We start from the raw sequence: 72,089 nt of genomic DNA, 5'->3' as shown, positions 1-72,089 counted from the left end.
CCATTACATTCAACTCATTAGGCGGAACCCGGATGAAATCCATGTGGATCTGGCACTGGTGACACTTTTGCACATAGAGAATGTTATCGCTTTCCATGATCATCCAAAAGTATCCATATCTCAAATTCTTCTTGGATAAGGTGAAGCCATTCATGTAGGGTCCACATGTTCCTACATATATTTATTCTAGCAATCTGGTTGCTTCAGCAGCATCTACGAATCTTAACAGACCCAAGTTTGGGGTTCTCCTATATAGGACTTCCCCGTTGAGGAAAAAGTGATTTTCCAACCTTCTGAGTGCTCGCTTCTGACATTAGTTCTGTGGATACTCTCTTGCTTCAAGGAATCTTTTGATGTCGAAGTACCATGGCTTACCATCTAGCTCTTCGTCCATATAAAAATAGTACGCATGTTGATCCTTATTCTCTATCTCGATAGGGTCAATGTAATTCTTATCTGGATGGGGAATCATGGATGATAAGGTTGCAAGAGCATCGACAAACTCGTTCTGGATCCTGGGAATGTGCTTGAACTCGATCTTTGTGAACTTCTTGCATAGCTCCTTTACACAGTGCAGATATGGAAGGATCTTGAAGTTTTTGGTAGTCCATTCTACTTGAACTTGAGGTATCAATAGATCCGAATCCCCTATGAACAAAAGCTCCTTGATGTTCATGTCGACCGTCATCCTGATCTCGAGGATGCATGCTTCATACTCGACCATATTATTGGTGCAAGGGAACCTTATCTTTGCTGATGCCGGGTAATGTTGTCCTGATTCTAAAATTAGGACTACCCCAATTCCTACTCCTTTGAAATTTTTTGCTCTGTCAAAGAACATTCTCCATCCTGGGTATGACTCTGCAATATCTTATCCGGTGAACAACACCTCATCGTCTGGGAAGTACATAGTGAGCGGCTCATAATCCTTGTCTATTGGATTCTCTGCAAGGTGGTCGACTAAGGCTTGTCATTTGATGGCCTTCTAAGTTATGTACACAATGTCAAATTTGCTGAGAAGAATCTGTCATTTGGCTAGTTTTCCTATAGGCATCAGCTTCTGAAAGATATACTTGAGCGGGTCGAGCTGGGATATTAAATGCGTGGTGTATGCTGACATATAATGCCTCAATTCCTGGGCGATCCAAGTCAAGGCACAATGAGTGAGCTCTATTAGAGTGTATTTGGCCTCACATGCTGTGAACTTCTTGCTTAAGTAATAGATGGCATGCTCTTTTCTTCTGGTCTTATCGTGTTGTTCCAACACGCATCCAAATGCATTATCGAAGACTGACAGGTATAACAATAGTGGTTTCCCGGGCTCGGGAGGAACCAACACTGGTGGATTTGACAAGTACTCCTTAATTTTGTTGAAGGATTTCTGACACTCTTCTGTCCATTTTGTAGCAGCATCCTTCTTCAGCAGCTTGAAGATAGGTTCAGAAATTACGGTAGACTGGGCTATGAAATTGTTGATATAATTCATCCTACCAAGGAAACTCATCACATCCATTTTGCTCTCGGCGGTGGAAACTCTTGAATGGCTTTGATCTTCAAGATCCAGTTCTATCCCTTTCCCGCTTAGGATGAAACCTAGGAATTTTCCAGCAGGGACTCCGAATGCATATTTTGCAGGATTTAACTTCAAACTATACCTCCACAAGAGTTCGAAAATCATCTTCAAGTTGTCCAAATGTTCTGAACTCTTTCGAGACATAATGATGATGTCATCTATACATACCTCGATCTCTTTGTGAATCATGTCATGAAAGAGGGTTGTCATGTCCCTCATATAAGTAGCGCCACCATTTTTGAGGCCGAATGGAATGACTCTATAGCAGTAAACTCCCCAAGGTGTAGTGAACGCCATCTTTTTTGCATCTTCTTCGTGCATCAGGATCTGATGGTACTTAACGAAACAATTCATGAATAACTGCAGCTCATGCTTCGCACAATTGTTGATGAGGATATGAATATTTGTTAAAGTAAAATTGTCCTTCGGGCTGGCCTTGTTAAGATCTCGATAATAAATGCATATCCTGATCTTCTCATCCTTCTTTGGTACCAAGATGATATTTACCAACCATGTGGGATAATTGGTGACCCTCACTCGTTCGCCTCTATTTGCTTAGTTACTTCTTCTTTTATCCTCAAACTCAAGTCTGGTTTGAACGTTCTAGGTTTTTGTTTGATTGGCAATCTAGAAAGATCGGTAGGCAATCGATGCAAAACAATGTCAGTTCTTAAACCAAGCATGTCGTCATATGACCATGCGAACACATCCATGTACTATCGGAGGAACTCGACCAATTCTTCTTTCTTCTCTGCTTCCAGATGGATGTTGATTCGGGTTTCTTTCATGTCTTCTTCGTTTCCCAGGTTGACCACTGTTGACTCTTCAAGGTTAGGATTTTTATGGCTTTCCAGCTGCTTGATCTCTTATAGGAGATTATTTGGCATCCTGCTTTCATCGTATTCTTCGTAATCAGTATCGCTTTACTCAAGGGTTTCGTTACATGTCATAATCACGGAACGCGAGTTTGTATCATTTTGATTACTAAAAAGAAAAACTAAGTATAAATGAAGCGATAAATAAATTTACAAAAATGTTTTAAGAAAGCATTTGTTTTTATTTCATCAAAAGAGGAACATCTGAGCGTTCAAGGAGGAGAATGAAAAAAGAGTATAGGCATGGTTCAATCCTTAATTGACTGTGTGCTTTTTCAAAAGTTTTACAATTCCACACTACCAAGACTCCTGGTGAACTAAAGACGGGCTGGCTGTCCAATTCTGCAAGTCCTCTCCTAGTTCGACATTCCGAATGGTCGGTCTTGATATCAACATTATCACAACATTCCTCGATCATGGTCACGAACAACATTCCCATTCCGTCGACGATGTCGTCCACTGGTGTTGTGCTCTAACCCGTACCTGAAACACACTTTGGCACAAAAACCTTCTTCCCGAAGCTATCAGTACAAGTCTTCCTAGTCGGAGGCTGATACCCTATGACTGTTCTACCTTTCTTATGACTCAGCTCAATCGGCTCTGTTAACCCATCTGATCGGGCTCCCAGCCCTGCCCCTGGTCTGTATCCATATTTTATCATTTGTCTCATGGCCATATTTGATCTGTATGGTGACTGCATTCCCATATTTTTCTCGGTCTCTTCTATTTTGATGGTTTGTATGATCTCAACTGCATGGAGAACGACCCCGTCTAATCACTCTATGAATGGACTGCATGTTCCAGATACGATGATTGGCTTTATTCACCGCAGATTATAATCTCTTAGCAATCCCACTCAAACTTCATGCACTTATGTAGGATAGATGAGACTGCCCCTGCCATGTGTATCCAAGGTCTTTCTAACAGCAGTTGTATAAAGATGAAATATCCATCACTTGGAATATTACGGGAAACTCAACTGCTCCAATTTGTAGATCCAAATAGATTTCTCCAATGACGTCCTTATATGACCAGTCAAAATCTCTTACCCTCACGTGACATTCTTTTATTTCTCTCATATGAATACCTAACTCTCTCAAGGTAGAGAGCAGGAAAAATTCAACAAGAACTCTAGACACCACCTTATCTCCATATTTGACAATGATGTGTAAAGCTTTGTTGTGACCCATGCCCTCTATAGGAAGTTCATCTCTTCGGAAAGTGATCATACTTGCTTTGACCATCTTCCTGATGGTTGCTGCCAGTGCCTCACTGGTGGTGTTGCTTGACATGCTCACCCCACTTAACAATTTAATCAGGGCATCTTTGTGACTATCAGAACTCATCAATAGATCCATGATTGATATTTGAGTCGGGGTTTTCTTCAATTGTTCCTCCATAGAGTATTCTTTGGTTGACATCTTCTTCCAGAATTTTGTGGCCTCCGGGTATATTATATTCCTTCTCTGAATTTGTTCCCTTCCTGGATTCTCTCAGTTTACATCCTCAGGAGCGTAACACCTCCCCAACCTGGTCATACAATGAGCCGCTGCGGAATCCGTCATCTTGGGTTTCCCTTTCTGTTGATATGTCCACGGGACTGTCTTGTATTCCCGATCCTCTTCATCCCTGATAGTAGTAGTGGGCTGTTGCTGGTACGTCTAGACCATCACTGTAGATTTTAACTGTACTATGATCATTGGAGTCCTTCGATGTGGAGCCCTCGTAGCCTCACTGTTTCCTATTGTGACAATGGTTACTTTCAGGTCATATTCTTCATCCAGTGTGATCATATTAGCTCCTTGATTCCGGTGATTTGGCAGCGAGTTGCGGTTCACATTGGGCGTAGTTAGGGTGCACTGGATGGCTCCATTTTTATTCAGTGACTCAATTTCATACTTCAATTTGAAGTAATCCTCCATATCATGCCCCGGTACGTTTGAATGGTAGACACACCATTTGGTTGCATCAAAGTATTTTGAGGGATACTCAGGAACCCTTCCTTCTATCGGATGTATCAAACCTGCTCTCCTTAGTCTTTCACACATTTGATCCAAGGTTCTGCAATCAGGTTGTAGTTTCTGGAACCTCTTTCTTCAAATTTTGAGCGAGGTCGGGGTGCATATGTGGGTTGGTTTTGATGTGTGGTAGTTTGAACTGGAGCGTATGGTCGTGGTGGATTTGGATTTGTATGGGCGTGATATGGGTTATATTGAGGTTGGGGATTGTAGTACAATTGTGTGTTGTAAAGTGGAACATAAGTAGGTGGGTGTGGGGAATGGGTATTTGGAGAGTAAGAGTTGTTTCCATGGTGTGGATTGGACTAGTAATAGGGAATGATTGTTGATACCTCTTTCTTTTTCTTCTTTCCGCTACCTATTGAACCAGATTGGATTGTTTTGCTAGTTGCTTGCAATGAAACAATAGATTGTACCTTGCGTTGTCAGACTTTATACCTTCCTCTAAAAAGTCTCCTATTTTAACAAGTTCAGGGAACTTCAGCCCCATCACGCCCCATCATTTTCTCAAAGTAGAACCCTTCCTAATCCCTGATGAAAAACTTAGTCAACTCACTGTCGTCTAACGGGGGTTGTACTCTGGTGGCCTCTGACCTCCAACGACGTGCATATTCTTGGAATGATTCACATGATTTCTTCTACAAGTTTACTAGTGCGAACCTATCAGGTGTGATTTTTGTGTTGAACTGGAAGCGATTCATGAAATCTTCTGCCATATCCTGCCACTCCCTCCAGTTTTGAGGATCTTGGCGAGTGTACAAAGTAAGTGTTTCCCCTGTCAAAGTCCTTATGAACAACTTCATCCTTAACTTCTCATTTATTCATACTCCAACTAGCTTATTGCAGTAGGTTCTCAAGTGTGCATGGTGATCAGCTATCCCATCAAAGATATCAAACTTCAAAGTCTTGTACCCTATCAGCATGTCCACATCAAGGTGGATACACAGATCCTCATTGTCTATACTTTTGCTCCTTCAAGTGACCTGAAGGTTCTTCGTTTGTTTTCTCAATGCTTGTAATTACTCAGACACTGATTCCTCCTCCTTATACTTAGTTTCTCTCTCCATTTCGGCATATTGATCAACTTCATAAGGCATATTATGACAAGTGTTGTGAAGGTAGGTTCTGAAAAAGCATATACAGGAGGAACTTATCGCTCGTGTGCAGCGGTATATGTCGCGGGTATGTGCTGGTTTTGGTTTGTGGTGAAGGTGACGCCATCACGAGGTGGGGTATGAATTGTGCTGGTGGCAACTGGTGGGTTTTGCGGTGTTTGAACGTAATTTGGTATGTAAGGAATGTTTATGAGAGGGTTTGGTGGGTATGCAGGGGTTACTAGGGGTATTATTTGGGTGGTAAGGATCGAAGTCGGGGTATTATTTTCTTGGCGAGTAGTGGAAGGAAAGTGGTCGGGGATTGAATCAAGAGAAAGAAAACATGGTGGTTGTGGGAGCATTGTCACAGCCAGATGTGCCAATTCCCGAATGTGTTGTACTTCCTCCCTCAATGATTCCATCTCTTGGGCCATTATGGCCACATGTTCGTCATTCTACGTTTCATCCCTTTCTCCCTATTGCCTCAGGATATCAGTTATTACCAGAGGTTGTTGGGTCGGGTTATCTGTCGGAGACATCGTCCCTTTCGATCTCAAGTTGTATGGTGGTTTTTCCAGTTTTGGATCAACACAGACCAACTTTTCTTTGGGGAATAATAATAAAGTAATAAAATAAAAAGAAAGAAAAAGAAAAAGAAAAAGAACAAAAGTAAGTTTCAGTATTTGCACAAGTAATAGGGATACAAAGCAGTTAGTTCACGTATTCACGCAAGTGCGTTTTCCTAAAATTCGTGGGACCTCTCTTTGCTGGAGGTTGGCCTAAGTCACGAATATTTGACAAACAATTAGATCTGACATATTCAGATCCAAAGCAAATTTTGGTTTTCACTGATAGTATTTGGATTGTAATAGGCGGGAGCAGAGGTTACATAATTATTTCCAACATTCATAGAATTACATAGGCTCCGACAAACTTGCCCTTAGGGAAATGAGAAAATTCGGGATAAAGATACAAAGTGGGAAAAAGAGTGAAATCAACCAATTTCTAGTAACCATCCCCGGAATTGTTCTCCATATCTTCTCCTTCTTCTGGTTCTTCCTTCGGGTCTTCTTCAAATTATTATTCATCATCATTGAACTTGGGTTCTTCCTCTGGATCTTCCTCCAGTTCTATCTCAGACTCAATCTATATACATTCAACTACTCGGTCATTATCCTCGGTAGATGGAAGCATGTGACTTGGACCACTTGGCGATGCATGGAGGTAGTCACGAGGTAGTGTGTCAAGATCTCATGATAGATTTGTAAAGCCTCCACTGCATTCTCCAACCATACTATTTCTTCCCTGCTTGGTCGTCCTAGATCATCTTCTTCATCGATCCAGACATAATATTTTGGAGTGCACCACAAATTCTGACCCATTGGCATTGTGACTAGATCATTCCACTCTTTCTGAAGCCTCCTTATCCTTGGTATTGGGATCTGCCCATTGTATTCATCTTCATACAGTGTCGCCCAGAGAGATACATACCGAATCAACCCGAACTGCCTAAGAACTCGTAGGGGTGAGTATGACTGGATGCCCTCATCTCGATATAATACTTCTGGGGAGTCCTTAGGATTTCCCTTCTGCCTAGCCATGATAACTTCCAATTGACCCATTCTCCGCTTAAGTTGGTCAGCATCTCTCTCCACTCTTCCTGTCTGTACGTGGAGACCCAATGTGTCATTCTCTTATTGTGAATTCGAATCATGTTGTTGATGCCCACAAATTAGTCAACCGTGGCCTCTCGCTGAAAGAAGTGCTTTGTGGCCCAGATTTGAAACAGTAGGTTACAACCCTTCAAGGAATCATACCCCCCGGAACATGCGGATAAATCTCTAAGAATCTCTACTAACATTATAGGTACCAATGTAGCTTGGAGGTTTTCTCGGAATGTTACCAAAACCACAGGCAACAAGTTGATATTGATCTGTCCTCTTCTTTGCAGAAAAACCAGCAGTCCCAACAATGCCAAAGAGAAGGTTATGAGTCAGAGACTTTCCCACGTGGTCTGATCACACTGAAATTCTCCCAAGTACCATTCATAGCTTTAAAAATATCTGCACATGTCGAACAATTGGTCTAGGCTTACCCATCCATCTTCAATGTTTCTCAACCCTCGACTGTTTGTCAGACCCAAAGCATCAAGGGCATGTGACCGGTAGTATCGGTCGCCTCCCAGTAAATGGAAGTTATGTGAAACTGGTAACTTCTTCGAACATTAGCACCAGCTCACAATCAACAAACTTGAAAGCTATTTTGGTGGTGTCCCAGAATTCTATCAACAAATGGGTAAGCACTTTGTCAGCTTAGATGTTTAGCAAGATAGTCAGTGCTCCTAGGTGTATCCTGATATCGTCTCCATGCTCTCGACGGATATTCTTCCATCATTGCTACTATACCATATTGATCTCGTGGATGTTTTGGTTGATTTCCATTTTTGAAGAGGGTAGGGAAAAGGGGGTTTGATAAGTGTTTTCTTCGGGTCTTAAGGGTCTTGTGATGATTGGTTCGTCTTTCCACATCATGTCATTGGGTACATGAATCTTTGACATTAGGATGACTTTCCTAATTGTGTGTCGATGCCAAGGACCGACTCACCTATGGATTATGCAATATGATCTATGTTTGCTAGTGTAGAGTGTTTCCTAATTTTGAGTTGTACTGAATACTGCAAGAAGTTATGTCGGCTGGCCTGACAAAGACATTCTTTGGAACTAAATATTTTTTAAAGAAGGTTCGGAGGGATGTAAAAGATAACCCTTGTGTGCCATTGTGTGAGATAGTGTACGAACAAGACTCGATAGGAAAGAGTGCAATGATAGTATATATAAAGCGGTAACAGATAGTGATGTTAGCAATAACATTTTAAAATAAGCAAATAAGTACATAGCGAGCAAGTAAGGTAGGTAAGCATATAATCAAAAATTACACAGTTAAAGTAGTGTATAAACAATCCTAAATTCCAAGTTTAGTCTAAGTCTCCTAAGGTCAGAACCTAAGTGTGAGAGACCCAGTAGAGTCGCCATATTGTTGCACCCTATTTTTCACGAGTCAAAACAAGATTCAACTAGGGTTTTCCTATTGATGGTTTCCCTATTGATGATAAAAGAGAGTTGCCACCTAATATTTAAAGATATACTAGGGTACCTATTTAATTACTAAGATCATTTCTTTATTAATCTGCTAACCGGTGAGATTTTGGGTAAGGGTTCTTGTTCTTCTAAGGGGAGGGTGTTAGTCACCCCTTAAAATCTACCTGAGATAGCACCATAGGACTTAGACTAGATTTAAAAGATTAGTTATCTATACTCGGCTTAACTAGTGTTAAAGTGTGGCATATTGTATATCTAGTTTAGAACTTATTACTTGAAAAAAGGATATGTAGTTTTACAAGGGATATAGGTTTATAAAAGCTTTTAAGAAAATATTTATATATGATTAAAAGAGTTTTGAAGTATGTACATAATGTTTGCGTTTATAAAACTTTGTGAGATGTGGCTAAGTTATAAACCACTATGTCTTTAAAAGGAGATGACTATTTATGATCTTTGTAAAGCAAAGCTTGTTTAAAGAAATAGTCTTTAGGAATACCTTAGAAATTATTTCTCAAACCTCATATTCATTTTTGGGAAAAACATCCGAAAAGCCTTGGTTTTGCAAAAACGTTTGTTCTATTTTCTTTTGTGGAAAAAGCTCGATTAAAGGACCAATTTTTAGATTCTGTTTTTGGTTTTTGAAAGAGGAGAATGTCGTCCTTTGCTAAAGTTGTTTTGGTTTCAAAATACTTCATATAAATTGTTAGTAATAGCATAATAGATTAATAGTATAAATGATTAATGCATTAGGATTATCTACTGCTAAGTCTAATGCTTCTTTTAATCCTGTATTTTTAGGGCTTGCCTAGATTATTCACATGATTCAAAGATGTAAAGTAAAGCATTCAATCAAAATATGGTAAGCATTATATACATGTGGAAAATAAGGATAGTAAACTTAATGAAAACAGTCAAGAAGAAGAATGGACTCTGGTTTGGGCGTGAAGAGAAGTAGGCCCAGCAAATATTGAGAACGAACAACAACAACTTTAGACTCCAATGTGTGCAGGTACAGGACTTGGGCCCAAGACAAATTATAATAGTTGATAGCAATCCAAAATATGCAAACTAGTGTGTGGAGTCACATATGGTAAAGTGATTCAATAGATTAGAGGCTAAGGGTAGAATTCCTTCCATGGCCAAGGCACTTTTTGGATCCCTGACACTTCAAAGTTCCCAGAGGTCTCGGGGCCCAGGGCAATGCTTGTGTCAGGGAGAGTAGCCCAACCAAGAACTAAAATCTACTCCAAAATACCCCTAACTCTTCACACTTACTCTTCCCTATAGGTTTAGGTGCCAATGAGGCACTCAATGTAGATCCCCATACCACAGTGATACCACACCATATTAGTATATACATTTCTCATAACAGCTAATACATAATACCATAGGATCATAAGACATCCAATCACACTATTGTAACCGCAATCCAAACATAAGATTATGATTCATTATTAATAATGTGACATGATAGGTATGCTCAAAAGAAGTTACCTCCAAACACACGTAGAGAAAAAATCATTATCATACTCTATCCGTTTCAATTTATGTGAATATATTTTCTTTTTAGTCCGTGCCAAAAAGAATGACCTCTTTCCCTATTTGGAAACAATTTACCTTTATGCAATAATCTATAACCACACAAAATATATATACCTCATTTTACACCACAAGTTCAAAAGTTTTCTCTCTTTTCTTAAACTCCGTGCCTAGTCAAATGGGTTCACATAAATTGAAACGGAGGGAGTATTACTTTTAGAAACCCAAACACCTAAATCGCATGTATTAAGAGTAAAGAAATGCATGGTTCAAACATATAAAAGTCCCTCGACACATATAACTTCTCTTAACAGACTTCAATTAGATTAGTCAAGGGTTGTTTTTAACTAAGTCTTATCTTCTAACATACACACAGGTTAATAGCTTCAATTGAAACTTCTAAAGAATATTAACAGAGATGTAGGTTAATAACTTCAATTAAAACTTCTAAAGAGTATTAAGAAGGATACATATTAATAATTTCAATGTGAAACTTTCTAAAGAGTATTAACAGAGACACATGCTAACAATCCTGTTTCACTCTAAAGCAACTGGCAAGATCACATATTTATAAAAGTTTTTAACTTCATACTAATCTCATAAAGCATGCTATTATACACAAATAGTAACAATAGAAGATTCACCTCAGGTTCATAGGATAGGCATCGTTCATTTAAGTGAACTCAGTGAAGTTTTAAGAACAATGTATACATGTACAAGGTTATGCAAGGCAAGAAGAAGTACTGAAGAACAAGATGAGTGCACAGTATCGAAGAGAAAGCACCCGCATGGGAGATTTAGCAGGGGTCATATTATTACAAACATGAATAGAGTGTTAACACAATCAAACTAATAGTATAACTTTATGAATTTCAGAAAAGGGGAAGAGGTATCACTACATTAAGGGTTTGTTATACAAAGCAAGTGTAGGATTTCGGGTATAGTGAAACTTAATTTCAGCACTTTAGCACAACAAATGAAAACACTAGAACATAAACACATCTCAACCAAACCTCATAGTTTCAGCTAAGTGTATGGCAATTATCAGAATACACACGAATGTAATACAAGAATTCAATTAGCTTCGGACATGTTTACATAGTGTAATCAAATAGTCATGAATTTAGTCAGATGACTAGTTACCTTCTAAGAATTAACAGAATCACAGAGGCATGCCAGAAAGAAGAGATTGGTTCAAATGTCATGAACTGGTGTTCCCAAACTAGAGTGCTAGTCTTGCTTTTACCACATAACAAGTTAACATTCATTCAAGTCTAGGTTATCAGGTGAATCACTAAAAATGCAAATAATACCCAAGGTAGATTAGTATAGCAGTCATGGTAGTTCTAATAGAATACCAGGGAGGTCTGAAACTGGCTATCAGGATAGTTTGAGAGTATAGCTAGTTTCAGAGTTCCTTTTTTGAATTCAAAAGCTTAACAGCAGAATATGTTCATTAGGATCAATACATGGTTCTAATTTTAATATCTTAAAGAACTTATGATTCCAGAATATATTCATAAATCATATGTCATTAACAAACACACGAAGAAATCAACTAATTATCAATAACATCATTCAGTAAGAGATAACAAAACAACTCATGCTTAGCAATTCAAAAAAACAAAAAAAAGGTAGGGTTGAGGTTTTACTGACCTCCTTTAGGGCAGAAAATCAAACAAATGCTTAATTTAGCCATTTAGGATCCAAGGACTCAAAACTTCAAGCGATGAGTAACTCAGAACCAAAGAGAAATCAAAAATTGAGAGAGAACATAGCCTTAGTTGAAAGAGTTCTAAACACTACTATATTGCGTACTGATTTTTTCTGTTTGTTAGATGTTGTTGGTGACGTTAGGTGAGAGCAATTAAGGCCACTATTTATAGTGGCATTCAATGCCTTAGGCTTAACAGAAATTAAACTCAGTAGTGGAGAGTGACGAAAGGGTAGTGATGTGAGCATAATCAAGTGAAAATTTTAGAAGACAGAGGGAAATCAGTAGAGATTTTACCCGAGAAGGAGAAAGTTGATAGTTGAAGGAAAACTCCATCGGATAAGAGACTCAATGTCCATAGGTCGCTTTGCTTGACCTCTAGACCAAGAATAAGTATGATAGAACCGTGAGACGGCCATGCATGCCATCGATTTAACAGAACATAAAGGTTTTCAGAGGATTTGACCTTGCATCATTTGGTCTAGGGTTTCAGATTTCGGTGTTTTGAAATTCCATCGGTGAAATGGAAAGAAAACAGCAGGCTACATAGCCCAGGGACAAAGCGAGTGATTATGTATGTTTGGTTTGAAAGAACAAGGAAGAAATCGGGTCAGTGGTGTTTTGAGCTTAGGGTTCAGATTTGGGTGTTTCAAATTTAGTGATTGAAAAAAATATAAGCAGCGGGATTCACGGATAGGGAGGCAGAAGAGATAATTTACAGGGAAATCTCATGACCTTGCACGAATTTGTGCAAGGTTTGGTGATTGGTGTTCTTAAGGGGATGAGAGAAGAGAGAACGAAAGGGCAAAAGGGGCGTCTGTGTCAAAAGAGAAATGATTTTAGGGTTAGGAGTCTGGGTAGCCGTCTCTATTGATAAGGCTGAGGGTAAAAATTTGGGCCATCGATCTTTTAGATCGATGGTCTTGATAATTCTGGATTTAAATGTTTTCATGAAGGATTTCGATGGCCAGTGGATTCTGGTGATCCAACGGCTATAATTAAACCTGCTGAATGTCTTTAATTTAAAGAGCAAAATGGAGACAAAATCGTGGTCCATCGATCTAAAAAATGGACGGCCTAGATCAATTGTGTTTATTTTGTGTGTGCTAGAGATGAATGACATGGCCTGATCTCATTGGTCTAGAAGAGGCGAAGGAGATTGCCAAGTTGGATAGAATGGAATTAGACATGGGTCAGTTTTCTTTTGGGCTTGGTAATTGGGCTAAGATTAACTTAAATGGTAGCCATTCTATGTTTAATTAAAGAATTATAATTATAGCCTTTTAACCCTTTTGAAATTAATTTAAATAAACTTAATTATTTTCGATAAAACTTAGTAAAAATTATACTTATCAAATATACCACTAATTATTTTAGTTACTTATTTGTAAAATACTTTGTTTTCTAAATTATGACCGTAATTTCAAATTATTAACATAGTAGTCTAATTAACTAGAAATTAAAAAATAATTTATTAACTTAATTATAAAGCCTATGTGACATAGGTAAAAGTTATTTTAATAGTCTTAAAATAGTAAGTATGATACATTTTATAACTATAATTATGATACTAGATTATTAATTTCAAAACTACAAATAGTAAATTAATTTTGTAAAATAGGTATTATTGATTGAAAATATTTTCAAAACACTCATTGCAAATTATTAAGTATAAATAAATTAATTTTAAAACAGGGGGTCAAAATTGACCGTCAACAAGCACCATCATACCCAAACACTTTAGCACCGTTAATGACTTCCTAGAGAAGTTCCCTTCTATGCATCCTCGAACTTGGGCTGTTAGCAGGTATCCTTCTTCTATTCACCCTTCCAGTATTCCTACTGTGAAGGAGGACTGCAACTACCCAGACCGTAACATGATTTCTCCTGACCTGGTAGAGCGGGTTACCTTCACCAAGAAGGGTTTTACGTATGTCTATACGTACCTCTTAACTTTGGGCCCTTTTTCTTTGAGCGGTGGACTTGACCTCGAGATCTTGGAGCTATGCCAATCGGTACCATATCTTCTTGGCACAAGTAGGACCTTATGTTTGGTGAACGGTGGCTTGTCTATGCCAACTGTGCAGGTAAATGGGGAAAGCCCTAATCTTGGCACATATGATGAACCTTTACTCCCCCAAATGTTTCCGTGGGGGAGTAAGCAATTTCAGTAAACGTGGCCACCATGCCCTTCTTACCAGCGTGGATGATGATAACGACCGTGGATGGATGGAATGGTTTGTTATCATTGCTACGAGGGATATCATCCCAGCCACAACTCCATCCTTTCCTGAATCATGGAGCCGTTCACGTAAGTTTGTAATTTATTCATCTCATTCACTCGTGAAAAGGTTGTTTCTCATAATTATTGACCTCTTTGTTTTCATTATTTCAGTTGTTCGGTGGACACCACCAAGGGTTGAAGGCCTGGACCAATGGGTTCAGAAGATTATGGATATCACTAAACCATAAACCCGCCCGTGGAGGAAGATGGCCCCCAAATATCGGTGGAAGACCAAGAACCACAGTAAATTGTGTCCTTCCATTTTCTGCCTCTATATGTACATAAGTAAACTTTCTAACCATATTATTTATTTGATTCAGGACTCTCACGGGGCTTTGTTACCTGCCCCGAAGTCGAGGTTTTGGCCGATCCTATAGAGGCTGTGAGATTGCTACAAGATGCTCTCACTCGGAGCAGTGCCCTCGGGTTTTCTTCTAGTGAAGTCATTTCCTCTCGGAGTCCCCAGCCAGTAAACATACAACCAAAAAGGCGGTGATCTTCCTCGGCCGGGGATATAAATAATAAAGTAAAGAAGGCCAAAACTAAGACAGTCATGGCCGTAGTGGTCATAGAAGATGACAGAGAAGCTAGTGATGATGAGGCTTCTCTTCAACGGAGATAACGATCTTCATCAGCTCAACCGGGTGCTCGACCGGGAGAGATTAAAACCCCAACCGAAGCAGAAGTCTGAGCACTTTGGGATGAAATGGAAAGAATAGATAATGTCAATTCTCACTTTCAAACCCCTGTTGTTGCTTGTGGTCCCGGGAGATCGAAAATTGGGCCTCTTCTGCCTTCTGTTGGTGAGCAACCAAAAATTAGCATTGCTCCTGTTGCAGCTACTTCTCAACCTACAACACCAACAACTTCATGGCCCTCTACACCAGTTGCTCCTATACCACCAGCATTTGTTGTATCTTCTCCGCCGGCCAAAGATGCTTGAGAGGAAGGTGCTTCTCCTCCCCAGTTCCCAGACCACGGGAATTTGGGGTACAATTACTCATCCCCTTCTCCATATCTCTGAGGAAGGAGAAGTGTCACTCTCTCGGTTTCAAAGGGATGTCATCTTTTATCCAAGTCGGTGGATCTTGCCAACTACCTGAAGTCATTGGACTCAGAGAAAGATAAGAAGAATATATGTTCCTTTCTGGGTAGTGCATGTTGAACAACGCCATGCACAATGCGGCAGCGGTACCGTACTTGTTCTCTTACTGCTTGTTCTTTGTTTATCTGTTATAATGGGATTTCTGACTTTGATATACGTTTTGTAGGCCAACATTCTTACATCTGAGGGCCTTAAAAGATTGATCCTTAATAAAGAAGGACTAATGTCCGAGCGGGATCAGTTGTTGGCCGAACGGAATCAACTTGCTGTGTGCCTCCCGTGCTAGAGGAAAAGGCTGCTAAAGCGACCGTGCTTGAGGCTCGATTGCAGCAGAGTGAGAAGGACGTGATGGCACACAACTAAGAAGCCACCTAGCTATATACACAACTTCAAGATGCTAAGGCTAGATGGATTGATCTTCAAGATGTTGCTCTTTCTTCTATCGAGCACGAGTCTTCCTCTGTTAAGCAAGTAAATAACTTGGAGGCAGCCTTGAGCTCAAAATCTGAAGAAGCTGCTTCCGCCAAAGAGAAGCGGGCTAGAATTGAAGAGAGGTTTAAGAAGATCATGGAGATAAATTGGGTTCACATATCTACAATCTGTGATCTTGATCTGAGCCTTGGTGCCACAAGATCCGAGCAGGATAGTCTCCAAGCCGAGGTTGATAAGCTTAAGTCAAAACTCCAATTCCAAGAAGATTTCCTTGTATTTTGAATGATGTACGCTATGTATCATATAAGGAAAAAACCCTTGGAGGAGACCAAAGCGGGCATCGCTGATATTGATGATGAAATTGCCAAGGCCAAAGCACTGGACTTAACTGCTCGATAACGTCTCCCGGCTAATCCTGGTGAAGCTGACTCTTCGAGTACCAATTCCAAGGTATTAGGGAACCGAGGGGGAACTTTAAGAGAATGATTATGAAGGCCCAGGTCCCGCACCAGCGGTAGACTCGCCCACTTCTCCCGGGGGGAGGCGTAGATGCCTCACTCCCCCCGAGTTTTGGTGGCGATGTTGTTTAGATTTTTCCTCTTTTCTTTTGTTATTTTCCTTTATACTTTTGTACTTATGTCATTTGGCATTGATAAATAAAGATGACTTTTTCTTAAGTATTACACAAAGTTTTATTCTTTTTGCGTCGAATTAGATAAGGCTTCGGGTGTATTTTCGTCTGATAGCTTTTTGTTCTGGGATAAATTCTTCCGGAACCAACCCTTTACTATGAGGGTTTCATAAGAGGGGCCCTTTTTTTTTTACGGTGCTCTTGAAGAGGACGTCTCATGCTCATTCCACCACAAGCATTTGAAGTTTTCTGTTAATTTCAAATAATAAAATTAACTCATCATTTGGGTAATAAACAAGACAAAATATAAAGGACGTTATTTTATTCCCTCCATTTTAAAAGTACATAAGCATTTTATTTCTAAAGAAAAGAAATTTCTAATACATGTGGCTAACTTGTACAACTTATTTCTACGGAGCTGGTTGTGCAGTCCCCGAACCCGATGAGACATTATTGTTCCCGGGTCTCAAAGTCACGATTTTCATGGAATCCTTGCTTCCGTATCAAATACTATTTCCCCAAGTGTTCGAATGTGAAGTATGCGAATTGGAACACTGGAGGTCTTGTTTTCTTGGTTAAAACACTTATGAACGGTTGAATAGCCTTTGGTTCGATGGTAAGCTTTACTTCCCATTAGGAACATGCCATCGAGCCAAAGACTATTTAACCATCTCGTAGTGGTCTATTATTTCATTGCCTTGTCATTTAAAGGTATTAACTTTATTGATGATGTTTCCTTCATAGTATGCTTTTCATTGCTGCCTCGTTAAAAACCTTTCCAGAAAAACCCGATTGGGAAAACAACTGGTCGAAGGGAAAACGAGTGCAACATATACTTTCAATATAGGGAGGATCCAGAAACAATAATACCTTTTAAGGTGATACATGTTCTAATTGCTAGGAAATTTAACTCCAGCTTGATTCTCCAACTCGTATGATCCTTTATCGGTGACAGCTGAAACCCAGTAGGGGCCTTCTCACATCGGACCCAGCTTCCCAGCGTTGATTTCCTGAGTTTCCTCAAAACCAAGTATCCTACTTTAAAGAGTGGAGATTGTCCCTCCGATTATAGTGTCTTTCCATCCTTTGCTTCTGAGCCACCATCCTCATGTGTGCCAAGTCCCTGTGTTCATCGAGCAGTTCCAGCTTTACCAGCAATGCCTTATTATTTGCTTCTTCATCTGTTCGGGAGACCTATAAGGTTGGTCTCCTACTTCCACTGAAATTAGAGATTCTGCGTCGTGTATGAGAGAGAAAGATGTCTCTCCCGTGCTTGATTTTTCCGTCTTTCGGTACGCCCATTGCACACCCAGTAACTCCTCGGGTCACTTGCCTTTAGCCGCTTCTAAGCTCCTTTTGAGGTTTTGAATAATCATCTTATTGGTCGATTACGCCTGCCCATTAGCGCTCGGATGGTATGATGAGTATGTAATCCTTTTGATTTTCAGGTCTTCAAGAAATTTTGTGACTTTGGAGCCTATGAACTGTGGTCTGTTATCACAAGCAATCTCTTTCAGTATTTTGAACCAGTAAGATATGTATTCCCATAGGAAGCCGATCACTTCATGCTCACCGATCTTTTAGTAAGGACCTGCTTTAACCCATTTAGTGAAGTAATTGGTTAAATTTAAAAGTAAACTTACCTTTACATGACCCGGTGGCAGTGGCCCAACTATATTCATCCCCCATTTCATGAATGCCCGTGGGGATAATACCGAATGCAAGAGTTCTACTGGTTGGTGCACCAATTGTGCGTGGTGATGACACTTGTCACATTTCTAAACGAAAGCCTTTGTATCTTGCTCTATCCGGGGTCAGTAGTATCCTGTCCTAACCGGTTTTAGCACCAATGAATCTGCACCGGAATGGTTCCCGCAAATTCCTTTATGGACCCATATCATAACGTAGTCCACCTCCGAGGCTCCTTAACATCGGACCAACGGGCCTTGGAATGATCTCCTATATAATTGTCCATCCAGGAGGCTATAACGAGCCGCTTTGGTACATAGCACCCTGGACGCTAGGGTCTTCGGGTAGCTTGCCATTCCAAAGATAATCGATGAAGTCATTCCTCCAATCCAAGACTAGGTTGGTTGTATTTACTTCAAAATATCCGTATACATCCAGTACCGAATGCATAAGTTGAACGACGGTACAGGAGTCAGATCCTTTCATTTCCACGAACGACCCCAAATTGGTCAAATGCATCTGCTTCTATGTTCTCTTCTCTCGGGATATGTGTGATTGACCACTCCCTGAATCGTGCGAGAAATGTTTGAAGTTTAATCATATACGGATGCATGCATTCGTCCTTCGCGTCGAAAATTCTGTACACTTGGTTTACTACCTGTTGGAAATAACATTTGATATCTATGACCTAGGAGCCAAGTCCTCGGGCTAGTTCGAGTCCTGCAACCAAAGCCTCGTTCTTGGGTTCAATGTCAGTTAAGGGAACAGTTTTTATGGCCTACCTCAGGCGTGTTCAGGACAACCCCGAGTTCGGACCCTTTCAGATTGGAAGCTCTATCCTGAACAAGATCCAAACTCTTGATGTCGTTTCTGATACCGGCACCACTTCTTTAGAAGCCAGGGGTAATAACCCGGGACTGAAATCGGCCACAAAGTCGGTCAAAACTTGTGCTTTGATCGCAGTCCTAGGATTGTATTCAATATCAAACTCACTAATTTCTACTGCCCATTTGGCCAACCAACCTGACCACTCAGGCTTATGAAGAACATTTCGCAAGGGAAAGGTCATCACAACGGTTATCGGGTGGCACTAAAAATAAGGCCTAAGGTTTTGAGAGGCGACTACGAGAGCTAAGGCCAGTTTTTTGAGGTGCGAATAACTAGTCTCTGCTCCTGACAATATTTCTCTAACATAATAGTTAGGAAATTGCATACCGTCGTCCTCACGGACTAGAACGGAACTTACCACTAAGTATATTAGAAATTGTTCACCTTCCCCCGGTTTTGATAATAGCATGGGGCTTGATTGATAATGTTTTAGGTCTTTCAAGTCCTGCTAACATTCGGAGTTCATTTGAAATTGTTCTTCTTCAGAAGAAGAATAGAGAAGAAGTGATGACATTTTTCCGAGGATCGAGAGATGAACCTACTTAGAGCGTCCAATCTTCCGGTTAGCCTTTGGACTTCTTTTTTGCTTGTCAGATGGTCTGTGATGTCCTCGATGCCATTGATATTATCGGAATTTACCTCGATCCTCTTTGTGAAACCAAGAAACCCAAGCGCTTACCGGAGCCAACCCTGAACGCGCATTATCCGAGTTGAGCTTCATGTTGTGCTTCCTCAATATATCAAAGGTTTCTTGGAGGTGCTTTAAATGATCACCTACATTCAAAGACTTGACAAACATAACATCTATATACACTTCCATCATTTTACCTATTTGCTTCTCGAACATCTTGTTCACGAGCCTCTGATAAGTGGCTCCGACATTTTTAAGGCCGAAGGGCATCACAATGTAACAAAGTTTTTTCCTGATCCTCCGGGTTCATCTTGATCTGATTGTACCCAGAATAGGAATCGACAAAACTCATTAACTTGTTCCTAAATGTTGCATCAATCATTTGATCAATATTTGGCAATGGGAACGAGTCTTTAGGGCACGCCTTATTCAAGTCTTTATAATCTACGCTAATTTGAAACTTGTTATTATTTTTCGGAACCACAACTACATTAGCTAAACCTTCAGGATGCTTTACCTCCCAGATTGAACTGATGTCGGGTAGTTGAGTTACCTCTTCCTTACCGAACCTGTTTCTAATCTCGACTATCGGGCATTTCTTTTGCCTTACCGGAGGGATGCTAGGGTCCAGGCTTAGATTGTGCACTACCACCTCTAGTAGGATACTTGTCATATCCGAGTGCGATCATGAAAAATAATCAACATTACCTTTAAGGATATTAATAAATCCTGACCTGGGTTTGGGATTGAGTTTTGTTCCCAAATGAAACTTTCTCTCCAAGAATTCCTCAACCAGAGCCACTTGTTCGAGTTCTTCTGTTGTGGATTTAGTCTCGTCTGTCTCTTCTGGTACCTGAAAGTATCTTGGTACCTGGTGGGATTCTGACGACTCCTTGCCCTTATCATCTATACTTGACATGGGAGCAATCGTCGATTCCTGTAATTGCTATTAGCTGGGCTCCTTCCCTTTACTACTTGAAATCGACACTACATTCATTTCTCTTAGTGCCGGTTGATCTCCTCTTATCTGTTTGATCCGCTATGGGGTCAGGAATTTCAGCAGTTGGTGATATGTTTATGGTACGACCTTCATCTCATGTAACCACGGTCTATTGAATTATGTTGGTTGAGCTTCTTGGGTCAGCCAAAATACGCTTAATCTTGAAATCAAGAACATTAAGAGAGATTACTAGGGTGTCGTTATGCAGTAGAAGAAGTTCGTCGGCGTCCTCCTCCGTGAAATTGATATCATCTTCGGTGACCTTCCAGAGTCTCTTGCTGTGGGTCACCAATACCTTTGTTTTCTTTGATGCCGAAAAGGTTACACCATTGATTTCATTCCCTCCAAAAATCATATTGATAGTTAATCGAGGAGGGTATTCCCATATCTTTGAGGGTTCTGTGTTATCTCGGTTGCAGCCGTAATTTTTCTTGGCTCGGTTTCTTAAGAACTCCTAGAGATGGCTGTTTTTTAACAGCGTTGACACCTTCTCGTGCAGATGCCGCCAGTCCCCAGTTTTGTGGTCGTGAGTCCCATGATATTCGCACTATAGGTTAGAATCCCTCTAGCATGGATCAGATCTGATTAGATTCAGGAATCGTCCTTTTTTGATATTCCTCATTGTCGATACCAACTCCACTATGTTGATGTTGAAATTGTAATCTAACATTTGGGGTAAGTGGAATCTCGGGTCCCCAATACCTCTTTTTCTTGCAATGACCTGATGTTCCGGTTGTGGTCAGCTCATCTTACAGGAGCGAAACTATCCTAGGACCGAAAACATTTACTGTCGCGTCCCTCGGTTCTTTCATAAGGCAAAAAGCGGCCTTTAGAAGATCACCGGTCTGCATCAAAATCATCCTTGAATTTATCTCGATTCTTGTCTCTATCCTGCCCCTTTGTTCACTTCGGAAAATCGAGCTGATCATTTTCTATCCTTATCTTCGATTCATAGCGGTTATGGACATTCGCCCATGTGGTTGCTTTGAATTTGAGAAGGCTTTCCTTCAATTTTTGGGAGGCGTCGGAGCTCCTCGGGTTCAAACCCTTAGTGAATCCCTCCACTGCCCATTAGTCTGGTATGGCCGGTAGCAACATCCTCTATTTCTGGAATCTAATAACGAACTTCGGCAGCACTTTGGACTTACCTTGTGCGATTTTGAATATGTCCGCCCTCCTTGCTTAAACCTTTCTGGCCCCGGCATAAGCCTTAATAAATCAATCTGCAAGTCCATTTCAAAAGAGTAAATTGAATGCTCTCGTAAAAGAGAATACCATGTCAAGGCCCCCTTCATGAGGGTTTCTCTAAACCTTTTCAGTAGAACTGATTTGATCTCATGTAGAGACAAATCGTTCCCCTTCACAGCCATTGTATAAGTTGTGATGTGCTCCTGAGGATCTGAGGTCCCATCGTATTTTGGTATGTCCGACATCTTGAACCTCTTCAGTATTAACTCCGATGCTATGTTCGGTTTGAACCGTCACTGAGTATATTTTTTTGAATTCAAGCCCTTCAAAACTAGTGGTGCGCCCGAAATCTGGTCCATTCAGGCATAAAAATCCTTTGTGTTCTGATCCATCTGCTCGTTCATCTCCCTCATGATTCTCATGGGTTCGGTTTTAAAGAGATCATTGTCGTTGTCACTACTGGATCCGCTACCTGTCCCCCTAGTCAAAGCCGACCTCACCCCTAGGGGTATTGTTATCAACTCTTTGAGCAGTCTGATTTGCAGGAACGTCGGGCGGAGCCGAACCTCTCCCATTTGCATTGTTAGAAGCACCTGATAATTCTTGCTTCAGTTTCATCATGACATGTTCCTACCTTGAGAGATGGCCCATGATGGCCTTCTGTTGTTCTCTTAAGATCCTTACTGTTTCTGCAACGTGCTCGTCTTCTGCATCATCAGGAGTTGGCTCCCGCATATGTCATGGGTACTGTCCTCCACAGATCGAGGTTGACATATCCCCCTCGTTGCGGGTGTCACTGATTGAATTCTCTTGTTGAGGTAGGTCCTCATGTCCCTTAACATTGTGTGCGACGTTGACATCGTTAGATGCCATTTTCAATTTTTGTTAAGAAACAAAGAATCAAACCAGTTAGTAATAAATGCAAGGATCAACCTAATGATGCAGCTGTCTAAGCCCCACGGTGGGCGCCAAACTGTTTACCCGTCAAATGGTACAGTTAAATTTGTTACATAGTTTATAGACAAACAAACTAATTTGATCCAAAATGATAAATAAATTAGATTAAAAGTAAGATTAAGTGATTAGAATTGAAGGAAATGACAAGCTTGGCTTCGGGAGCAATGTCTCCGAGGATAGAAATAAGAGCAATGTAAAATAGAAAGTAAAGTTATTTTATTTATCTTGAGAATAGAATGTAGTATAAGTTTTGCTAAAGATTTTGTCTCTTACAATAGATGTTGAGTCTACTATTTGTAGTTATACTTAAGGAAACAAGATCCTAGGATCGAGCCCCTCCTAAATGACAATAAAGAGGGACATTGATTAATATCTAATGGCAGGCCATGAATGCAAATATTCTCTGCAACGGTTGCCCATATAATGTTAGGGAATATTCTTTATTGAAAGCTATCTGATGGCAATCGTTTGATTCCGCTCATGTTGATCATATTCCTTTCAGGGTTAGCCCGATGTCAATATAAAATCTCCCAAAATCCGGGTGTCACTGAGTACATGAGTTTCTAAAGAACAACATAGTCTGACTACTAAAACACTGTCTAGAAAGATAGAACAATACAAATAACTGAAAAGAAAGAGATTCAAGATATGCGGAAGCCAAGGAAGCTACCTCGATAGTCTCTAACCAATAAATCTCCAAAGCTAGCAACTGTCGTACCCGAAAATGCGTGGATCTGCACACGAAGTGCAATGTGTAGTATGAGTACAACTGACACACTATACTCAATAAGTAACAAAACTAACCTTGGGCTGAAAGCAGTGATGAGCTCAGTCAGGTACAGTTCAAATAGAGATTAAACACCATATAAATGTAGACATGCTTTCAAGTTTAACAGTTTAAGTTCAACACAGATAAAATATGCCAAGTGTGACTAATATTAGGAATGATATAACATTATATCTACAGGTCAATTATGCATGTCAACTACAATGCAACACAATGATAAAGTCATATGCATACTATCAGAGTATTAATTCACACAGTCCTCCTAGTCACTCAGTTCTACTAATCACTCGGCACTCGCACTCGCACTCAGTAGGTACATGCGCTCACTACTGATAATTCAGACTCCGGAGGGACGGATCCTACCCAAGCGCTAAAATAAGCCAATCATGGAATAAATCAATAAAGCATGTTGTGGCGTGCAACCCGATCCCATAAACATCAATCACAATCAGACCCTCGCCCTAACTCGATCATCAATCCCTCTAGTATCTCGGGCTCACAAATATCATGACAATCAGCCCAAACAATGATGATATGATATATCACTAAATGCCAACTTAGACTGAGATATGATATGAAAATTATAGATGTGACTAAGTACATAATTGCAAATTAAGCAAGTAATTAAACAACAACACGACCTCTGTAAGTCCCAACAGTACCAGCATATAGCCCAAGCATGATTTCTAACATGAAACATAGCTCAATCTCTCTAATACATGGAAAATACGTGGATAATAACAAGATTATATGACTACACAGTTCCACGAAATTGATCGAGTCACAATTTCTATGATGCATGCCCACACGCCCGTCACCTAGCATGTGCGTCACCTCAACACCAACCACATAACACGTAATTCAGGGATTCATACCCTCAGAACCAAGTTTAGGGGTGTTACTTACCTCAAATCGTGCAAATATCTACTCTAACAAGCCGTTGCCTCATGAATAAGCCTCCAAATGCCTCGAATATAGCCACAAACAACTGGATACAATCAACACAAGCTATAGGAATCAATACAGTAGGATAAAGCTAAGTTCTTTAACAAAAGTCAAAAAGTCAACTCGGGCTGATGTCTCGGAATCTGACAAAATCAACAAAATCCGAATACACATTCAACCACGAGTCCAACCATACAAAAATTACTCCATTCTGATTACAACTCGACCTTCAAATCCTCAAATTTTGCACACAAGTCATAATTGACACAGCAGACCTATTCCAACTTTCGGAATCAAAATCCGAGTTGGGTAACTACAAAGTCAACGCTTGGCCAAACTTCTCAACTCTCCAATCTTCTACTTTTTCAACTTTCGCCAGTTCAAACCAAAATCATCTACGGCCCTCCAAATAAATATCCGGACACACTCTTAAGTCCAAAATCACCCTATGCTATCAGAATCATCAAAACTCCATTCCATAGTCGTTTACACATAAGTCAATATCCGATCAACTCTTTAAACTTAGGCTTCCAACCTTGGGACTAAGTGTCCCAGCTCATTCTGAAACATCTATAGAACCAAACCGACTACCTCGAAAAGTCACATAACAACAAATGAGCATAGTATAATGAATAAATGGGGTAAGGGGCTATAATACTCAAAAAAACCGGTCGAGTTGTTGCATCCTCCCTCTCTTAAATAAACAATCGTCCTCGAACTAGTCTAGAATCATACTTGGAGTCTTAAATAGGTGTGGATATCTGCTCTGCATCTCCTGCTCGGTCTCCCAAGTAGCCTCCTCAACTGGCTGACCTCTCCACTGCCCCTTCACTGAAGTTATATTCTTTGACCTAAACTTCTGAACCTGCCGATCCAAAATGGCCACTTGTTCCACATCATAAGTTAAACCACCATCCAACTGAACCGTAATGAAGTCCAAAACACGAGATGGATTGCCAAAATACTTTCAGAGCATAGAAACATGAAACACTGGTAAACACTTGATAGATTAGGTGGCGATGCAAGCATGTAATCCACCTCTCCAATCGTCTCAAGCACTTCAAAAGGCCCAATATACTGAGGGCTCAACTTGCTCTTCTTCACGAACCTTATAACATCCTTCATGGGTGAAAATCTGAACAATACCTTCTCTCCCACCATGTAAGCAATGTCATGAACCTTCCGAGCGGTCTAACTCTTCTGTCTAAACTGCCGTGTGAAGCCGATCCTGAATCAACTTAACCTTGTCCAAAGCATCCTGAACCAAGTCAGTACCCAATAGGCTAGCCTCACCCGACTCAAACCAACCAACTGGAGACCGACATCGTATCCCACACAAAGCCTCATACAGAGCCATGTGAATACTCGATTGGTAGTTGTTGTTGTAGGAAAACTCTATAAGCGGCAGAAACTAATCCCTAGAGCATTCGAAGTCCATGACACAAGCACATAGCATATCCTCCAATATCTGAATAATGCACTTGAATTTTCTATCCGTCTAAGGGTGGAATATTGTGCTCAACTCAACCCGTGTGCCTAACTCTCGCTGCACTACTCTCAACAACTGCGATGTAAACTATGTACCCCGATCTGAAATGATGGACACCAGCATACCATGAAGGAGAACAATCTCACGGATGTAGATCTCAGCCAACCGCTCTGAAGAATAGGTAGTTCCAACTGGAATGAAATGCGCGTACTTGGTCAATCGGTCCACAATTACCCAGATTGAATCAAACTTTCTCAAAGTCCATGGGATCCCAAATATAAAGTCCATGGTGATACGCTCCCATTTCCACTCCGGAATCTCAAGCCTCTGAAGCAATTCGCCCGCCCTCTGATGCTCCTACTTCACCTGCTGACAATTGAAGCACCAAGCTACAAACCCTACTATGTCTTTCTTCATCCTCATCCACCAATAGTGATGTCTCAAGCCCTGATACATCTTTGCGGCACCCAGATGAATGGAATACCGTGAACTGCGGGCCTCCTCAAGAATCAACTCACGTAGCCCATCGATATTGGGCACACAAATCCGACCCTACTTCCATAACAACCCATCATCCCCAATAAAAACCTACTTAGCATCGTCGTGCTGAACCGTGTCCTTAAGGACAAGAAAATGGGGGTCATCATACTGACGCTCTCTATTGTGATCATATAAGGAAGACCGAGAAACCATACAAGCTAGAACCCGACTAGACTTCGAAACATCTAACCTCACGAACTGATTGGCCGAGGCCTGAACATCTGATGCAAGCAACCTCTTAACAGCAGGAATAAATGCAAGGCTACCCATACTCACTGCCTTTCTACTTAAGGCATCGGCCACCAAATTGGCTTTCCCGGGATAATACAAAATGGTGATATCATAGTCCTTTAGTAGCTCCAACCATCTCCATTGCCTCAAATTTATATCTTTTTGCTTGAACAAGTTCTCGAGACTCCGATGATCCATAAATGCCTCACAAGACACACTATAGAGATAATGCCTCCAAATCTTCAATGCATGAACGATGGCTACCAACTACAAATCATAAACATTGTAGTTCTTCTCATGAGGCTTCAACTGGTGTGAAATATAAGCAATCACTCTACCCTTCTGCATCAAGACACACCCAATAACAATCCGAGAATCATCATAATACATTGTATCAGAACCCGATGTTGAAGGCAAAACTAGAATTGAAGCTGTGGTCAAGGCAGTTTTAAACTTCTAAAAGCTCTCTTCACACTCATTCGACCACCTGAATGGAGCACCCTTATGGGTCAACCTGGTCAAAAGTGTTGTAATGGACGAGAAACCCTCCACGAAGCAACGATAATATTTGGCCAAGCTGAGAAAACTCTGAATCTCAGTAGCTAAAAATGGTCTAGTCCAACTTTGAATGGCCTATACCTTCTTTGGATCCACCTTAATCCCCTCACTGGACACCACGTGCCCCAAGAACACCACCGAACTGAGCCAAAACTCACACTTGGAGAACTTGGCATAAAGTTTCTCCTCTCTCAACCTCTGTAGTACAATCCTCAAATGATGTGCATGCTCCTCCTAGATATGTGAGTACACCAGGATATCATCAATAAATACTATGTCAAACGAATCAAAATATGGCTGGAATACAATATTCATCGGATGTATGAATGCTATTGGGGCATTGGTCAGTCCAAAAGACATCACAAGGAACTCATAGTGACTATAACATGTCCTGAATACCGTCTTTAGAATATCCAAGTCCCGAATCTTCAACTAGTAATACCCAGACCTCAAATCAATCTTAGAGAACACCTTAGCTCCCTGAAGCTGGTCAAATAAATCACCAATGCATGGCAAAGAGTACTTGTTCTTAATTGTAACTTTGTTCTACTTCCTATAGTCATGCACATCTACATAGTACCATCCTTATTCTTCACAAACATAACCGGTGCACCCCAAGGAAAACCACTAGGCCTAATGATCCCCTTATCAAGAAGCTACTGAAGTTTCTCTTTCAATTTCTTCAACTCTATTGTTGCCATATGATACGGAGGAATAGAAATAGGTTGAGTGACCAGCACCAAGTCAATACCAAAATCAATATCCCTGTCGGGTAGTATGCTCGACAGGACTGTAGGAAATACATTCGGAAAGTCTCGCACTACCGGAACAGAATAAATTGTAGGAGTATCAACACCAACATCCCTCACAAAGGCCAGATATGTCAAACACCCCTTCCCAACCATCTGTTGGGCCTTCAGATATGAAATCACCCTGCTGGGAACATGATCTAGAGAACCTCTCCACTCGATCCTCGGCAACCCCGGCATCGCCAATATCACGGCCTTAGCGTGACAATCTAGAATAGAATGACACGGGGACAACCAATCCATACCCAGAATCACCTCGAAATTAACCATACTAAGTAATAAGAGATCAACTTTAGTCTCCAACTCTCCAATGGTCACCACACATGACTAATACACACAGTCCACAACCATAGAATCGCCCACTGGCGTAGATACATGAACAAGTGAAACTAAGGACTCGCGGGGCATATCCAAATAACGAGTAAAATAAGATGATACATATGAATAAGTGGAACTAGGGTCAAATAATGTGGAAGCATCCATGTGACACACTGAAACAATACATGTGATCACTGCATCTGAAGCAATGGACTATGGCATGGCAGGGATAGCATAGAATCAAGCCTGGCCTCAATCTGATCGGCTTCCCCCTCCAGGGCAACCTCTAGCTGCCTAAGCCCCACCTCGAGCTGGATGGGCGGGTGGTGAAGTAACTAGTGCGGAAGTCACAACCTGACCCCGCTGCTAAACTGGACCTCCAAAGAGATGGGGACACTATCTCCACACATTTCCAAACTCCCCACACTCAAAGCAACTCCCCGATGGTGGTGGGGACTGAATCAGGCCCTGAGAACAAAAATAACTGCTAGAAGGACCTGCCATAGATGAACCCTACACAAATGGAGCGCGAGATGAACTCCGAGCTGGGAGGGCAATGAGAAATGACTGACTTGTATGGGCACTGTATGAACCATGGCTAGTTGATGCACCACGATGAACCGGATGATCCATCTGAGCAGGCCTGTAAGGATGACCTCTACTGTGGTAGGACTGTCCTACAGAAGAAACACCGCCGAAACCACCTGAACCATGAGGCCTCTTAGCATCCCTCTCCTCATGCTCTTGACTATGGACCAGCTCTAGCTGCCTAGAAATATCAATAACCTCATTGAAACTAGCACCTGATGCAATCTCCCGAGTCATAACAAAGCGCAGTCCATAGCTGAGGCCATCAATGAACCTCTTAATACTCTCCCTCTATGTGGGAACCAACCAGATCACGTGACGAGCCAACTCTGAAAATCTCATCTCGTATTGGGTCACTGACATACCCTCCCGGCATAGCTTCTCAAACTGCCTACGCAACTCTTCCCTGCGGGTCAGTGGAACAAACTTCTCCAAGAAGAGAACGAAGAACTCGTACCATGAAAATGGTGCAGCACCGGCTTGCCTGCTCTGCTCATAGGCTTCCCACCATCCGAAGGCTGCCCCAACAGCTGAAAAGTAGTAAATGAGACACCACTAGTCTCTAGAATACCCTCCGTGCGAAGAATCTGTTGGCACCTATCCAAGAAGTCCTGAGCATCCTCTGACTCAACCCCACTTAATGATGGAGGCTTGAGCCTCCCAAACCTCTCTAGTCTCTTATGCTTCTCATCACTCATATTGGGATCCATATGGGCCTGAGAAACTGCAACTGGTTGGGCTGGTAGTACCGCCGGTGTCTAAAGTACTTGCACCACCTACTCTGGAGTACGGCGGCGGGAGTCTGAGCGCCTCCCCCGACCTGAGAAGTGGCTGGCGTGGCCGGAACTGAAACCGCTTGAGCAAGGATAGTGCAAATAGTCAATATCTGGGACAAAGCCTCCTGAAGGCCTGCAATCACAATAGGCAGAGTTGGTACCTGAACTAGTCCCACCAGCTCAACCACATCTAGAATCTGCTCCTCAGCTGGAGAAACAGGTGGGTCTACAGGTGCTGCTCTTGCTTCTGTACCAACTGCACCTCGACCTCTATTGTGGCACCAGCCTCTCGTGGCCCTAGCTAGTGGTACTGGTGGCCGTCCACCCGATCCGGTAGCACGTGTCCTCACCATCTATGAGAGAATAGAATAACAAAAGTTTAGTTTCCGGAATTAGCAAATTCACACGACAAGAATACAAGAAAGTGAAGTTTTTCTAATTGTTCAGCATCCTCTCGAAGATAAGTACACACGTTTCCGAACCAATCTGCAAGACTCTACAAAACGTGCTCATAACGCGTGAGACCTATGTAACCTAGGCTCTGATACTAACTTGGCACGACCCAAAATCTGGCATGTCGTAATGGCGCCTATTGCAATACTTGGCAAGCCGAAAATGACAATAAACCATGCATCTTTAAATTTAAAAACATTATAAAATATGCTTAAGAGTAAAATCATATAAATAACTGATAAGAAAATACTACGACTCAATAAAGAATCCCCAAAAATCTGGGTGTCACTGAGTACATAAGTTTCTAAATGACAATATAGTCTGACTGCTAAAACACTATCTAGAAAGATAAAACAGTATAAATAACTGAAAAGAAGGAGAGTCAAGGTCTGCGGATGCCAAGGCAGCTACCTCGATAGTCTCCAATTGATAAAGCTCCAAAGTTAGCAACCGTCGTACCCGGAAGTACCTGGATCTGCAAATGAAGTGCAGAGTTTAGTATGAGTATAACCGACCCAATGTACCCAATAAGCAACAAGACTAACCTTGGGTTGAAAGCAGTGATGAGCTCAGTCAGCTATAGTCTAAATACAGATTAAACAGTACAAAAATATAGACATGCTTTCAAGTTCAACAATTTAAGTTCAACACGGATAAAATATGCCAAGTGTGACTCATATGAGGAATGATATAACATTATATCTACATGTCAATTATGCTTGTCAATTGCAATGCAACACAATGATAAAGTCATATGCATTCTCTCGAAGTATTAATTCACTGAGTCTTCCCCGTCACTCAATCCTCCCAATCATTCGGCACTCGCACTCGGCATTTGCACTCAGTAGGTACCTACGCTCACTGCTGGTAAGTCAGACTCTGGAGGGGCGGATCCTGCCCAAGCGCTAAAATAATCCAATCATGGCATGAATCGATAAAGCATGTTACGGCTTGCAACCCGATCTCATAAACATCACTCTCAATTAGGCCCTCAGCCTTACTCAGTCATCAATCTCTCCAGTATCCCGGGCTCACAAATATCATGACAATCAACCCAAGCAATGATGATATGATGTATCAATAAATGGCAACAGAGACTGAGATATGATATGCAAATGATAGATGTGACTGAGTACATAATTGCAAATTAAGCAAGTAATTCAACAACAACATGACCTCTATGGGTCCCAACAATACCAGTATATAGCCTAAGCATGATTTCTAACATGAATCACATCTCAATTTCTCTAACACATGGAGAATACGTGGATAATAATAAGATTATATGACTACACAGTTCCACAGAATTGGCTAAGTCACAATTTCTACGGTGCACGCCCACACGCTCGTCACCTAGCATGTGCGCCATCTCAACACCAACCACATAACACGTAATTCAGGGATTCATACCCTTAGAACCAAGTTTAGAAGTGTTACTTACCTCAAACCGTACAAATCTCTACTCCAACAAGGCCTTGCCTCGTGAATCGGTATCAAAACACCTTGAATCTAGCCACAAACAACTCGATACAATCAACACAAGTTATAGGAATCAATTCCATATGATAAAGTTAAGTTCTTTAACAAAAGTCAAAAAGTTGACTCAAAACGTCAACCCCGGGTCCACGTCTCAAAATCCAAAAAAATTAATAAAATTCAAAAATTCATTCAACCACGAGTCCAACCATACTAAAATTACTCCATTCCGATTGCAACTCGACCTTCAAATCCTCAAATTAAAGCTTATGAAGTTTCTACAATTTTCCCCAATTTTTACAACCCAAAACACTAATTAATGATAAACACAATGATAGATTCATGTATAATAACCAAATTCGAGTTAAAATCACTTAGCCTAATAACTTCCTTGAAAATCCCTTCACGGATCGCCCAAATCCGAGTTCTCTAGCTTAAAATATGAAAAATGGGTTCAAACTCGAACATTGTTGCCTAGATGCCCTTCTTCGCGAATGTGAAAAGTGCCCCGCATTCCCGAAGCACAAACTACTCAACTGCCAAAATTCCTCTTACGTGAACGCGAGAGCCCCCTCGCGAACGCGATGAACACTAAACCAAGGCATACACGAATGATACCCCCCCCCCCTCCGCGAACCCGAAGGCTTACAAGCCTGGTGCCCCTCCTGCCGCATCCTTCTACGCGAACGCAAACTTCCTCTCGCGATTGCGATGCACAATTTCCCCAGACCTTCGCGAATGGGGGGCTCTCTTCATGAACGCGAATAATAATCTTCACCCTCCTCCCAGATACTCTTCGCGAACAAGAGACCTTTCTTGCGAGCACATATAAGAAAACCATACACCATAAAATTTACAGCTCAACAAGGCCAAACTCAATCCGTAATCAATCTGAATCTCACCCGAGGCCCCCGAGACCTCAACCAAACATACCAACAAGTCCTAAAATATCATAAGAACTCGCTCGAAACCTCAAATCACATCAAACAACACTAAAACCACGAATCGCACATCGATTCAAGTGTAATGGACTTATGAACTACTAACTTCCAAAACTAATATCAAAACATACCAAACCAACTCCGATTGACCTCAATTTTTTTACACAAGTCATAAATGACATAACGGACCTATTCCTACTTCCGGAACCAAAATCTGAGCCCGATAATCACAAAGTCAATTCTCGATCAAACTTCTCAACTCTCCAATCTTCTATTTTTCAACTTTTTCCAATTCAAGCGAACATCATCTACGGCTCTCCAAATCAATATCCGGACACACTCTTCAATCCAAAATCATCCTACGGAACTATCGGAATAATCAAAACTCCATTCCAGAGTCGTTTACATATAAATCAATATCCGATCAACTCTTTCAATTGTGGCTTCCAACCTTGGGACTAAGGCCTCATTTATTTTTTTAAAGATTAAGACGTCTGAATCTGAATATACGTCTGAATATCAAGATGTGTATTAAGACTAAGACATTTGAATTTGAATACACATCTAAATATTAAGATGTGTATTAAGATCTGAATACTAAATGATTAAGACTATTTGATTTTTAACATCTGAATGTATAAAATTTATCTTTATTTAAAAATTAATAAACATAAAATTCAAATAAAATACTAATTAATCTAATATTACATCAATAAAATATATAGTTTTTTAAAATATGATAGTTGCTAGTGGTGATGGCTAACGGTAGTGCTTGTGAGTGCCGATTAAAAGCGGTGGTTGATGGTAGATTTGATTGATTGTGGTAGTTTAGGGTAATAGCTAGTTTGATTGGTAGTGGTAGCTATTATGATTGAGGATGGTCGTGGTGGGTGGTGATCGTTAATAATAACGAGTGGTGGTAGTTGTGATTGAGAAAGATGGTGGTGGTATAGTTTGTAATGATGGGCAATGCCAACTATGGTTGTTGATAGTGATAGGGTGGTTAGTTGTGGTAGTTGAGGTGGATGAGTGTCGGTTGTCGTTGAGAATGATGGTGTTGGGAGTGGTGGGGATGGTGGTAGTCGACAATGGTGGCGGCTATGATGAGGATGATAGTGGTGGTGATTGAGTATGGTGGTGGTGGATGGCATGGTGGTAGTTGATAATGGTAGGCGATGGCGGCAGTTAATAATAAATATGGATGATAGCATCTTAATGAAATTAAATCTATGTTATAGATCTTAATCATACAGACCTATTCAGACTTATTAAGTGGTTGTGAAGTAAAAAAACACAAACACACTTAACGATTAAGATCTGAATAATTAAGATTCAGACTTTAAAAATAAATACACTTAATGTCTGAGATTTGAATGATTAAGATTCAAACCACCATTAAGTGCAAACAAATAAGGCCTAAGTGTCCCAACTTATTCCGAAACATCCCCGGAACCAAACTGACTATCCGACAAGTCACATAACAACAAATGAGCACAACATAAGCAATAAATGGGAAAACGGACCTATAACACTCAAAACGACCGATCGGGTCGTTATACCAACTTTACCCTGTACACCGCATATGTGTTCAGCCATTTATATTTGATGAGTAGGCCCTTTTGTTTTTTTGGTGACAAAATCAATTAGATGTGATCCAGTCTATTGGCTCATTTTACGTTATTACCTTTTTTTGATGTTCGTACAATATCTGAAGTTTAACACAAAATAATTACTTTTGTTTACATGAAACACGGCATTTTTTGTCTTCGTTTGTTCTTTTGTAATAATAAATTTTGTTTTGAACATCATCTAGTCAGATTATGTTGTGCATGTTAAACGAGTCGAACTGGTTTGAGCTCGATTAACGGATATCACGTGTAAAATAGATATAACAGAATTAGCTCATTAAATGTATGATTATTATAAAGTGATTAATATAATTTTTATTAATAACAAGATTACCATATAAATTTTACAATCTGATAGTCTGACATGTTGGAGGGAAAAGTTAAGGCAATTTTCGTAATGGTCAGATAACTCATCATGTACTAATGGTTTCAATTCACTATTGCATCTAATTATTTAAATATGCTAGCTACGGACAAATTATCTCATTTTCGGGTTTTCTTTTTTTGCTTGAAAATTTAGGTCAAAGGTGAAAGAAAAACTCAGTGACTCGATGTATGAACTCTATATATTTGTCCAAAAAATGAAGAAATAAATTTTAAAAATTAGTTTAAAATACAAATCTATATAAATATATAAAAGAAGGACATAGCTCCGGTGACGTGGCTAGGCTCACTTATCAGGATTTGCTTTTCTCTTTTTTCTCTTTTTTGGGGGGAGTTTCTCGATGAATGAACAACGGTTGCTACCCAATTTTACTTTTTTAAACAGTTTCTCTAATAAGCGTAGTTTGTTTTCCCTAATATGGCAGTCGTTTGCTTTTACCAATAAATCAACAGGGGTGAAAGAATTAAACACATTAGCGTTTCAACCAAAACCTTAAGGTCTTCAATTCCAATTGCAGCCAGGATGGAGAATAAATTAAAGATAGAGGAAGAAATCAATTGAGGAGAAGCAATTTCTCTCTGTATAAATATCTGAGGTACAAAATTCTTCATGTTTGATTGGTGTTTGATCATGTGTCTCCTTATTAAACTTTTTTTTTACCGGCTTCTTACATTAATGTTTTGCAAAGTATCAGTCCAAGCATTGGATTCCTGTGAATTTTTCGACTCTTACTTCTTTTTCGTTTTATTGGGATTTCCAGTGTTTGTCTTGACAGTGGGATTAGGCTTTGAAGATATGTTTTATTTATACGTCATATTTGGCCATCCTTGTGTTCGTCATTTTTCCTGTTTGTTTTAAGGTTCAATTTCAAATTTTGCTATGACTTTTGATATATATTACTCTATGCTTGTAATACATCAACTACTTACTTCAACTGGGTTCGGAAAAAAAAAAATTCTGCTTTACAACATTCAATCTTAATTCTTATGTATAATATAAGGTGAGTATAAAATTACATATTTTGGGTGCCCAACATATAGTTAATTTATTTCCTATAAAGTGTTTCAATCGTTCTTCTAAATCTTTTTTCTCCTTTGTCATTTTTTTGGTTATTTCCCTCTTTCTTGTAACAATTATCTATAATTATTTTATTTGTTGTTGTAACTTGTAATAGAGTAGGGCAATAAAGAGTTATACTAGAAAATAATAACCAAGTCACAGTATAGGCATGAACAACAATCTCCTTTAATTATACCGCAACAATTTGAATATGCCTGTAGTCTTTCAATGAAAAATAGTGAATGTTATGTCATCAGAAAAGCCACCTTCCTTTCGTTTAACATGATTATTTCATTTTTCTTTTTGCTAGACAATATGTCTTCAGCTCTTGATTGTCGAACGATTCTTCTGTTTGTCCAAAGTCTATTAGGAGATTCAGAATTTTTCTGCGCCGCCTTCCCTTCGTTGTTTATTTAATATTTTTACCTTATCGTAATTGTAATTTCTTTTGCAACAAAAAATATTGAGAGCCCTCTTAATAGCATGCTGCAACACCTTTGGAAGAACATGGAAGGTGAGAGTTCTCTCTAGCACTTCTATTTAAGTAAAGCCTATATCTATTTTCTTCTCCGTCACTTAAATCTAATAGAAGCATTTGTCTGTTTGTATGGAACCTTAACATTTTCACAAACATCAGAATCAAAATCATGTGCATGTACTTAAAAGTTCACTTGAAGTATCTGTATGGCTTAAGCTTAGGATTGGAATGAAATTTATAAAGACTGTCGAAGCGACCAATTTGGTATAGAAAGATGATAATGAAGCATTTTTAGCTGGAGAAGCAATTGATAGTTAACTAAGTCCCTCAATATCTTGGTATAGGCTTCAAGTGCAAGCGAAAATAAGTAGGAATTAGGTGGTTGAGAACTTCCTAGGATTTGACTTAACAGATAGGTACAAGAAGACCTTGGGTTGTTTTCTTTCCATGTTTCCTTGGTTATAACTTATAAGCAAAAAAGTGTGAATCATGACCTAATGTAATTTGCTAGGATGCTGCGGCAAGCAAAGAGATCGAGAACATAGCTGTTTCAGCAAGATGTGGAGCTTATTGATGTGAAGAGCTTGCCTTCTATTATACAAATTAGTGAACAGGAGGCGATGCTTCCTTATGGTTGCCTCTATTATGACTGCTTAAATCTATCTTTCCTTCTCCATTTTAATAGTTAAACTTAGTATTTACCGACAGTTCTATTTAATTTAATAGTTTATCCAAGAGTTACTTAATGAATCGGTTTGGATAGATATTACTAATGATGAAGCAATTTCTTTCATATGTCTGTCATTAAAGCTTGATTTTGTAATCCATATTTATGTATTATTTTTTAACTTGAAGTAGTTGTATGACCACATCTTTTTTCAGTGCAAGTAGCTCTTTATTTGTTTTTTCATTTCAACTTATTTTTCTTCACCAAATTCTTTCACTGAGTATCTTCAATTGATTTTGCTTAAGACTCAGAAGAACTCTTGAAATTTGATAAACTAATGTCCTTTCTTAGAAGCATTTTTGGAAGTAACAAATATTACTTTGAGTAGTTTCAAATCTGATTTAACTTGAATGATATTTTGAACGCTAAAAGTCTGTTTTGTGTGATCTAAATGTAAAAAAATTAATGTTTCTCCTTACAGTTAGTTATATGTAATGCACTTTTTTAGTTAGCCAGAGTAACAAAATAAAATACTTTTAGATAGGCCCTTAATATATATTTGACTAAGAGAATCATGTATTTACCTCTTCTCCACCCAAAGATATAGTATAAATATATTTTAAACTGAACATTTTGCTTAAATATTTTTCTATTTCTTCTTTTCCGAAAGAATTTTTGACAGTGTAAAATATTATTTATCCAAGCTTCAATTTTTGTATTGTGATTTCTTCAAACATAGATAATTAATTTTTATTGCATAAGTGAAGTGTTTTAACCTCTTCTGTGTCAGCTTATAGGACTATTCTAATTATGTTTTTCACGATCGCGTGAAGCGCGGCATATTCACTAGTTTTAAACTAAATGAGTGCTAAAGTGTAATAGGAAAGGAACGTTATGCATTAATGAGAGATAGTAGATTACACAAGGGATTTTCTGGTACATAATAGGAGTTGGAATAGGATTCAGATTGTACCTGGGAAGAAATTCAAAACTAGTCAGATTTATAATTGGTAATTGAAAAATAACCACAATTTCAAAAGTAACTAAAATTTAGTCACTTTTCATGTAAAAAATTAAAACGAAAATACTATTCAAAATCCGAAAAATATTCCATTATAATATACTAGAGTTCCAGTATAATGTACTGGAGTTCTAGTATAATGTACTGGAGTTCCAGCATAATATACTGGACTTCCAACATAATATACTGGAGTTCCAGTAAAATTTACTAGTCCAGCATAATATGCTGGAAGTTCATACACAGGTGCTCTAATCTCCAGTATATTATGCTCGAACTTTCCGTGTATTGGAGTTCCAGTATAATATGTTGGAAGTTCATACACAGGTGCACCAATCTCTGGTATATTATGCTGGAACTTTCCGTGTTGCAGCAAAATAGTGGCTATGTTTCAATGACTTTGCAAGCGCTGGCTATTTTTCAATTACCAGTCTAAAATCTGGCTAGCCCGTGCTATTTTCACCGTGTACTTATGCTTGGAAGATTGTTGGGATTTATTTGGCTTGTTGGCAAAAAATAATTATATCTGCTAGCCAAATATATAAGAAATACACATTAATTATGTATAAAATATGTATATTACATATGAGTATACAAAAAATATATATTTATCGGCTATTACTTTTTGTTAGCGGCTATATATTGTAGATTTCTATGGGGGTTTAGCTATCTTATTTGAGTGGGTCTGTATATTGATTTGTCTTCGTGTACGGGTAAAATCGGGGGCAAAAGTTTTCCACAATTTTTCGATAAGGAAACAAGAGGGAAGCACGACTTGACGCAACTACAAGCAAGGCCGAACGACCACTCGTATCGGAACCTGGGAGGAGTGAACGATGTATCTGAGATCGGACACGGTAAAATAACGAACCTGCACCAAGTAAAGTTTTGAGACCACGGAAAAAGGAGGAACGACTAGGCATGACAAATAGGGAGTCGTAATGTTCGCCCTCAACCAGATATTACGGTGCGAATCCCATCCGATATCAATTGTGGATCGGTATTTACCGGAAAAAAAAAAGATTTTTACCTTATTTAGACTTATATTAGGACTGAAATTCTCCTACTATATAGAGGGGAGAGTTTCTTTTATTTTTGACATATTCTTGACACGCAAATCAAAGTAATAAAAGTTCATCTTTGTTTTCTAGATATTATTCAAAGTGTTCTTCTGTTATTCTCTTCTTTAATCGCAACTGAGCTTCTTTCGAGGGTCCGATCGAGACCGGATTTCAATATTCAACTTAAGATCAATCTTGATCATCACATCACAATTGGTTTGATCGTTCATTTTTTTTCTTAACGTAATTACTTGCTATTCTTAGAAAACATTCGTATTGAATTAAAACACATATCATTTAAACCGCGTACAAATTTAATTGTTACTCAATTTGGAGGGTAAACAGTTTAGTGCCCACTGTCGGGCTAGGATAATAGTGGTGATTTAATACGAATCTCTATAACACACCTTGTCTTATGTTTGTTCTTTGAAGTTTTGATTCCAGGTTAACTTAAGGGTGTCAAATTCTCAGTCTGCTCACTTGAGCATTGACGCTGAGTCAAGCCATCACGGCGAGAAGAATAATGTGATACCTAGCAATGATATACCCCCTGTTGACCCTAATTGTGTCTAGGAGTGGCAAACAGACGGGTCGGGTTGGATATGGTTTGGGTCGAAAACGGGTAATGAAAAAATAGATAAATTATTCGACCTGACCCATATTTAATACGGATAAAAAATAAATTATCCAACGGATAATATGGTTAACCATATTATCCATGACTTCTTGAATATGAACACTTTTGGGAGAATTCCTAGTCTCCCAAACTTGAGAAACCCCAAATTTGAGGCTTTACAAATGTAAAAGTTAAACCCATTAGTTATCCATTGGTTACTTATTGGTTATCCATTTTCTAAATGGATAATATGGTTCTTATCCATATTTGACCCATTTTTAAAAATTTCATTACCCAATCCATTTTTAATGGATAATATGGGTGGTTAACTGTGTTCTTTTAACCATTTTTCTACCCCTAATTGTGTCCCAGTCGCCGTCCCGGTTGATGTTAACTCACAGGTTGCCATCAATATCAATCTACCAACCGATCCCGAAAATACCTTTCGCAAGGGCCAATGATAAAACACACCAAAGTTTCTATCACGAGAGAAAACATGCACCTGATATTACGTCCCGGAATGAACCATCTCGTTCAGCGATGGAGAAGTCGAAGGCATCGTCCAGCCTCACAATGATGCACTGGTAATATCTGTACTTGTTAATAAATCTCGGGTTAAACGTGTGTTGATTGATCTAGGTAGCTCGGCCAACATCATCAGATTAAGGGTCATAGAACAACTTGAGTTGCAGGATCAAAGCGTACCGGCAGTCTAGGTATTAAACGAATTTAATATGGCATGCGAGACCACGAAGGGCGAGATAACTTTACCGGTAAACACTGTCGGGACCACCGAAAAAATAAAGTTCTACATGATCGAAGGGGACATGAGGTACAACACCTTGTTCGGAAGGGGCCATGGGTTCACAACATGAGAATGGTGCCTTCGACCTTACATCAAGTGCTGAAATTTCCCACTCCGGGAGTAGTCAAAGCAGTCTACGGTGAACAACCGAATGCAAAGAAAATGTATGTTGTCGATGAAGTACGGGGCTTGTGGTTTCAATATAAAAAAGCAGGGAACCGACCAAAGAAAGGGAAACTAAATAGCAATCAATGATACCGGCCTCAACCGAGCCGAAAAAATAGAAGGAGCACAGAGCGAACGATGAAGATGATTACAGCGTCCCGAGATCTTTTGTGAGGCAATGCACACTATGTGACTAGTAAGCTTTTTTGTTAAAGTGAAACATAAGAAATAGAGTTGGAAGGCCAAAATATAACAAGGTTGAGATAGAGTGTCAAAATAAAAAATTATGACAAGTTGAATGGGCTGTCATAGGTATTTGGCCTAAAAAGAACATAAGCTTCTTATCTTACATTACGGACACTCCGCCATTTTAACAGAAGAATTATTTATTCTTATCGCTATGATCTTATTCCAATACATGCACTCCTTAACACTGATATAAATGCTTTAGCTGATTAAAGCTCAATCAAGCTACGACAAACAAAGCCAAAACTAACTCATTGGAAGCGATGGAAAAGTGCAAATTATATAAACAGAGAGGAAGATCACTCTTGAGCAACTTTAATGACTTGTTTTCCAATGTTGCGACCACTGAAAATTCCCACAAGTGCAGCAGGGCCATTTTCGAGACCTTCAACTATGTCTTCAATATATTTCATTTTCCCTTCTCTGATAAGAGGCAATATAATTTCTAAAACCTTTGAGTATTGAGGTAAGTAGTCGAAGTAAAGGAATCCTTTAATTCGGACACGCTTATAGATAATTTCCATCAATTTTTTTACCACCTTCTGGATTTTCTAGATTGTATTGGGAGATCATTCCACACAAAGCAATTCGACCAAAATTTCTCATGTTTAGAAGCACAGCATCCAGCAGTTTTCCCCCAATATTTTCAAAGTACATATCAATCCCTTCGGGAAAGTATCTGTGACAATTAATAATACGAGAAATGGTCAAAACTGTTCTTTGTACTATATAAAATAGAATAATTTTACTCTGCATTAAAAGTTGGTATCAAAATTGCCCCCGGCGTGACCAAAATAGGTCGCTTATACCCCCTTTCGACTAACCGACTCATTTTTTCAGAATTGTTAAATTCCAATCATATTCTTAATCCTATTTAAAATGCTACATGTCCTAATCACCATCCCCCTACCCCCTCCGCCTTCCTTTTCTTACTAGACCCCTTACCCGCCCTTACTTTTATACCCCACCCGGCCTATTATTTTAACTAGTATTTACTCGTGTTGCGCAAAGAATATTAAATATAATTTTTCATAAAAAAAATATTACTTACTTGAAAACTACTATGCAAAGAAGCATGTAAATAATATTATTTTATGAACATGTAAATACACCGGATATTCATACATTCAAGTCTATTCAAATGTTACTATTTTTCTTGAATTATAATTTTGTTATTTAAGTATTTGAAGAAATTGAAAACAATTCAAGGTAAATTTGTATTTAAAAATATTTATCATCTTTTTATTTTCTTCATGAAATAGTAGATATAAATATTATATAAATTTGTCAATTGATAAATATTGGTGCAATAATATAAAAATAGACGAGTAACAATATAATTAATATATTAAAAAGTTGTCTAATTTGATAGATATATATCCCTTTGGAGAACATTTTGGCCGACCAAAAAACCTTGCTACGGTACACAATTTCATTTATATATTGTTAGTAACATTTGTCATTGTTTGTGAGAATGCTTAAATCTGCGGCATTGTTGGTACAAATAGAAATTTTGAGAATAATAAATTTTTAATTAAGAAGATATTGGTGATAAAGTTAAGATTTTTTTTATTTTTGTAAATACATGGGGTTTGGGGTTAGGTGTTTTCTAGGATTTGTCTAAATTTATCAATAAATGTTTTGACTGATATTATTTAAACTATTTTTCCAATTAATTCAAATTATAAATAGTCTAACATTATATTTTTTTCCATTGATATATTTGATTAGTTTTTCCATTTAGAATTTTACTTATAATTTTTTTAAATATCTTTATTTTTTATTAAATTATAATTTTGAATCCTTAAAATTACAAAGAGAGAATCCTTTTATTATTTTGTTCAAAAGTCTAAAGAGAGAAACCTTCTATTATTCATATTCTTCAAATTTTCTAAATTTATAAATAATGCTTCTATATATTATTTACTTACTTTATAATTTTATCTTGATTATTTTTTGGGGGGTTTTAAATTTGTTCATGAATAACTATAAAATTTATAAGTGGCTTTGTAGTATCTTAACACTTGGGTTAATCTTATGAATAATAGTTTTTAATCATAAAATTACCAAGTGACTTTTTATTATGCTCCCGTTGGCTTAATATATTGTCTTTGCCTCTCCTTGTATCATGTATGGATAATATATATAATATATAGATAGCTCTTTTAATATAACATAGATAATATAGATTTCTTACTTCATCAAAATTATATGTTCATTTATAGTTTTGTATAAAATATATTTATATTTTTAAATTTTTTCTACATTATATATTAAGTAATTAGATTTTTTCTATTTTTTTTCAATATAATCTTTTGGTTTTTATATATTTTACTTCGTCCAAAATATATGTTCTTTTATTATTTTGCATAAAATATATCAATATTTGTAGAATTTATTTTTGCATTATATGGTATAAGCAATTAGACTTTTCTTTTATGTTATTTTTAATATAAAATTTTGATTTTTATATTTTTTACTATGTTGCTTGTAATTGTTTCAAATTTAAATTAGAATTTTCTTCTATGTTTAAATTCAAATTCAAAATAGTAACTAATTATTAATAACACATAGTGCATAATTTATTTATTTTAAAATTTACATTCAAAAATAAATTAATTATTACCTAACATAACTAATGTTGTCCTAAAATTGCTAAGTGACTTGTTATTATGTTGCCACTAGGCCTACTATGGTGTCTTTGCATCTCCTATTATATACATATAGAAGATAATATAATATATAATGCATAGATTGTCACGACCCAAAATTCTAACCTGTTGTGATGGCGCCTATCTCAATACTAGGCAAGCCGGCCCACATTTATCTTTTAAGTTTGAAACATAATAATTTAAATTTAATAGAAGACCTCACAATTTCAGATACAAATACACTCCCAAAACCCGTTGTCACTGAGTACATGAGCATCTATACATTTCAAGTCTGAAAAGTATGATTTATAATAGTCTGAGACCAAATACAGTAACCAAGAAGATAGAGAAGGAGAGGCAAGGTCTGCGAAATATGGCGGCTACCTCTAAATCTCCGAAAAGTCAACTGTGTAAAAGAATCAACACCCATTGTGTCTGGGATCACCTGGATCTGCACACGAAGTGCAGGGTGTAGTATGAGTACAACCAACTCAGCAAGTAACAATAATAAATAAAGAACTGAAAGTACTGACGACCTTCACAGCTAAGTCCAAATACAATACTTTTCAACATGAAAAAGGGTAGGCATGCTTTCAAGTTCAACATTTAAAAATCCATAGCAATTTCATATAAAATTTGACTTAAACAGAAATAATGGAATCAATGCATCTTCTCAGAGTAATAGTCACTCAGTCCTCCCATTCACTCTAACCTCATAGTCACTCTTTCCTCTTAGTCACTCATTCATCTCAGTCATTCATTCCTCTCAATCACTCAGCACTCGGCATTCACACTCAGTAGGTACCTGTGCTCACTGGGGGTGTGTACAGACTCCAGAGGAGGTCCTTCCGCCCAAGCGCTATAACAAGCCAATCATGGCATAAATCAATGAAATACGTTGCAACGTGCAACCCGATCCCATAATTAGTGTGATGACTCAAAATATCATCTTTAAATTTAATAATTAATTTTGTGTTTTAAGACCTCGAAAAGTACCATTTATCATTCCTCGACTTGCGTGCGCAATCCGTAAATTTTTTCGGAAAGTTTTTATGTGATAGAGCTTTAAAAACTCAACTGAGTTGTCTTTAGTCAATATTTTGAGCAAACGGACCCGGATCAGTATTTTGATAATTCTGGTAGGTCCGTATCGTGATTTGGGACTTGGGCGTATGCCCGGAATCGAATTCCGAGGTCCCTAGCTCGAGATATGGAATTTTGAAGAAAACTTAAAATCTTGAAAGCTTAATGATTTTTAAGAAATTATTGATATTGGATTTATTGATCTCGGGTCCGTATTTTGGTTCTGGAGCCCGGTATAGGTCCACTATAATATTTATGACTTGTCTGCCAAATTTGGTGAGAATCGGACTTCATTTGACGTGATTCGGACGTCCGGTTGTAAAAATATAAGTCTTAAAGCTTTCTTAAAATTCCTTTGATTTGGTATACAATTCATAATTCTAGGTGTTATTTTGGCGATTTGATCACGCGAGCAAGTTCGTATGATATTTTAGGACTTGTATGCACGTTTGGTTTGGAACCCCGAGGGCTCGGGTGAGTTTCGGATAGACTACGGGATGATTTTGAACTTAGAAAAATCTGGTTTTTAGCTTCTGCTGTCATCTGGTGTTATGTTCTTCGCGATCGCGAAGCCATTCTTGCGATCGCAAAGAGGAAAATTGGACTGGCACAATTGTGCTTCGCGTTCGCGACTGATGGCACGCATTCACGAAGGGTCGAAGTGTAAAGCTTCGCGTTTGCGATAGACTCCTCGCGTTCACGAAGATGAAATGAGGTAGAAGCTGGGGTACTCAAATTTGTTTTTCGCGTTCGTATGAAATGGTCCGCGATCGCGTAGGTCTGCAGGGTTATGCTTCGCGTTCGCATGTGTGATGTCGTGTTCGCGTAGAGCAAAGTGGCAGCCTATGGAAAAATGTGCTTCGCGATCACGAAGCAATTCCCGCGATCGCGAAGAGTAAAATGAATCTGGGCAAAGTTGTTCTACGCGATCGCGAACAAATTTCTGCGATCGCGATGAATAAAAGTCTGAAAAAACAAAACTTAAGTTCTGGAAATGGGGTTTCGACCCATTTTCAACCATTTCTAATTTTTGAGCTCGGGTAAGGCGAGTTTTGGGTGATTTTCACGGAAAAACATTGGGTTAAGTGTTCCTTATCCTATATGGATTATGTTTCATGATTTCATACTCATTTATATCATGAATCCGTGAATTTATGAAAGAAAAATCAAATTTTTATAAAATCTTCCAAATATTAGGGCATTTCTCTCAAAATTTCCGTCGTCGCTGTAGCTGTGAACAGTGCCAAACAGTACATGAACAGTGACTTCGTCACTGTTCATCGCGGACAAGCTGGAGCTTTAGGCTTCAATGGCTATGATGGTCGGCGACCAGCTGGATTTTTCGGCTGGTCTGCCTTCCCCCAACGTTGCACAACAACATAAAACAACTAACGCCAACCCAGCCCCTCTAGATTACTCGAAAATTTTGAAACCAAATTCTTTAAATCCTCCAGCGATGGCTACTGCTGCAGCTTCAATTCAACCCATTCCACTGCGACGAGTAGTGTATTTGAATGGCCAACCAGTGGTTAAATTCACAGAGGCAGTAGTAGATATAATGAATGTGATTGAAGGCCTTCAAAATGTTGTCGTTGGCAAGCTTTCATATGGTTCTCCAGAGATTCACGAGCTTCGTCGAATAATTCCAACTCAATGTGGTATCAAAGGTGAGTGTAATATCGGATTCCTTAGAGATCGTCATGTGTTAATTAGATTAACTCTATGAAAATATTTCCTCGATTTCACATCGAAGAGTACGTACTACATCAAAGCCAAAGATGGGTACGAATACCAATTGTGTACTCTTATCTACGATGCAAAATTTAAGGCGGGTGAAGAAACTCTGATGGCGATGGCGTGGATTTCTTTTCCTGGACTGCTGCCTACCTTTTTGTAAAGGAAACTTTGTTTTCTTTGGCTACAGCTGTGGGAAGGCCAGTGTGTCTTGACGCGGCAACTACAAATAAAACTAGGCCGAGTTGCGGAAGAGTAAAAGCTCTTGTCGATTTGTTGGCCGAACTACCTAAAAAGGTGTGATTGCATATTGATGATGAAGCTTTTGGTGGTGTTTGAACAGAATGGGTGGGATTTCAGTATGACATGCTACCAAAATATTGTAAGGAGTGTAAACTACAAGGACATGATGAAATTGAATATTGGTGTTTGCACCCCGAGCTTATTGAGAATCAAAGCAGCAAGAAAAGGAATGACCTTGATGAGTTGAACAACTGAAATTCTGCTGCTGATGAACAAGGAAAAACCAAAAATCACATTACCCCTTTAATGATTCTCACGAGTGGAAAAGTAGTCGGGAACGTAGGTGCACAGTGGAAGGAAGTTCGGGAAAATCGGGGAACCAACAAAAATAACAAAACCCAGGTACAAGGGCAAACTGGCAATACAATCGTGCCAGTGAATGCTGGTGTACAACAGGTGGACAATAACTTTGCACTGATGGAGGTCGAAGAAGATCAGACAAACAAGGTTCAAACAAGGAATAAATTTGCAGTATTATAGGAGGAACAAAGTGATATAAACGAGAACAACAAACTGGTTTTGGTGGGGGGAAAACCAGTCTTCAGTTCTAAAGATGGTCCTACTTCTTCTGGGATTCAGCCCACAATCGACTGGGTTCATAGAAGGTTTGGGACTAGCAAAGAGGAGCTAAAACAACTCAATGTGACCACAAACCAATCTTGTCATGCGATTCCATCTCAAACTTTTAAAGATTCTGGCCAGATGGAGGATCTTGATGAGGTAAACTTTACAAAGGTCTTATGGAGCGATGCAGTTGAGGTTAAGAATGATCAGTTGGGCAAAACAAAGACAATAGAAGACAAGGTGAAGAAGGAATCCAAGCTCACCTGGCGATAAGCTGGCGACGCTAGACCTAAAGCCAGGCTCACCGGGCGATAGGCTGGCAACACCAGGCCTAAAGCCAGGCTCACTGGGCGATAGGCTGGCGACGCTAGGCCTAAAGCCAGGCTCACCTGGTGATAGGCTGGCAACGCCAGGCCTAAAGCCAGGCTCCCCAGACATTAGGCAGGCGACGCCAGGCCTAAAGCCAGGTTCACCTGATGAGGCAGCTACATTAAACCCTAACCTTAGAGCCACTGGACAGATTTTGGCCTATGTAGATGGTGTTCCGATGTATGTCCATGAGCTACAATTCAAGGAGTATGAACAGGCTGATGAGCGGGCAATTGTTCCAAGAGCATCCAGGGAAATAGAGGAAGTGCCTATGAAATCTGGCACTGATCAAACCATGCAACTACATCTTAATGTTCTAACTAAGACTCCTCTACAACATTTACATGATTTAGTTACACACAATATGACACCAATTGATGAAGACTTATTGAGACAAAATCCAGTGGAGGATGAAGGAGATGATGAATCAACTACCGAAAACTTCAAACAAGTGGCTAGGGAAGGGGATTTATCACCCACAACTAGTGCTAAAGAAGGTAGAAAAACTAAGAAGAATCAGAGTAAAGATCCATCACAACCTTCAAGAATAATGCCCAGGAGGGCAGCTTCTCTATCTAGATGATGATCAAAACATTAATATGGAACATAAGGTCAGTGAAGACACAACGGGCCTTTCCTAGGGTGATCAATATGAATAGGGAGCATAATTTTTGTGTAGTTGCATTGATGGAGCCTTTTCAAAAGAAGGGACTCATTGATAGATATAAAAGGAGGTTGAATATGGAGACTGCTTATACAAATATTAATGGGAAAATATGGTTGTTCTTCGATGCAGTGGTGGAATGGGAATTAGTGGAGGATACTGAGCAACAGGTGACTGTGAGAGTGTTTCACCATTACCTGGGGCAGCACATGATGATGACATTTGTTTATGCAAAATATTCAGTAATAAAGAGGTTGGATTTGTGGGACCACTTGTATTATTTAGCAAGTGATATGGAATTACCATGGTTGGTAGGAGGGGATTTCAATGTGATATTTCATGAAGATGAGAAAATAGGGGGACTTCCAGTACACCCTCCTGAATATGAGGATTTTGCATTTTGTGTAAACTCTTGTGGTTTGTTTGAGCAAGGGTACAAAGGAAGTCCATTCACATGGTGGAATGGGAGATCCAATGTTGAGTGTATGTTCAAGAGATTGCATAGAATTTTTGTGAATTTGCCATTTCAGAACATGTTGCCAACTATTGAAGTTGAGCATCTAATCAGAATTGGATCAGATCATGCACCATTGCTAATGACATGTGGGGTGCAGACAACCAATTTTGTCAAGCCTTTCAGATTCTTGAACTTTTGGACAAAGCATGCTACATTTATGGATATGGTGAGGCAGAATTGGGAAGCTGATTTCATAGGGGATCAGTTTTTAATGTTCAAGCAGAATATCAAGAGGGTGAAGGCAGCACTCTCAAATGGAATAGGGAAACATTTGGTGATATCTTCAAGTAATTGGCTATTTTGGAGGACATTGTTAGGGTGAAAGAGATGTTGTTTGAAGAAGAGCCTACAACTGAGAATAGAATTGTGCTTCAAAAGGCTCAATCTGAATTGAAGAAATACTTGAATATTGAGGAGTAGTATTGGAAGCAAAAAGCTGGGATGACTTAGTTTGCTGAAGGAGATAGGAATACAAGTTTCTTTCACAACCATGTCAATGGAAAAAGAAAGAAATTGCAACTGAAGAGGATCAAAAGTGGCAGTGGGGTATGGATGAAGACCAGGAGCAATTGGCTACAACTGCAGTGGACTTCTATCAAAAACAGTTCACAAATGAAGGTGATGCTTCTGAATTTCCCTTGCTCAATAATGTACCTTCAATGGTCACTATGGATCAGAATTTGGAACTTAGCAGATTGCCAACAATTGAAGAATTAAGGGCAGCAGTTTTTGAGCTTAGTGGGGAGAGTGCTAGTAGCCCTGATGGATTCACTAGCTTGTTTTATCAAACATGCTGGGATGTTATTGGTGCTGATATATACAACATGGTGCTACACTTCTATGGAGGAGCTGCATTGCCTTAATCCATCACTCACACCAATCTAGTGTTGCTGCCCAAGAAACCTAGAGTTGAGACCTTCTCTGACTTAAGACCTATCAGTTTGAGCAAATTCATTAACAAGGTTTTGTCTAGGGTGCTACATGACAGATTGGAGATATTTTTGTCATCTCTAATAGCTCCTAATCAATCTGGATTTGTAAAGGGTAGGAGTATATTTGAGAACATCTTATTGACTCAAGAAATTATCACTGGAAGAAGGTTAAGGGGAAAGCCAGCTAATGTGGTGATCAAGCTTAATATGGCTAAGGCCTATGATAGGGTCTCATGGAAGTACTTATTTCATGTGCTAAGGAAGATGGGATTTTTTGAACACTTCATCAACATGGTGTGGAACTTGATGTCAAATAACTGGTATTCAATATTGGTGAATGGGCAGTCCTCAGGGTTCTTTAAGTCGACAAGGGGTGTGAAACAAGGGGATCCCCTATCTCCAGCATTGTTCATTCTGTCATCTGAGGTACTTTCCAGGTCTTTGAATAAGCTTTTTGAAGACAAGTCATTTGTGGGATTTGGAATGCCTAAGTGGTTTGATTCTTTAAACCACGTGGCGTATACTGATGATACGATATTCTTTACATCTGCTCATCCTCCCTCTTTGAGCAAGATTATGGTAATGTTGGGGAACTATGAGAAGATATCAGGTAAGATGATCAACAAAGATAAGAGTTCATACTACATTTATTAAAAGGTTGCTAATGGATTATTTTAGGCAGTTGGAGCTATTACAGGATTTGCAAGAGGTAAATTCCCCTTCACATATCTAGGGTGTCCTATTTTTTACACTATAAGGAGGAAGGACTATTATGAGGATCTTATCAAGAAGGTGAAGGCTAAATTTCATTCATGGAAAGGAAAACTGCTGTCATTTGGAGGAAAGGCAACACCCATCTCTAGTGTGTTTTAAAGTATGCTAGTTTACATGTTATCAGTCCTTGATCCACCAAACAGCATCCTGGGTCATCTACATAAGACTTTTGCTAGGTTCTTTTGGAGCACAAAGGAAGAAGGGAGAAGCAGACACTGGGCTTCATGGCAAAATCTTTGCCTTCCTAAATAGGAAGGGGGCTAGGTTTTAGGTCATTAAATGATGTCTCAAGGGCATTGTTTGCTAAACTATGGTAGAGGTTTAGGACTACAAAATCTTTGTGGTCTAATTTCATGTGGAATAAGTATTGCAAGAAGGAGCCACCAACTGTGGTGCATTTTAGGGGAGGGTCTCATGTTTGGAGACAGATGCTGAATGCTAGGGAAGAAGTAGAACATGAGATCATATAGGAATTAAAGAGTGGAATAACTAATATTTGGCATGAAAATTGGACTGGATTGGGTGCACTTTATCATGTATTACCTGAAGACTTTCCAATCAATGAAGGTCTTCAGAAGGTGGCAGAACTGCGGCAAGGGGAAACATGGGATGATCAGTTGTTAGATCAAACTTTCAATAAGGAAATTGCAGAACATATAAGGATAAATATGCACTATGAAGGCAGTGAGGGATATTGGGATAAGCCATACTGGATGCCAACTTCTTCAGGAAAGTTCAGTGCTAGCAGTGCTTGGCAAATATTAAGGCATAGGGCAAATCCTAATCAGGAATTCAAGTTAATGTGGATTAAAGGTTTGCCATTCAAGATATCCTTCTTCTTGTGGAGATTGTGGAGGCAGAAAATAGCCACCGATGACATGTGGATGAGGCAGGGGAAAATAGTGATGTCTAGGTGTTGGTGTTGTAAGCAGCCCCAAGAGGAATCTATTGAGCATATATTTGTCACAAGTCCTACTGCCTCTAAGGTATGGAACTTGTTCATGGGGGCTGCTGGAATTTCTGTGCAATTGATTCAATTGAAGCAGATTATAAGGCATTGGTGGTATGCTCAGTGTTGTCCGAAATTAAAGCCACTATTTCAAGCAGTACCAGCTATCATCACTTGGGAGCTGTGGAAGAGAAGAAATGCAGGTAAACATGGTGGTTCAATGTCCACAAATAGGGTGATTCATGAGATAAATAGGGCATTGCATCAACTGGAAAGGGTGAGGTATGCTTGCATCCCTAATATTCCATTGTTATGACCAGACATGATTCAATCCTTTGAAGGATATAAACCTATATTGATCACTACAAGAGTAGCATGGCAGCTTCCTTGTCATGGTTGGTACAAATGTACTACTTATGGAGCTTCAAAGGGAAATCCTGGACCTAGCTCCCTAGGCATTTGTGTGAGGGATGATGAAGGTGATGTGGTGTATGCTAGGGCAGTAGACCTGGGAGTGACAACTAATGTGGTGGCTGAAGCTAAGGCTATTCTTCAAGGGTTGGAATATTATGTGGAGCATAATTTTTACCCTCTCATACTGGAGACTGATTCATTGGTGATGAAGAAGGTGATAGAAGGGGAATGGGATCCTCCTTGGGTAATTGAACAGGATGTGAAGAAAATTATAGAGATGAAGGACAACTTCAATGTGATCTTTCAACATGTGTTCAGAGAAGGCAACTCAGTGGCGGATTTTATAGCTAACATTATGTTCTCTTTTGCAGGTACATCTAAGTTTCATTCATTCTTTGAACTGCCTAGTGCAGGGAGGAGGTTGATCAATCTAGACAAATCTCAATCACCTAACCTTAGGATTAGGATAGCAAAGAGAAGAACCCCAGACTGATGGCTTCACAAGATTGGACTCTGCACAAACTGATATGTCCAAATGCTAAGGAAAATGTTGAACCCATCATATGGTAATTTTGGAGATTGTTGAATCATTTCTCAGTGGTATTAGCATGCTTTCAAGCTTAATCTGAGGATGTTTTAGCAATATTTGAATGATGTCTACTTTAAAGGTTCTAGTAGGGAAGGATCTGAGCTTACAAGATCACAAAAAGGCACATTCTCAAAGGCTGGCCTTTGCCTTGCAAAGACTGCTTAAAGCCAGATCATTCCTGGCTTTTGCCTTGTAAAGCCAGCCTAAAGCCAGCTCATGCCTGGCTTTTGCCTTGTAAAGCCTGGCTAAAGCCAGCTCATGCCTGGCTTTTGCCTTGTAAAGCCTGCCTAAAGCCAACTCACGCCTGGCCTTTGGCCTGCAAAGCCTGCCTAAAGCCAGCTCAAGCCTGGCTTTTGCCTTGAAAAGCCTGCCTAAAGCCAGCGTATGCCTGGCCTTTGCCTTGTAAAGCCTGCCTAAAGCCAGCTCAAGCCTGGCTTTTGCCTTGCAAAGCCTGCCTAAAGCCAGGCTCCTCTTCTACACATTAATCTTAATGAGTGAGCACATGATTAATACTTGAACAAAATCAGTCCATTGCATATGGAGATCATATAGTAGCGACACTTAGAGGACGATGCAGACTTCAACTCTACGGTGGAGATGTTTGGAATTCATTTTAGCCTATAAACAATATACCATGGCGCCTGGTGAGAGCTTGATAGGTACTGCTTGGTATTTGCCAATGACAATTGGATTCACATACACTAATAGGAGAAGGAAGCATTCAACTTATCATGTTGTAATAGTTAGTTCATTAGATTTTAGCTTCTCTATATTTTTTAATAGCTAGTAGCTTCATGCAACTTCTATTTTGGTTTGGACATCTTGTAAGCATTGGACCCATTATGGGATTTTATTTATATATTAGCCATTAGCCCAAAAAAAAACATTTGAAGGTCCATTTGATATCGGAATTGGATAATTTTTGTATGGTTGAACTCGTATCGGAGCGGGTGTTCGGATTTCGTGAGTTTTTCCAGGATTTGAGACGTGAATCCCACTATTGAATATTTTAATAAATTTCAGATTTTTATCCGAAAAATTTGTAAATTCATATGGAATTAATTCCTATGATTAGTATTGAATATATCGAATTGGTTGTGAATAGATTTGAAGTTTTCAAAGGCAAATTTAAAAGGAAAAGTTGTTGTTGAATAATTGATTGGAATTTGCAAAGCAACGTAAGTGTCATGGTTAACCTTGACTTGAGGGAACAGAACCCTTAAATTATTTGTTATGTGAATTGCATGTGAACGATGTATAGGCGAGGTGACGAGTGTCTATACGTCGTCAAATTAATTGTTTGTCATCTTACTTAAAAATTGATAAATTATTTTAAATCATAAATTAATTATTATAATAATTATTTCTCTCCTATTCTTTGTCAAATATTAATTCTTGAATTTCTGCATTAATTGTTACATGTTATTTGAATTATGTTTTTTAATTGTTATTTGACATTTAGCATATTAAATATTAAACTACCTATTTTCTCTATGATTTTCATAATAAATTGTTATTTGTCATTTTTTTGGTTCATAAATAAATTATAATTATTGTGTGCCTTGATGCTTAATAATTTCTCATTGGACATGGTATTTATTGGAGTAAGTTTTATTACATTTATGAGTTGTTTAAAATTATATTGGGGGAACGGGTTGCACGCCGCAACGGAAATGAAAGAATATATATATATATATATATATATATATATATATATATATATATATATATGAGTTGTTTAAAATTATATTGGGGGAACGGGTTGCACGCCGCAACGGAAATGAAAGAATATATATATATATATATATATATATATATATATTGGGGGATCGGATTGCACGCCACAATAGACTTATTTAAAAGTCAATATTGGGGGATCGGATTGTACACCGCAATAGACTTATTTAAAAGTCAATATTTGGGAATCGGATTGCACGCCGCAATAGACCTATTTTAAAAGTCAATTTTGGGGGATCGGTTTGCACGCCGCAATAGACTTATTTAAAAGTCAATATTAGGGGATCGATTTGCACGCCGCAATAGACTTATTTAAAAGTCTATATATATACTTGATTGAATTAAAAATATGATAGACTTGATTAAAAGGAATATATTGTGAGAGCGGGTTGCACGCTGCAACAGAATTGAATGTGGATATATTGTGAGAGCGGGTTGCACGCTGCAACAGAATTGGTTGAAATAATAATGAATTATGACTGTTGGGTTGGCTTTAATTATTATAAATGAGTTACTTGATTTATTTCTATTATTTGTTGTTGTTACTAATATTGCGTACATGTTAATGTAAGTGAACTGCCTTAGCCTCGTCACTACTTCGTCGAGGTTAGGATCAGCACTTACCAGTACATGGGGTCGGTTGTACTGATACTACACTCTGCACTTCTTGTGCAGATTTTGGAGTTGGTCTCAGCGGCGTACCATAGACTTGCTCGGATTTCAGCTACCATGGGAGACTTGAGGTATAACTGCATGGCGTCCGCAGTTCTGAAGTCCCCGTCTATTTTACTTTAGCTGTGTTTATTTCCAGACAACTTTATTTTATTCAGACCTTTATTTGTATTTATTGTAGAAGCTCGTGCACTTGTGACACCAATTCTGGGATGGTATTTAGACACCGTTGTATTTATGGATTATTTCACTATATTTCAAACTTTGCTTCCGCATTTGTTTCCTTGTTATTAATAAATTTAAAATTGTTTTAAAAATGGATAATATTATTCTAACGTTAGCTTACCTAGCAAGCGAAATGTTAGGCGTTATCACGGTCCAAAGGTGGGAATTTTGGTTCGTGACAGTTGGTATCAGAGCACTAGGTTACATAGGTCTTACGAGTCACGAGCAAGCTTAGTAGAGTTTGAAGGATCGATATGGAGACGTCTTTACTTATCTCTCAGAGGCTATGAAGTTTAGGAACAATATCACTTCTTTCTTATTCTGTCGTGCGATTTTATTCTATTATCGATGATTGAACCGTTCTACTCTTATTCTCTCGCAGATGGTGAGAACATGTAATAACTCTACCGATGGACAGGGACCAGAACCCCCCGGTGGAAACTATGGCCAGAGGTAGAGGTCGAGGCCGAGGTCATGCTAGAGGCCGAGGTAGAGCTCAGTCCAGAGCTCGAGTAGCTGCACCTGTTGTAGAACCTCAGGTGGACCTTCAGGAGGAGGTTCCAGTTCAGAATGTACCAGTTGGACCAGTTCAGGTCCAGGAAGGATTCATAGCCACTCCAGTACTTCAGGAAGCTCTAGTCCGTTTGGTAAGTCTTATGGAGGGCGTGGCCCAGAATGGTACATTTCTAGTGGCACCAGCCGTCTCACAGGCTGGGGGAGAAGCACAAACTCCCACTACTCCCGCTCCGGAGCAGATGGCTCTCCAGAATCAGGCTCCTGCAGCCCCACCAGTTGGGGTTGTTCAGCCAATTATTGTGGCATAGATCGTTGATAGGCCCGCCATGTCTTTTGAGGCCTTAATAAGACTGGATAAGTTTACCAAGCTCTTTCCATTTCACTTCAGTAGTACACCTTCTAAGGACCCACAGGATTATCTTGAACATTGCCATGAGGTGCTGCGGAACATGGGTATAGTTGAGACCAATGGGGTCGATTTTGTTATATTTCAGATGACGGGTTCCGCCAAGAGGTGGTGGAGAGATTATACATTTACCCGACCAGTCGGATCACCTGCACTTACCTGGGAGCTGTTCTCTCAGCTATTTCTGGAGAAGTTCCTCCCTATCACACTGAGAGAGGAATTCTACAAGCAATTTGAGCGTCTAGAGCAGGGCAATATGACTGTTACTTAGTATGAGTCCCGTTTTGTGGATTTGGCCTTCCACGCTCTCCTTTTACTACCGACGGAGGGAGAGAGAGTGAGGAGGTTTATTGAAGGACTCACTCACCCTATCAGACTTCAGATGGCCAAGGAAACCGGAAGTAAGATTTCTTTTCAGGCAACTGCTAATGTCGCAAGGAGGATCGAGATGGATCTTGTACAGGAGAGAGGGCAGAGATCCGATAAAAGGCCTCGCCAATTTGGTGGTTTCAGTGGTGCCTCGTCTGGAGGCAGGGATAATTTTGGTAGGGGTCATCCTCCCAGACCATTTCATTCAGCAGTTCATATATCTCCCGGTGCTTCAAGGAGTCACGGTCCTATTATGCCTTACTTTGGACAGTCAGTATTCAGTGCACATTCAGCTCATATCAATGCATCACCACTCCAGAGTTACTACAGCGGTTATCCGGCCTATTTGGGTCAACTTCAGCTTCAGCAACCACGACATCAGGATGGGTGTTATGAGTGTGGGAACATTGGTTACATCAGGAGGTATTTCCCTAGATTGGCGAGAAACAGATCTCAGTAAGATTCTCGTGCCATCATACCGGCACCGGTTGATTCACTGCCTACTCAGCCAGCTAGAGGTAGGGGTCAGGCAGCTAGAGGTGGAGGTCAGGCTATTAGAGGTGGAGGTCAGGCCATTAGAGGTGGAGGTCAGACCGTTTGAGGTGGAGGACAGCCAGTTAGAGGCCGTCCCAGAGACGCAATTCAGAGTGGTGGGGCCCAACCCCGATTTTATGCTTTTTCAGCTAGGCCTGAGGCCGAGTCATATGATACTGTGATCACAGGTATTATTCCAGTTTGCCATAGAGATGCTTCAGCTTTATTTGATCCAAGATGTACTTATTCCTATGTGATATCCTATTTTGCTTCATATCTGGTTGTGCCTTGTGATGCTCTGAGTGCTTCTGTGTGTGTATCTAGACTAGTAGGAGACTCTGTTGTAGTAGATCATGTCTATTGTTCATGTGTGGTTACTATTGGTAATCTTGAGACTAGTGTGGATCTTCTACTTCTTGATATGGTAGATTTTGATGTCATCTTGGGTATAGATTGGTTGTCCCCTTATCATGCTATATTAGATTGTCATGCCAAGACAGTGATCCTAGCTATGTCGGGGTTACCTCAGTTAGAGTGGAAAGGAACTCTTGGCCATTCTGCTAGCAGGGTTATTTCTTATATGAAAGCTCGGCGTATGGTAGAGAAAAGGTGTCTAGCCTATTTGGCTTAAATTCGCGATCCCAGTGCGGATGTCCCTTCTATGGACTCAGTACCAGTTGTTCGTGAATTTCCAAAAGTATTTCCTATAGATTTGCCGGGAATGCCACCCGACAGAGATATTGACTTCTATATTGATTTGGCTCAGAGCACTCAGCCCTTTTCTATTCCACCATACCGTATGGCCCCGCCAGAGTTGAAAGAATTGAAAGAGCAGTTACATGACTTGTTTGATTAGGGATTCATTAGACCCAGCGTCTCGCCCTGGGGTGCACCAGTATTATTTGTAAAGAAGAAAGATGGCTCTATGCGGATGTGTATAGTCTATCGGCAGTTGAACAAGGCCACTATCAAGAAAACATATCTGCTGCCAAGAATTGATGACTTATTTGATCAGCTTCAGGGTGCCAAGGTATTTTCGAAGATCGATTTGAGGTCTGGTTACCATCAGTTGAAGATTAGGGCCTCTGATGTCCCTAAAACAACTTTTCGAACTCGGTATGGGCATTACGAATTCCTAGTTATGTCATTTGGGTTGACAAATGCCCCAGCAGCATTTACGGATTTGATGAATCGGGTGTTCAAGCCTTATTTGGACTCTTTTGTGGTTGTATTCATTGATGATATCTTAATTTACTCCAGCAGTCGAGAGGAGCATGAGCAGCATGTGCTTCACACTTTTAAGAATAATGAGTTATATGCCAAGTTTTCAAAATGTGAGTTTTGGTTTGACTCAGTTGCCTTTTTGGGGCATGTGGTATCGGCACAAGGAATAAAGATGGATCCTAAGAAGATAGAGGCTGTTCAGAATTGGCCTAGACCTACTTCAGTTACAGAGATCTGGAGTTTCCTGGGTTTGGCAAGTTATTATCGTCAGTTCGTGGAAGGGTTTTTATCTATAACAAGCACATTGACCAGACTAACCCAGAAGGGTAATCCATTTATATGGTCAGATGAGTGTGAGTTGAGCTTTCAGAAGCTCAAGACCGCTTTGACTATGACACCAGTGTTGGTATTAACCACATGTTCAGGATCGTATAAGGTATATTGCGACACATCTCACATTGGGCTTGGTGCAGTATTAATGCAAGTTGGAAAGGTAATTGCATATGCGTCACGGCAGTTGAAAGTTCACAAGAAGAATTATCTTGTTCATGACTTAGAATTGGCAGCCATTGTTCATGCGCTGAAGATTTGGAGGCATTACCTCTACGGTGTCTCGTGTGAGGTATTTACTGATCATCGTAGCCTTCAGTATCTGTTCAAACAAAAAGATCTTAATTTGAGGCAGAAAAGATGGTTGGAGTTGTTGAAAGACTATGATATCACCATTTCGTATCACCCCGAAAAGGCCAATGTGGTGGCCGATGCTTTGAGTAGAAAGGTTGTGAGTATGGGCAGTCTTGCGTATATTCCGGTTGGTGAGAGGCCATTAGCTACAGATGTTCAGATTTTGGCTAATCAGTTCATGAGGTTAGATGTTTCAGAACCCAGTCGGGTTCTAGCTTGCACAGTCGCTCGATCTTCTTTATATGAGCGTATCAGAGAAAGGCAGTATGATGATCCTCATTTACTCGTCCTTAAGGACACGGTGCGGCACGGTGATTCCAAACGGGTTGCTGTGGGGGAAGATGGGGTTCTGCGAATGCAGGGTCGTATTTGTGTGCCTAATATGGATAGGCTTCGTGAATTAATTCTTGAAGAAACACACAGTTCCAGGTATTCTATTCATCCATGTACCGCCAAAATATATCAAGATTTGCGGCAACATTATTGGTGGAGGAGAATGAAAAAGTATATAGTTGCATATGTAGCTTAGTGTCTGCATTTTCATCAAGTTAAGTATGAGCATCAGAGACCTGGTGGTTTGTTTCAGAAGTTAGAAATTCCCGAGTGAAAGTGGGAGCGTATCACCATGGATTTCGTTGTTGGGCTCCCACGGACTCAGAGAACATTTAACGCAGTTTGGGTCATTGTGGACAGGTTGACCAAGTCAGCACATTTCATTCCAGTGGCAGTTACCTATTCTTCAGAGAGGTTAGCTAAAATTTACATTCTTGAGATTGTCCGCCTTCACGGTGTGCCCGTGTCTATTATTTTAGATCGAGGTACACAGTTTACCTCACATTTCTGGAGGGCTATACAGCATGAGTTAGGCACACGGGTGGAGTTGAGTACAACATTTCATCCATAGACAGACGGACATTCAGAGCGCACTATTCGGATATTGGAAGATATGCTTCGCGCTTGTGTTATAGACTTTGGAGGTTCTTGGGATCATTTCTTGCCACTTGCGGAGTTTGCTTATAATAATAGCTACCAGTCAAGCATACAGATGGCTCCATATGAGGCATTATACGGAAGGCGATGCCGATAGCCAGTTGGTTGGTATGAACCAGAAGAGGCTCGGTTATTGGGTACCGATTTGGTACAGGATGCCTTGGATATGGTCAAGATTATTCAGGATCGACTTTGCACAGCTCAGTCTAGGCAAAAGAGTTATGTTAACCATAAAGTTTGTGATATTGCATTCATGGTTAGAGAAAGAATATTGCTCCGGGTTTCACCTATGAAAGGTGTAATGAGGTTTGGAAAGAAGGGCAAGTTAATCCCTAGATATATCGGACCCATTGAAATTCTTGAAAGGATGAGTGAAGTAGCCTACAAGCTTGCATTACCACCTAATTTATCAGCGGTTCATCCGGTGTTTCATGTGTCTATGCTCCGAAAATATCATGGTGATCCGTCCTATGTGATAGATTTCAGCTCAGTCCAATTGGACAAAGCTTTGACTTACAAGGAGGAGACGGTGGCTATTTTAGCCCGGCAGGTCCGACAGTTGAGGTCTAAGAGTTATCCTTCAGTTCGGGTGCAATGGAGAGGTCATCCGGTAGAGGCATCTACCTGGGAGTCCGAGTCGAACATGCGAAGTAAATATCCACACCTTTTCTCCAGCTCAGGTACTTTTTCTAACTCCGTTCGAGGACGAACATTATTTTAGAGGTGGAGAATGTGATAACCCAAAATATCATCTTTAAATTTAATAAGTAATTTTGTATTTTAAGACCTCGAAAAGCACTATTTATTATTTCTCGACTTGCGTGCGCAGTCCGTTAAATGTTTCGGAAAGTTTTTATGTGAAATAGAGCTTTAAAAACTCAACTGAGTTGTCTTTAGTCAATATTTTGAGCAAACGGACCCGGATCAGTGTTTTGATAATTCTGGTAGGTCCGTATCGTGATTTGGGACTTGGGCGTATGCCCGGAATCGAATTCCGAGGTCCCTAGCTCGAGATATGGAATTTTGAAGAAAACTTAAAATCTTGAAAACTTAATGATTTTTAAGAAATTATTGATATTGGATTTATTGACCTCGGGTCCGTATTTTGGTTCTGGAGCCCGGTATAGGTACACTATAATATTTATGACTTGTCTGCCAAATTTGGTGAGAATCGGACTTGATTTGACGTGATTCGGACGTCCGGTTGTAAAAAATATAAGTCTTAAAGCTTTCTTGAAAATTTCCTTTGATTTGGTATACAATTCGTAATTCTAGGTGTTATTTTGGCGATTTGATCACGCGAACAAGTTCGTATGATATTTTAGGACTTGTATGCACGTTTGGTTTGGAACCCCGAGGGCTCGGGTGAGTTTCGGATAGGCTACGGGATGATTTTGAACTTAGAAAAATCTGGTTTTTAGCTTCTGCTGTCATCTGGTGTTATGTTCTTCGCGATCGCGAAGCCATTCTTGCGATCGCAAAGAGGAAAATTGGACTGGCACAATTGTGCTTCGCGTTCGCGACTGATGGCACGCATTCACGAAGGGTCGAAGTGTAAAGCTTCGCGTTTACGATAGACTCCTCGCGTTCACGAAGATGAAATGAGGTAGAAGCTGGGGTACTCAAATTTGTTTTTCGCGTTCGCATGAAATGGTCCGCGATCGCGTAGGTCTGCTGGGTTATGCTTCGCATTCGCATGTGTGATGTCGTGTTCGCGTAGAGCAAAGTGGCAGCCTATGGAAAAATGTGCTTCGCGATCACGAAGCAATTCCCGCGATCGCGAAGAGTAAAATGAATCTGGGCAAAGTTGTTCTACGCGATCGCGAACGAATTTCTGCGATCGCGATGAATAAAAGTCTGAAAAAACAGAACTTAAGTTCTGAAAATGGGGTTTCGACCCATTTTCAACCATTTCTAATTTTTGAGCTCGGGTAAGGCGAGTTTTGGGTGATTTTCACGGAAAAATATTGGGTTAAGTGTTCCTTATCCTATATGGATTATGTTTCATGATTTCATACTCATTTATATCATGAATCCGTGAATTTATGAAAGAAAAATCAAATTTTTATAAAATCTTCCAAATATTAGAGCATTTCTCTCAAATATTAGGGGTTTCGACCCATTTCCAATTCTTGAGCTCGGGTAAGGCGAGTTTTGGGCGATTTGTACGGAAAAACATTGGGTTAAGTGTTCCTTATCCTATATGGATTATGTTTCATGATTTCATACTCATTTATATCATGAATCCGTGAATTTATGAAAGAAAAATCAATTTTTTATAAAATCTTCCAAAAACAAAAAATTAAGATTTGAAGGTCAATTTGATATCGGAATTGGACAATTTTTGTATGGTTGAACTCGTATCGGAACGGGTGTTCAAATTTTGCGAGTTTTTTCAGGATTTGAGACGTGGATCCCACTGTCGAATATTTTAATAAATTTTGAATTTTTATCCGGAAAATTTATAAATTCATATGGAATTAATTCCTATGATTAGTATTGAATATATCAAATTGTTTGTGAATAGATTTGAAGCTTTCGGAGGAAAATTAAAAGGAAATGTTGTGGTTGAATAATTGATTGGAATTTGAAAAGCGAGGTAAGTGCCGTGGTTAACCTTGACTTGAGGGAATAGAACCCTTAAATTATTTATTATGTGAATTGCATGTGAACGACGTATATGTGAGGTGATTGAGTGTCTATACGTCGTCAAATTAATTATTTGTCTGCTTACTTCAAAAATCATAAATTATTTTAAATCATAAATTAATTATTATAATAATTATTTTTCTCATATTCTTTGTCAAATATTAATTCTTGAATTCCTGCATTAATTATTACATGCTATTTGAATTATGCTTTTTAATTGTTATTTGACATTTAGCATATTAAATATTAAACTACCTATTTTCTCTATGATTTTCATAATAAATTATTATTTGTCATTGTTTGGTTCATAAATAAATTATAATTATTGTGTGCCTTGATGCTTAATAATTTTTCATTGGACGTGGTATTTATTGGAATAAGTTTTATTACATTTATGAGTTGTTTAAAATCATATCGGGGGAACGGGTTGCACTCCGCAACGGAAATGAAAGCATGTATATATATATATAAATATATATGGGGATCGGATTGCACGTCACAATAGACTTATTTAAAAGTCAATATTGGGGGATCGGATTGCACGCTGCAATAGACTTATTTAAAAGTCAATATTGGGGGATCGGTTTGCACACCGCAATAGACTTATTTAAAAGTCAACATTGGGGGATCGGTTTTCACGCTGCAACAGACTTATTTAAAAGTCTATATATATACTTGATTGAATTAAAAATATGATAGACTCGATTAAAATAAATATATTGTGAGAGCGGGTTGCACGCTGCAACAAAATTGAATGTGGATATATTGTGAGAGCGGGTTGCACGCTACAACATAATTGGTTGAAATAATAATGGATTATGATTGCTGAGTTGGCTTCAATTATTATAAATGAGTTACGTGATTTATTTTTATTATTAATTGTTGTTACTAATATTGCGTACAGGTTAATGTAAGTGAACCGCCTTAGCCTCGTCACTACTTCGTCGAGGTTAGGCTCAGCAATTACCAGTATATGGGGTCGGTTGTACTGATACTACACTCTGCACTGCTTGTGCAGATTTTAGAGTTGGTCCCAGCGGCGTACCATAGACTTGCTCGGATTTCTGCTACCAGAGGAAAATTGAGGTATAACTGCATGGCGTCCGCAGTTATGAAGTCCCCGTCTATTTTATTTTAGCTGTGTGTTTATTTCAAGACAGCTTTATTTTATTCAGACCTTTATTTGTATTTATTTTAGAAGCTCATGCACTTGTGACACCAATTCTGGGATGGTATTTAGACACTGTTATTTTTATAGATTATTTAACTATATTTCAAACTTTTCTTCCGCATTTGTTTTCTTATTATTAATAAATTTAAAATTATTGTAAAAATAGATAATATTATTCTAATGTTGGCTTGCCTAGCAAGAGAAATATTAGGCGCCATCACGGTCCGAAGGTGAGAATTTCGGATCGTCACAATTAGGCAGCCTCACTCAGTCATCAACCTCTCCAGTCTCTCGGGCTCAAGATGTCAAGGAAATTAGCCCAAAAATTATAATATAATATATCAATAAATAACAATAGAGGCTGAGATATGATATTAAATGAATGAACATAAATGAGTGTGAAATTTCAATTTGAACATATAATTCAACCAAAGAAATGACCCCAGTGGGTACCAATAATAACATCATATGTCTAAGCATGATTTATAATATGAGTCTCAGCTCAATTTGCTCTAACACGTACAGAATGTACGGATATCAATATATTATTCAGCTACACAGTTCCATGGAATTTGACTAGGTCATAATTTCTACGGTGCACACCTACACGCCTGTCACCTGGCAAGTGCGTCACCTCAAGACCAATCACATAACAAACAATTTGGTATTTCATACCCTCAGGACCAGATATAAAACTGTTACTTACCTCAAACCGTAAAATTTTTTATTCTACTATGCCTTTGCCTCGTGAATTAGCCTCCAAACTCCTCGAAACTAGTTACATTTAATACGATTCAGTCGATATAAATTATTGGAATTAATTCCGTAAGTAAATACTAATTTTCTAACAAAATCTATAATTTAGCTCAAAAATTGCCAGAGAGGTCCACATCTCAGAACCCTACAAAAGTTATAAAATATGAACGCCCATTCAACCACGAGTCCAATCATACAAATTTCACCAAATTCCGACATCAACTCGATCCTCAAATCCTCAATTAAAGTCTTTGAAAATTTCTACCATTTTCAACCCAATCTTACCCATTTGAACTCAACAATCTTTTCACAAATCATATTGGTATGTGTATGTATAAATAATACTCTCATACTCATGAATCATACTTCCAATCACCCATCTTTACCCAAACTCAAAATTAAAGACTAGGGTTAGAATTTCTTACCTCTTTGAAGCCTTAGCAAGATTCTTGTGAAATCTTCAAACCTTGAACAAGAATTGATGGATAAATGACTAAGTCTTCAATTTTTATATCTAAAATTCTTTCACCTCTCTCTAAAATATCATAGGAAACCCTTGAAAATGACCCCCCAATAGTGTTTTATAAGAATGGGATCGGGTTTATAAAACTAGAAAAATGAAGCTCTGAAACACACTTTGCGACTGCATAATGCTTATACAGCCCGCATAATGGGTCGCAAAAATGACCTCTGGAACTGGTATTTTTGGCCTGGGTGTGCAGTCACTATACTGCCCGCAGACCTGTTCTACGACCGCATAACGCACCGCAAAACAGTTCAGCGGTTGCATAATCGACCGCAGACTTACGTCCACCCTGCCCAGCTTCTAATTCACTCTGCGACCATTTTGCGGTCTGCAGAGTGATTCTGCGACCGCATAGTAGGCCGCAGAAATGACCTTCCGGCAAAAAACTTTCTTTACACATCAGCGCATTGTTCAACCCAAAAAGTCTAAGCCGCAGCGAGCAAGCTCGCCGCGAGAAATTTCTACAACCTTTGCACTAATAAATCCTTCCTCGGCACCACAAAACCTTTTCCCCGCGGTCATTACACATAAGTCAACATTCAGTCAACTTTTCCAACTTAAGTTTTTAATTATGAAACTAAGTGTCTCATTTCACTCTGAAATTCTTCCGGACCCGAACCAACTAACCCGGTAAATCATAAAACCAATGTAAAACATAACTTGAGCGGTAAATGGGGAAACAAGGTTATAATACTCAAAACGACTGGTCGGGTCATTACATAGATACCTCCTTTAATATAACATAGATAATATAAATTTCTTATTTCGTCCAATATATATGTTCTTTTATTATTTTGTATAAAATGTATTAATATTTTTGATTTTTTTACACTATATAATAAGCAATTAAATTTTTTTCTATTTTATTTTCAATATAAAGATTTATTTTTTATTTTGTCCAAAAATATATTCTTATTATTTTGTATAAACTGTATCAATATTTTTATAATTATTGTTACATTATATGGAATATGCAATTAGACTTTTCTTCTATTTTATTTTCAATATAAAAATTTGATTTTTATATTTTTTACTATGTTGTTTGTTATGTTTCAAATTTAAATTAGACTTTTCTTCTATGTTTAAATTCAAATGCAAAATAGAAACTAATTATTAACAACACATAGTGCATAATTTATTTATTTTAAAATTTAAATTCAAAAATAAACTAATATCTACCTAACTTAACTAATTTTGTCCTAAAATTGTCAAGTGGCTTTTTATTATGTTGTCACTTAGCTTACTATGGTGTCTTTCTCTCTCCTATTATATATAGATAGATTTTCAATATACAATTTTGATATTTATATTTTTTACTATGTTGTTCGTAATTGTTTCAAATTTAAATTAGACTTTTCTTCTATCTTTAAATTCAAATTCAAAATAGTAACTAATTATTAACAACACATAGTGCATAATCTATGTATTTTAAAATTTAAATTCAAAAATTATCTAATTACTACATAACTTAACTAATTTTGTCCTAATTGCCAACTGACTTTTTATTATGTTATCGCTTGGCTTAATATGATGTCTGTTTTCAACCTCCATTAAAGAACTTCACTATAGCTCGACAAAGAGCCCAAAAATTTATTTTATTGGTTCTATTGATAGTTAAAGCAAACTAGGAATCTATTATACAAAATCCAATATATTTTACCCTACTTAAATTGAAAATTAAAAAAAGTCAAATATATTTGTTCTCTTGCTTTTAGGTGAAAAGCCAATCAAATATTGAGAACCAACTTGACCTGCAATTGCTAGATTTTTTAGCAAACGAAGAAAAGATCTAAAGGGAAAATATAGTTTTGTAAACAAATCCGTTTGACTTAATTTAATGGGTTTAGTAGCTTCGTTTCAAGATTCACTAGTTTGAGAAAATTGGAACAAACAAGAAATTTCCAATTATTTTCTTTAGCCAAAATAGAATAAGAAAAGAAAAATTAATTATCCTCTATCTCCTTTGTTCTCATTTATTGATTCAGTACTTTTCATTAATTCAATCAAAGAGCAAGGTTTACTATTCCAATAATCAGTTGTGTAGTGAGCTTAATTTATTTGTCTCAGTTTTACATTTATTCCTATTCAATCACAGTAATTCAATTCGGCGGAAGAGAGGTTGTCGCCGTTTGTGAGAATGCTGAAATCTGCTGGCATAGTTGGATCAAATAGAAATTTTAAGAATAATAAATTTTTAATTAAGAAGATATTGGTGATGGAGTTAAGATTTTTTTATTTTTGTAAATACATGGGTTTTGGGGTTAGGTGTTTTCGAAGAATTGTCTAAATTTATCAATGAAATTTTTGAGTGATATTATTTAAACTATTTTTTCAATTAATTCAAATTATAAATAGCCTAACTTTATATTTATTTATATTTTTTTCTATTTCTATATTTGATTATTTTTTCCATTTAGTAATTTACTTATATATTTTTTTTATTTTTTTATTAAATTATAATTTTGAATCCTTAAAAGTATAATGAAAGAATCCTTTTATTATTTTGTTCAAAATTCTAAAGAGAGAAACCTTCTATTGTTCATATTCTTCAATTTTTCTAAATTTATAAATAATGCTTCTATGTATTATTTACTGACTTTATAATTGTATCTTGGTTATTTTTTGGGGTTTTAAATTTGTTCATGAATAATTATAAAATTTATCAAGTGGCTTTGTAGTATCTTAACACTTAGCTTAATCTTATGAATAATATTTTTTAATCATAAAATTACTAAGTGGCTTTTTATTATGCTGCCAGTTGGGTATATATATTTGATGAAGTAAGAAATCTATATTATATTAAAGAAGTTGTCTATGTATTATATATATATATATATATATATATATATGTTCGTTTATAATTTTGTATAAAGTGTATTAATATTTTTGATTTTTTCTACATTATATAATAAGCAATTATATTTTTTCTATTTTATTTTCAATATAAAGTTTTGTTTTTTATATATTTTACTTCATCCAAAATATATGTTCTTTTATTATTTTGTATAAAATGTATCAATGTTTGTAGAATTTATTTTTTTACATTATATGGAATAAGCAATTAGACTTTTCTTCTATGTTATTTTTAATATAAATTTTTTATTTTTATAGTTTTTACTATGTTGCTTGTAATTGTTTCAAATTTAAATTAGACTTTTCTTCTATGTTTAAATTCAAATTCAAAATAGTAACTAATTATTATTAACACATAGTGCATAATTTATTTATTTTAAAATTATATTAAAAAATAATTAATTATTACCTAAAATAACTAATTTTTGTCCTAAAATTGCCAAGTGCCTTTTTATTATGTTGTCACCGGGCTTACTATGGTATTTTTGCTTCTCCTATTATATATAGATAAAAGATAATATAATATATAATAAATAGATACCTTCTTTAATATAACATAGATAATATAATTTTCTTACTTCGTCCAAGATATATGTTCTTTTATTATTTTGTATAAAATGTATTAATATTTTTGATTATTTTTACACTATATAATAAGCAATTAGACTTTTTTTATATTTTATTTTCAATATAAAATTTTATTTTTTATATTTTTTACTTCGTCCAAAAATATATTCTTTTATTTTTTTTGTATAAAATGTATCAATATTTTTAGAATTTCTTTTACATTATATGGAATAAGCAATTAGATTTTCTTCTATTTTATTTTCAATATAAAAATTTGATTTTTATATTTTTTACTATGTTGTTTGTAATTGTTTCAAATTTAAATTAGAATTTTCTTCTATGTTTAAATTCAAATTCAAAATAGTAACTAATTATTAACAACACATAGGGTATAATTTATTTATTTTAAAATTTAGATTTAAAAATAAACTAATTACTACCTAACTTAACTAATTTTATCCTAAAACTGCCAAGTGGCTTTTTATTATGTTGCCGCTTGGCTTACTATGGTGTCTTTGCCTCTCCTATTATAATGAGAGAATCCTTTTATTATTTTGTTCAAAAGTCTAAAGAGAGAAACCTTCTATTATTCATATTCTTCAATTTTTCTAAATTTATAAATAATGCTTCTATATATTATTTACTGACTTTATAATTGTATCTTGGTTATTTTTTTGGGGTTTTTTAATTTGTTCATGAATAATTATAAAATTTATCAAGTGGATTTGTAGTATCTTAACACTTGTCTTAATCTTATGAATAATATTTTTTAATCATAAAATTACTAAGTGACTTTTTATTATGCTGACAATTGGCTTAATATGGTATCTTTGCCTCTCCTTTTATCATGTATGGATATACACACAACTCCTTTAATATAACATAGATAATATAGATTTCTTACTTCATCAAAAATATATGTTCATTTATAATTTCGTATAAAGTGTATTAATAATTTTGATTTTTTTCTACATTATATAATAAGGAATTATATTTTTTCTATTTTATTTTCAATATAAAGTTTGTTTTGTTATATATTTTACTTTGTCCAAAATATATGTTCTTTTATTATTTTGTATAAAATGTATCAATATTTGTAGAATTTTGTTTTTTACATTATATGGAATAAGCAATTAGACTTTTCTTCTATATTATTTTGAATATAAAAATTTAATTTTTATATTTTTTACTATGTTGCTTGTAATTGTTTCAAATTTAAATTAGAATTTTCTTCTATGTTTAAATTCAAATTCAAAATAATAACTAATTATTAATAACACATAGTGCATAATTTATTTATTTTAAAATTACATTAAAAACAATTAATTATAACCTAACATAACTATTTTTTGTCCTAAAATTGCCAAGTGCCTTTTTATTATGTTGTCACTGGGCTTACTATGGTATTTTTGCCTCTCCTATTATATATAGATAAAAGATAATATAATATATAATATATAATACATAGATACCTCCTTTAATATAACATAGATAATATAAATTTCTTACTTCGTCCAAGATATATTTTCTTTTATTATTTTGTATAAAATGTATTAATATTTTTGATTATTTTTACACTATATAATAAGCAATTAGACTTTTTTTCTATTTTATTTTGAATATAAAGTTTTATTTTTTTTATATTTTTTACTTCGTCCAAAAATATATTCTTTTATTATTTTGTATAACATGTATCAATATTTTTAGAATTTCATTTACATTATATGGAATAAGCAATTAGATTTTTCTTCTATTTTATTTTCAATATAAAAATTTGATTTTTATATTTTTTACTATGTTGTTTGTAATTGTTTCAAATTTAAATTAGACTTTTCTTCTATGTTTAAATTCAAATTCAAAATAGTAACTAATTATTAACAACACATAGTGCATAATTTATTTATTTTAAAATTTAAATTAAAAAATAAACTAATTTCTATCTAACTTAACTAATTTTATCCTAAAATTACCAAGTGACTTTTTATTATATTGCCGCTTGGCTTACTATCGTGTCTTTGCATCTCCTATTATATATAGATATATACTTTTTTATTTTTTCCTTCTCTTTCATTTTTTTCCTCCTTCTCCCTCTCTTTTCAACCTCCATTAAAGAACTTCACTATAGCTCGACAAAGAGCCCAAATTTTATTTTATTGGTTCTATCGATAGTTAAAGCAAACTAGGAATTTATTATACAAAATCCAATATATTTTACCCTACTTAAAATGAAAATTTAAAAAGTCAAACATATTTGTTCTCTTGCTTTTAGGTGAAAAGCCAATCAAATATTGAGAACCAACTTGACATGCAATTGCTAGTTTTTTTTTAGCAAAAGAAGAAAAGATCTAAAGGAAAAATATAGTTTTGTAAACAAATCCGTTTGACTTCATTTAATGGGTTTAGTAGCTTCGTTTCAAGATTCACTAGTTTGAGAATATTGGAACAAACAAGAAATTTCCAATTATTTTCTTTAGCCAAAATAGAATAAGAAAAGAAAAATTAATTATCCTCTATCTCCTTTGTTCTCATTTATTGTTTCAGTCCTTTTCATTAATTCAATCAAAGAGCAAGGTTTATTATTCCAATAATCAGTTGTGTAGCGTCTCAGTTTTACATTTATTCCTATTCAGTCACAGTAATTCAATTTGGCGGAAGAGAGGTTGAAGAGAGAGGACAAAGAAAGAGAAAGAAAACAAAAGAAGAGAAATAAGAAATAAAAATAAAATAAAATAAGGAGCCTGGTGGGGTATAAAAGTAAGGGGGTAGGGGGACCTGTAAAAAAAAGGGGCGGAGGGTGATTAGGACATTTTAAACACGATGAAGAAAAAATTGGGATTTAAAATTTCTAAAAAATGAGAGCCATTCTGGTCATGACAAGGGTACATTTGATACTAAATTTTAACGGAGAAGAAAATTAATTTATTATCGTATAAAAGCAATCCTTTTCAGTTGATAATAAAAAGAAATATCAAAATCTTGGCTTGACTAATTAATTACTCAGTATTAGTGTTACGAACTAATACAATAAAATTTTAGTACGTCACATTTACGATACCTCTTCAATGCAGCAACTAGATCATGATCTTCTTTGTAATTGAAAGCATTATCATATCCAAACTTGTGATTTAATAGATCAACCTTATCAAGAAATATGTTAACAAAATGAGTCCGGATAAACACATAAGACCATGTACATTTCATTTGTGATAAAGCCAAAAAAAAGTGATTGGAGAAGGGTTCATCTTCTTCGATAATGATACCAAGAATAAGACATTCAAGGGTTAATTTCGATCATCCAAATTTTACTTTATTGTACAAGAATCATAATACTTAATTTTCAAATGCAGACTAACTCAATTGTGCCTATTTATCATATTGTAACAATCCGGCCGGTGTTTTGAGTTATTAGCCCCGATCCCCTATTTATTATTTTTTCCGTACCTTTTTCTACTTATGTGACTTGCCGGGAGGTTAGTTTTTGGGTTTCGAAATGTTTTGGGACACTTAGTCCATAAAACGGAAGCTCAAGTCTTAGGATTTTGACTGTAGTCGGAACTGTGTGAAGACGACTCCAGAATGGAGTTTCGTCAGTTCCATTAGCTCCGTTGGGTGATTTTGGACTTAAGGGCGTGTCCGGATTGTGTTTTGGAGGTATGTAGCTCATTTAGGCTTGAAATGGTGAAAGTCAAATTTTTGGAGATTTGGATCGGCAGTGAAAATTTTGATATCGGGGTCAGATTCCGATTCCGAAAGTTGGAGTAGGTCTATAATGTTGATTATGACTTGTGTGCAAAATTTGATGTCAATCAGACGTGATTTGATAGGTTTCAGTATCGGTTGTCGAATTTGGAAATTTCAAGTTCTTTAGGCTTGAATCCGGGTGTAATCGGTATTTTTGATGGTATTTGA

The 72,089-nt window shown here is 37.8% G+C and overlaps 1 protein-coding gene and 1 pseudogene across 1 annotated transcript; both read right to left on the bottom strand.

Moving 5' to 3' along the window:
- Positions 1 to 313: 313 nt before the first annotated feature.
- LOC138902447 (uncharacterized) lies at positions 314 to 841 on the bottom strand. The gene has a single exon (XM_070190316.1). The coding sequence runs from the start codon at positions 839 to 841 to the stop codon at positions 314 to 316; it is 528 nt and encodes a 175-aa protein (XP_070046417.1).
- A 40,105-nt stretch (positions 842 to 40,946) lies between these two features.
- LOC104103026 (NADP-dependent alkenal double bond reductase P2-like) lies at positions 40,947 to 71,381 on the bottom strand (annotated as a pseudogene).
- Positions 71,382 to 72,089: the final 708 nt, after the last annotated feature.

This window comes from Nicotiana tomentosiformis, chromosome 12 (genome assembly GCF_000390325.3).
Source record: "Nicotiana tomentosiformis chromosome 12, ASM39032v3, whole genome shotgun sequence".
NCBI lineage: Eukaryota > Viridiplantae > Streptophyta > Magnoliopsida > Solanales > Solanaceae > Nicotiana > Nicotiana tomentosiformis.
Note: the sequence above shows the minus strand (reverse complement) of the source record. Positions and strands in the feature narration are given on the sequence as shown.

What these genes read in the sequence shown, in the direction of transcription:
- LOC138902447 (XM_070190316.1), bottom strand. Translation starts at nt 841, where the DNA reads ATGTTCTTTGACAGAGCAAAAAATTTCAAAGGAGTAGGAATTGGGGTA.